The sequence below is a fragment of the Grampus griseus genome (assembly GCF_964374135.1).
Source record: "Grampus griseus genome assembly, chromosome: 2".
Taxonomy (NCBI): Eukaryota; Metazoa; Chordata; class Mammalia; order Artiodactyla; family Delphinidae; genus Grampus; species Grampus griseus.
Window position 1 is genome coordinate 104986840 of NC_139018.1, and position 72089 is coordinate 105058928.

Here is a 72089-nt window from a genome sequence, read left to right on the forward strand (position 1 = left end):
AAACTACCTCCTGTTGAGCTGTTCTTAGATTTCTCTAGTCGATAAGGATGTGAGTTCTGAAGTTAGACCACTTCCGTGGGAATCCCAACTTCTGCCACCCACTAATTATGTGAACTTGGGCAAGAGACACCCCTCTAAATCTCGGTTTCCTTCTCTGGAAAATGGGGGAAATTATACCTATTTCACAAAGATAGATAGATAGATAGATAGATAGGGAATCAAGCACAGTGCCTAATCCAGAGTTAGCACACAATGTTACCTAGCACCATTTTTATCCACATCTGGGTTCCCATAACATTTTTATTTCAGCACATTTGCATGCATTGTAGTTAATTATCTCCCTCTCTGTGCTCCCTTACTAGATATTGTAGCCTTTGAGGTCACAGACCACATTTCTTGGTCCCCCATCCCTACTCAGCCACACAGTAAGCACTTGCTACATGTCTGTTGAAATTGATTTAATCCAACTGATTATCAGTCCTTAGTTTAGGCATTTAATCTCCCTGATAGAACTTAGGTTGGCTCAGCCATAATTCAAGCTTTAATATGTTGGACTACATCAGTAACTTTCAAACACTGTTGTTCAGTGTTTACAATGACACTCTTTTCTCAAACAAATTTATACATGGATACTAAAATATGAAATGGATTCCATGCAGAGATGCTGTGGTTAAAGACAGCTATGAAGTGCAGATCTTATCTACTAGCCCCCCCCCCCACTTTCTCAGGCACCTCTAAGGAAGCCTGGACCATAGGAGCACCCATCTGGACATGCCCCCTGCTAGTCCAGACTTCTCCATAAAGTAGGGGCCAGGTCCCCAGATGTTCCATCCCTGCAGGTGACTCCAACTCCGAGCATTAACCTGTTAAGGATGAGGAAAGACATTTCTGAAGGGAAAAATAAGCCCCCAAATCACCAGAAAGTCCTTCGGGGAAGAAGGATGAGTAATGCTCATTTGACAGCCCTAACAGAGAGTGAGCCTGGTGTTGGAACCGTGGGGTCTTGAATTAAATCCTCTTGAATTGTCCTCCCGATTATGGGACATGGGAAACAATTGGCCCCCATGAGCTAAACATGGGCCCAAAGTTTTGCAGCTGCCAACCAGAGTTTTAGGTACCAGCAGAAAGCGACAAGTCATGGGGATACAGGAGTACTTGAATATTTCAAAAAGCCAAAGGATAATGTTAGGCAGAGACACCAAGCTCCTTTGCAACCGGCAGGAATGACATCAGTGGGAGAACTCGAGCTCATCGTAACCCTTAATTGGCAGGTGTACATGTCTTTGAAGAATAAATAAATTATTACTTCATAAAATAAAGTTGTTTTGTACAAAAATCTTTTAAAAACATAGCATCCACTGAGAAATCATAGTAGAAAATGTTTACCAACGGCTCACTACGTGCCAAGTGACTAATATTCACATTCATCAAGCCTGTGCAGCAAGCATTACTATCTTTGCAAACAAGGAAACCAAGCCAGGGAGACTAGGTTTATTCCTTATTGGCCCACAGCAGGCAAATAATGTCACAAGATTTAAATTCGTGCCTCCTTTGTTCCTTTGTATTTCACACTTGACTCTCCACTGGATCACTTCTCTGTTAATGAGAAGATTACTGTCTGAATTCCCCCACCTCTAAGAGCGACTACTGAATGAACTATTTGGTAACATTACTCCTTTCATACTGGCTCTCACAAAGTTTAGAAATCACCTGGGGATGTGTTAAAATGCAGATGTACCCTGACCCTGGAGATTCTGATTCAGTCGGGACTGGCGTGGGTCTGGGAGTCTGTATTTTAACTAGTACAGAAGATGATTCTACTTGGAAAACATTATCTCTAGGATATAATCAATGTTATCAACAAAGAGGATGTTCAGAGAGCTTTAGGCTTAACTTTTATTTTGGAAAATAGAGGGCAATCCTAAATTTGTTCCGGTCCCCCATCATCCCAGCCAGGAAGATGTCACTAATCTTCAGGGCTAGCTGTCCCAAGACAGAACTTGAATAAGGAGGAGAAAGAAAGGGCACCCCTGTCTCTCCTCTTTGAAACACAAAAGTAAAGATGGCAAGGAGAATGCTGATGGTGACAGATGTAAGAAGTTTATTATATATTGCAGAGATCCAGATTAGGAAAAGCTTTCTCAATCCAATTTTTCTGCTTAAAGCAGAAAGCAAATAAGGCCATCTTGGGGTGCTACCGGTCTCACAGAGCTCATTGACACGAAGCCTGTAGGCTGTTTGGAAACCCGGCCACAGTGCCAAATGGATGGAGTTTTGAGGATGTAATCATGAACCTCATCTTTCTCACTTAAAAGGAATCTGCTTAGGGTGAAGCACGGTGGGAAGCTGTTTTGCTGAAATGAGTTTCAGGGTAAAGTGACCAGAGACTGCGGACTCTGAATGCGACAGGGAGCACCCAGCAGGCGAGGACAGAGGTGACCCTGTCTTTGAAGTGATGACAAGTGACACCCACACCCCTCCTTTTCTACTTTCTCCCCCAAATTTAACATTAAATTGAGTGTCAGATGGCAAGGTGCTGTCAAGATTAAGTGGAGAGCTCAAACAAATGCCTTTTACAAGCTCCCACTTCCCAAAGGATCAAATTAATCAATGTGTCTGCCTGGCTGATCACTTAGCTCTTTTTCCAAATTTGAAAATAAAACCAGGAGGATTCTGGGAAGATGGCTAAGTAGTGAAAATACCAGGAAACCTCTCTCCCAAATACTCAAACTATCTGTTAAACCTTGAGACATGTGTAACCACGATGAGAAGCAAGAAACAATGATATGACCCATTTATGAAAGATGGGTCAAGAATTAAGAATCAGCCCATCACAGGTAGCTTTGAGTTCCAGGTATCTATTTTCTCCAACTCAGATGAACATTTGGGCCTCTATACCCAAGAATCTGTACTTTTTCTATGATGAAAGTTCGACTATTCTTTGATTGAATCTGCATTTTCTCAACCCAAAAGACCACTCAGTCTCACCTGAAGCTTCCTTCTGCTTCTGTGGACCAAGGGTCTTAGAAGATCGTGAGCTGCTGGCTGACATGTTCCTTCTCATCTAGATTTAGAATTACTTTTGCAGGGGATATTCTATCCTCTCCTCAACCTGAATGCTTTGAGGTGCCAAGAGCTCTGCTGTCCAGTATGGTGGCCACTAGCTACATATGCCTATTCAAATTCAAACTGAAATTAATTAAAATTAAATGAAATTTAAAATTCAGGTCCTCAGTCACATTAACCACATTTCAAGTGCTTAATAACCACATGTGGCAAATGGCTACTCTAGTGGACAGAGCAGATAGTATCACCTCAGAAAGTTCTACTGGACAACCCTGGCTTGGAGGACTGGAAGAACTTGGAGGTGGGCACACAATTCTTTCTACAAGACAGGAATTGCTGTGGTCGACCTGAAGGACGGAATGCACAGTGTTCAGGAAGAACACAAAGGAATTGATGGCAATTCTCACTTCCTGACTCTTCACCACTACCAGGTCAACATTTCTCCTAACTCACGAACACAGTAACAGAAAAAGAATAACATCAAGTGAAGTCTGTGAAAACATCCAACACAAGGTAATGAGAGCTAATCCCTGCAACTTCAGAGTAAACTTCTTTCTCTGAAATGGATTTGCTCCAAAACCATACCAATTTTAGGAAAAACAATTGCTTCATGTTTTCAATAAGATACCATTGGACATGGCTTTTATTGAATCAGAAAGACTACTCCAAAATAAAATGGCAGTAGCCAAATAGTAACCACCTTTTGATTAAGGAAGCAGAGAACAAATCTGAGAAACCCTCCTAAAATTCTGAGGAAGTGAATGATGAGATTAAATAGATTGCTCTGGAGAGAACCCCACAAGGGAAAATGGAATCACAGTTCATTTCACACACACAGATACACACACGCAGCTTATACACCACACTTCTTGATGAAATCCTCACCAGCTGTCAATTCTGATTGATCTCAAAATGAGACTTTCACTTATAAAAACTTTCACTCATAAAATCAGAAGAGTAAAAAATTATGGGATAAGTGAAGAGACCAAAAACTTGAAAGAGGAGAACCAAGCTGAAAAATTTGAGGCCAATAGCTTCTGCTGAAACAGAAGGAATTCAGGAAATAATATATCATGCTTCTTGAATAGACGTATTTATATATGCAGTGAAACAAGAGCAAATGGAGCAACTGGAAAATATGGAAGAGTTATTGCAAAATGTTTTAAATCACCGTATTTTTTAAAAGAACTGAGCAAAGGCAGTGGAGAACAAGAAAGACACTAAAAAAAGAAGGAGGAAATAATTTAAAAGACTGACTCATGACATTCTTGCATAATGAAAAGCAACAATGTAAATGCTAAGAGAACATATAAGAAGCAAGGATGATGGATGCAGTAGATCTAATTCTTTTATGCCAGAAGTTAAGGACAGAAAACTAGCAATAATCAGATCTCTGATTAAAGAAGCAAGTGTGAACACATGCATTTAGCAATACTAGAACCCCACTAAAAATACAGTGAAGAAAAGAATGAAAGATAAAGTTGAGGAAATCTCCCAAAATACAGAGGAAAAAGACAAAGAGATAGAAAATAGGGGGGAAATGTAAAAAAATTAGAGGACCGAATTGGGAGAATGGGGACCAGGAAGTGAGCATGTGTGGTAGAAATGTGGAGGGGAAGTAATAAAACAACTTCCAAAATGGGAATGCAACAGATGACACCAACAACTCAAACTCAAGATATAATAAAATAAGCATGTTATCTAAAAAAAAAGGAGATTAAAAAAATAAGATTTGAAAGTAGACGCCTCTGGAAAATAGAAAATTGCAGGAAAGGGGACTGGCTGGTAGGGAGAGGGATGTTCTTCACAGCAGGCCTTGTGGGATTACTTGACTTTTTAAATAATGTGCATGTAAAACTTTGGGAAAAATAAAAGCTAAATTTTAAGAAGAAGCCATAAGGCTTAAAATGAATAGAAGAACATTTTCCCAAGGAAGGCTTGACTCTTCATACTGAAAAGAGCTGACTGTTGAAAGCAAGATTATTGTTGAAAGAACTGACCTAGGTATAACCAGGGGGAATATAAACTCCAACGATAAAGAGGAAATCTTTTGTTTTCCAGATTGGAAGAAAATGATAATCTACCACAGAAAGAGAAAACCAGGATCGGATTAGTAATTTCATTTAATAATTGTACTGTCCGTTTCCTAATAATTTGTGTGTGCATGTAGCTTTTACCTTTGGACAGTAGAATTACTAAATAAAACCAGTATCTGGGTATTTTTTAAAAACTATGAACAAAATCTATGACATATGAATTGAGGGAGAAAGGCCAATAAACTTTTTTTTTTCAATGAAAGGAACTATTAGCAACAGATATATAGGTTATAAGAATGAAAGAATACTGTAATATTTGAAAACATCATTGATATTGGTAACATTCTGAACACAATCACTAAAATTGATGTGAGATGAACTCTGACTAGAATAATAAAAGATAAAATTTTTTTGTTTTTTTAACGTCTTTACTGGAGTACAATTGCTTTACAATGTTGTGTTAGCTTCTGCTGTATAACAAAGTGAATCAGCTATACATATACATATATCCCCATATCCCCTCCCTCTTGCGTCTCCCTCCCACTCTCCCTATCCCACCCCTCTAGGTGGTCACAAAGCACCGAGCTGATCTCCCTGTGCTATGCAGCTGCTTCCCACTAGCTATTTATTTTACATTTGGTAGTGTATATAGGTCCATGCCACTCCCTCACTTCGTCCCAGCTTCCTTCAAAAATTTCTGGCATGAGTTTCTCTTACTGGTGATTTTTTAAAAACTTCTAAAAAAAGTGGCGGGGGCATGGTGGTGTGATGAATTGGGAGATTGGGATTGACATATATACACTTTATAAAAAAAAGAAAAAGAAAAAACAAATTCTAAAAAAATGAAAGAAAAAAACACCATTACAAATTTCTAAAAATTTTCATGAACATAAAATAATATTAAAAGGTACACAATTCCAAGGAAACATAAAAGTGACACAAAACCCGAAGTATATAGGATAAAAATTTATAGATCAATATTATTTATAAATAAATATATAAAAATCTCAACTATAATAGTAAATAAAATTCAGTAACTACTTTAAAGACCTGACCATTATAATCAAATAGGGATAATTTCTGGAAAGCATGGACAGATCAGTACTAGAAATTATAATAATTTCAACAATATGTCATGTAAGAAAAATGAGACAACCTTATCATAAAAAGATAAAAAGACAGTAGGTAGGGCTTCCCTGGTGGCGCAGTGGTTGAGAGTCCACCTGCCGATGCAGGGGACACGGGTTCGTGCCCCGGTCTGGGAAGATCCCACATGCCGCGGAGCAGCTGGGCCCGTGAGCCATGGCCGCTGAGCCTGCGCGTCTGGAGCCTGTGCTCCGCAACGGGAGAGGCCACAACAGTGAGAGGCCCGCGTACCGCAAAAAAAAAAAAAAAAAAGAAAAAAAAGACAGTAGGTAAAATTCAATACCTACTATTTATAAAACATCTTCTAATTGTGCAAATAGAAGCATCTCTCACTCAACATATTAACATTTGTTTTAAAGCAGCGAACACTACTCTTAAAGCTTATACCACTATAGACAACACTAGTAAAATGAGGCACAAAACAAATATATCCACAGTGAAGTTCTAAAGTAAAAAGATGGAAATAGGAAAAGAGTATACATATTAGAAAGGAAACAGGAAAATTATTACTATTTTCAGAAATCCATTGAAAAAATAATTGAATCAATTTTTAAGAATCAATAAAACTGCTAGACAAAGATATAGAATATTTCATGAGAAAAAAAACACATTCCCAATAGAACAAAAAATATAAAATACGAAGATGGAATCTTAATGGGAAGTGTGTGTGACCTAGATTGGGAGAGGTGGGGGTAACAGCCTAGACTATTTTACTGAGAGATATAAAGTAAAACTTGACTAATGGGAAGACTCAGCATGTTCTTCTATGAAAAGTTTAAATATTTTAAGGATGTCAACTCTTTTCAATTAAATTATTGCTTTAAAGCAATCTCAATAAAAATCCCAATAGGGATTTTTTTCTTAAACTAGATAAAATTATTGCAAAGTTAATTTGGAAGAATAATCAAGAAAAAAATTTTTTTTTTTTTTTTTTTTTCTGTATGCGGGCCTCTCACTGTTGTGGCCTCACCCGTTGAGAAGCACAGGCTCCGGATGCGCAGGCTCAGTGGCCATGGCTCAAGGGCCCAGCCGCTCCGCGGCACGTGGGATCCTCCCCGACCGGGGCACAAACCCGTGTCCCCTGCATCGGCAGGCAGACTCTCAACCACTGCGCCACCAGGGAAGCCCAAGAAAAAATATTTTTAAAGTATATTCAAAAGTAATATGGGGGTGAAAAAAGCCCTTCCAAATCCAGAACATACAGTAAAACATCAATAATTAAAACAGTCTGGTACTGATGCAAAAATAAATGGCTTGATCACAGCACAGAATAGAGAGTAATTAGAGTTAAATATAAGATTACCAATCAACAGAGAAAGAAGGATTTCTCAACAACATGTTGGTCTTCACTGTGGTTGCATTTATGGCTCCAGTGAAACAGCACACCTTGGATATGGAGGACAGGGAAGCTTTCTTATTCGGACTTCACTAAGTGGGAACTTTCACACAACTTGGCTAAGTCTTTCTCCAACATCCTTTTTCAACGTGGATTTACCTACCTTCATTTCCCCCGGAATAACTCTACTTCTTTCAACTCTGCTCCTTACCAAGGCTGAGCTTTATCTTCCTAATCCCTTTTATCTTTTCTACTCCCTACCCCACCCTACCCTTTCTAAGTTTTACCAGTAAGATAATGTTGTGGTAACTGGTTAATTGTTCATATTTTTATGTCATACCATGGGGCAAGGTAAATTCTGGATTAATTAATTGGCTAAAAAAATTTAGAAAAATTAAAAGGATAAAACTGAGACTCCTTAATATGTTATGATATACTAAGTTATAAAAGGATGGATTAATTACAAGTAAACTGTCAACCAAATCGTTACCTAAAAATCTAAAATATTATATATCTAAAACATAGTGTAAAGGAAAGGCAAATAACAGACTAACATGTTGAATAAAGCACAGGACGAATAATTTTATTATATAACAAGCCCATAAAATTGCTTATTATAAAGCCCTAATAATATCCCAATAAATACGTAAAGAACTTCAGCAGATAATCCATATAAGAGGACATGCTACTACTAGTAAATAAACATTTATAAAAATATGCAATGTATCGGTAATAAGAAATAGAAATTAAAACCAGTTACTGTTATTCACCCATAAAAGTAACAATTTTTTAAAATAGCAACACCAATTATTGGCAAAGCTCCAGGAAAGTTTATTTCTTTATATTGCTAGTGGCAGTAAAAGTATTACAATGTATTTATAAAGTAATTTGGTCTTGATCAAAACCTGTCAAAATGTTTTTGATCCAGTAATTCCACTGCTGGGAATATGACCTAAGAAAATAATCTGAAGCCTAGGAAAAAACTGGTGCATGAAGATGTCCAACTCAGTATTATAACTGCAAAAAGATAAAACTATATACAAAGTAAAAAATAATGTAATAAATTATGACAAATCTACTGGAATTGAACACCATTCAAAGTCATGGTTATGAGGATTAAGTGGCAACATGGAAAATATGAATAATTATAACTCATTATAACTCTCAAAAGCTTAGATATGACAAATTACTATAATGATATAAATACAAATATTAATATATAAATAAATAAATAATAATAATATATTGAACACCAACAATGCCAGGCACTTTACATACATAATCTTTAAGCCTCATATCAACTCTAGGAGATAGAGAAACAGGTCAAGATCATAAACTAATAAGAACTCTAGCTTCTTCCCTGGAGCACAAATGTGTCACTCAGGTCACCCTTCATGCAGCTGCTCCAAGTGCCCTCAGCTCTCAACGCTCTCCAGGAATTGCCCTCAGCTGAAGGAAAAAAAGGCCAGTCAAGGTCACACCCCATTCCCAGAGCAACCTATACCCAATATCTGGTCACTGCAGAGACATAAAGGCCCAGCTCCCTAGCTCCAGCTGAGGACAATGCTGAAAAGCCATCCCAGCCTCCGAGCTCTCGCATGGTCAGCTGAGGCCTCTGTTGAGACTGCACTGTAACCTCAACTCTCCCTCTACTCCAGCTTGCCGACTACCCTTCCCCACAGGTGTTATTCCTCAGAGGATTCCCTGAGAAAATCCCTACACACTGATCTCAGTCTCAGAGCCTGCTTTCAGGGCATCTCAACTTCAAACAGTTAATGCTAGGAATGGTCCAAGACAGCAGCATTAAGATGGGAGCCAGATCACGGGCACCACTGCCAGTGGTAGGTGGAGCCTGGTTTGCACCTAACACAAGCTTGCAGTACAACTGTTAAAATGCTTGCAAGTGGTGAACTGAGATGGTATATCAGCCGAAGGAATGCAACAGGTCAGATACTTAGGAGACAGAGGGAAAACGGGAATTTTAAGGACAATAGAATTGCATGGCTGTTTCCTGGGGACACATGAGGCTTTAGAGAAAGATAACGAAGTGCTGAGGGTGATGAGTCATCAATTCAAAGCTAAGTGTGAAAAGCCTAGGGCTTCCTTGGGGGATGAAAAGGTAAAACTGAGGATCAAGACTAAGACCAGGACTTACACACGAGAGAGCAGAGCTCCAGAGAAGGTTCAGTTCTCAACATAAGCAGGTCTACTATGGCAAGGTCAGTGGGACCCTGAAGTATATGATGGAATCAATGGGGTTGATGCTCTAACATACTTTGATCCCTGGATCCCCCTGAACCCTCTAGCTGCACAAGTGTCCAGCTCCTCCTTTATGAGGGCCGGTGCTTCCCATCACTTGCCCATGTTGCAGAGGCCTCTCCCCTGTAAGACAATATATTCACCCTACCGCCCAAGGTCCACCTCCACTTTCTTTCCCTCATGTCCAACAAATGGGGTTAAGTCAAAATACAACCCAGGATTTAAAGCTAGAAATTGTAGTAAGAAACATGGAATGATAGTACCTGCAGATAAAATGGACAACAAATCAAGAACACATAATGGATGGTTTTCTCTGGTTCTCTTTACTTCTATAAATCCACAGATTCCTACTACCCATTTATTATCACTGCCCTTTCTCACCCATGCTTTGACTGGCCTCCAGCACCGGCCCTCCCTGTCCAACTTACTGCCCATTTAGTTAAAAGGCACCCTGGAAAATCAAGTATTTTGATCAGACTCCTGTGCCCACACAAAAGGGTGCAGAGCCAGACTGATAAAAGACAAACCACGGCACTGAGACTTAGCTCTTTGGCCTGTGGCCCTCCAGCACAATGCTCTGTAGATCTCATCAGGAATGATAAGTTTTATTGGCAAGCCACAATTATGGGACCAAATAGCCCAATTCAAGGAGCGCTTGCCTTTTGAAAACTTATTTTCTTACAGACCAGCCTAAGGTTGCATTGAAACCCCTAAAGGTTACATTTAAAATGATTTATCAACCATTTGTTAACAGTAAGGGCAATATGTGTCTAGATATCTTAATATCAGTGTAGTCTGCCATAACTATTTCAAAGGTTTTTTTGTCCATTTTTTTTTTCACTGCTGTATGATCCAAACCCATATGACCCTCCAGTATCAGAGACCGCATAAAAATATAAAATGAAGAAAAATCACAAAATATTTCTGGTTGGATCAGAAGTATGGCAAGCAATGATACAACTTTACTGTCAGGGTAACCTGCATTATAGGAAGGATCAACATTACATAACTGGTCCTCTTTTATTTTCTATTCTGGCAGCTACCCTATATGAATTCTTCTTTTAAATTTTTGGTTGTTTATTTCCTTCTACTAATGTACACACCCACCCACAACGACTTCAGTGTTTGCAGCTTTGGATAGTCACTGTTTTTAGAAAACTTAGTTGCAAGAGAACAGGTAGCCAAAACTCAGAATGTTTCAATATGGAGTTTGTGCCTAATGGGGCCAATACTTCGATCTAACTTTGCTACGATGCTGAAATCACTGCCATCTTGTTTAAGTCCTCTAGTGCTAGAGATCTGAGGTCCATGATACACTTTCTGCTCTGCACTTGTGGTGGCTAAAGAATTGGTGCTTAATATATAATGGCAGCAAAACAAAATGTGATATATTTTATGCATGTCAATAAAGGAATAACCTATTCTCAGCCTCTAGAAAATAGAAATTAGGACACACCTTAATTCCAAAATATTGTAATTTTAATTTAAATTGTTAGGAGGCTTGGTACTAACAGTCTATTTTCCAATAAAATCTTTAATGTATTTCTGAAAAATGTTGAAAGTTGTCAATGCAAAAGTGATCATCTAATAGCTCTGCCAATAATTGATTTAGTTTTCTTCAAGCAAGTTGAATTAATGAAAAAAGGAATACATAATGACCTATACACACCTAAAACATAGCCTTGAAATAACAATACTATGGGAATAATAAATCAGTTGTAGTTGAAGATTTTAACATACTTCTCTCAGAAACTGATAGACGATGTAGACATTGAACTAAAATGTAAAAAAGTTTAATAACACGATTAATAAAAATTTACATCAAATGGAGAAAAGAAATTCATTTCGAGAAAAAACAGAACCTTCATAAAAATTACCTATGTACTGGCTTCAAAGGAAGCTTTCATAAATCCCAAAGAATTAATATTCTACAGTCTCTGTGACAATACAGATGTAAATTACAAAATGATATATTTACAAAAACTCCATGTCTGAAAATTAAGTAACTCATACCTACAGGTTAAAGCTATGATTGCATGGGTAATTATGAAATACAGTCATTGCTCTTATAGTACAGATTATGTATTCCTACAAAAGTACTGTGTCATGGAATTTTGCACACAACACGCGCGCACACACACACACACACACACACAAAGTAGCAGGACTCAAGGGTAAAAAAATGGGTGAGGGGTTATGGTAAGCAGAATTTTTAGGCATGACCCTCAAGATTCCACTGTCTAATCTCTGGTACCTGTGAATTTAAGGACATATCACTCCCATAATTTAGTTCTATTACATGGCACAGCTGACTCTAAAACAGGGAAATTATCCAGGTGGATCTAATTTAATCATGTGAGGCCTTAAAAGGAGAGAACTTTCTCAGGTGGCAGAAGAGGAGGGTATAAGAGGAAGTCAGAGAGATCGGAAGCATGAGAAAGACTGAATAAATCACGGCTGGCTTGAAGACGTAGGGGGCCACATGAGAAGGCCCTAAGAGCAGAGAGCGGACACCAGCTGACAGACAGTCAGGAAATGGGGACCTCACTTCTACAACAAGAAAGAACTGAATTCTGCCAATGACCAGTGAGTTGGAAAAGGACCGTTAGCCCCAGATGAGAACTGAGCCCTGGTGGATACCTTGAGTTTAGCATGGTGAGACCCTAAGAAGAAAATCCAGCCAAACCATGCTGGACTTCTGACCTACAGAAATTTTTGTGTTGTTTCAACCACTACACTTAAGGTAATTTGCTACACAGCAAGATAAAAATAATACAGGAGTAGAACACTCAAAAAACATGTACAGTTTTTTAATATAAGTAACACAGTAAAAAAAAAATTCAAAAACTGCTCTCCAGTTTTAAATATTTAAATACCTAATAAATAAATACTATAATAAACATGAGTTTTCTTTAATTTTTGGCTCCAGAATTTCATACATCTTCATTAGATTAGCCCTATTAGATTTGTTGTTCAAACCATCTGCATCTCTGCTAACCTTTTTTTCTGTTTGACCTGTCAACAACCAAAAGAGGTGAGTTGAAATTACCCACTGTGATGAGGGATTTATCCATTTATCCCTATAGTTTTATCAGGTTTTGCTTTACATATTTTAGGGCTATTTTATTAATTACACACACGTTCAGAATTGTTGTATCTTTTTGATGAATCAAACCTTTTATCATTATCTAGTGACCTTTTCAAATCCTAAGGTTTATATTTAAAACCTACTTTTTCTGCCACTAAAATAATTATATCAATCCTCTTTTGGTAAATATTTACCTGATATATCTTTTCTCATGCTTTTATTTAAAATTTTCTATTTTCAATATGATTTAGCCTCCTATAAAAAATATGAAACTAGATTTTTAATCTCATCTGACAATCTCTTTTAATTTGAGGATTTAGACTTCTATTCAAAATGAGTGTTTATATATGAGAATTTGTTGCTACAACTTTAGTTTCTAATTTCAATTTAATGAACATTTTCTAATTTCTCTCTTTTTTTAAATCTACTTATTTATTTACTTATTTAATTATTTATTTATTTATGGCCGCATTGGGTCTTCGTTGCTGCATGCAGGCTTTCTCTAGTTGCGGCAAGTCGGGGCTACTCTTTGTTGTGGTGCATGGGCTTCTTATTGTGGTGGCTTCTCTTGTTGTGGAGCACAGGCTCCAGGTGCATGGGCTTCAGTAGTTGTGGCATGCGGGCTCCGTAGTTGTAGCTTGCAGGCTCTAGGGCGCAGGCTCAGTAGTTCTGGCGCATGGGCTTAGTTGCTCTGCTGCATGTGGGATCTTCCAGACCAGGGAATACCCTGCCTTCTTTTTAAATATCAATACCTACAGCTTCCCCCCTAGCAACACAAAATATTACCCTGCTCTCCTATCTCTTGGTGTCTCTACCTACCCACATACTCCACTCCAAACTTTCCTCCTGATACTCTGTAAAATTTTAATTCTGTTCTCAAGCATATACTTTCTCTTTCCCTTTCTTTTAACTTCAGAGACAAAAAAATACCCAATCTTTGCCAAAATTTTTAATCACCCTCACTTTACATATTTCTTTCAGCAGCTACTAGACTTGTTTCTCCATTTATATGACCGCTTCCTTCAATAGTATTTTCAGTGTGGCTCTTTGCAGTCTCGTAGACCTGCAAATACTTTTGTGATGTGTTTGCATTTCCATGTTAATATGAATGGATATAAAATTTTAGGTATAAAATACCATGGGTCCTTACATAAGAAAGGACAGGGGGGTGTGACATGTAGAGACATGGAGGGCTATGTGAAGACAGAGGCAGAGACTGGACACATGCAGCCCCAAACCAATGAACAGCAAGGAATGCCAACAACCAGAAGCTAAGAAAAGCCGCGGAAAATATTCTTCCCCAGAGCCTCCAAAAGGAAACAACTCTGTTGACACACTGATTTCAAACTTCTGACCTACACAACTGTGAGAGAATAAATTTCTGTTGGTTTAGGCCACCCAGTTTGTGGTCATTTATTACAGCCGCCCAAGAGAACTAACACTTACAGGTTGGCATCTGTTAATTGTTTCTTCCCATGAGACTAGGTCACATTTTCCTGGCTCTTAATAGGTTGAGTGATTTTGTATTGTATCCTAGACATTATAAACACTAAACTGTAAAGACTCTGGATTATATTCTATTTCCTCAAAGAGTGTTGACATTTTTATTTTGGTAGACAATTCACTTGGTTAGACTCAGACTACAAACTGTCACACCTGCGGTGGGGAGAGTTCAGACCGCAATTCAGTTTTTTAAGCCCTAGTTGCATGATGCTTCCAACTTGTCCCATGCTTCATAATTTAGGAATTAGCCAGAAACTTGGGCTGAGTTTAAATACAGAATTTGCAGTTCCTCTTCTCTAGCTCTTTCCTTTCCAGGAATTCCTCCCTCACACCCTGGCATCCGTGGTCGACATGGGCTCTTTCTCCTATTTCCTCTGTCCAAAAATTCAGACGGCTCTGTGTCAGTTTCAGCTGCCACTGAGCCATGGAAATTACTCAATGGGAGTTGCTTGATTCAAGTTTCAAGTCACCTCCAAAATCTGCCTACTTCATTTCAGTTTCCAAATCCCTCAGTAAGTTGTTTTTGGTATTTTTGTCTATAATTTATAGGTTTTATTTAATAAAGAATTAGCTTGTTAGATGCTTGCTTCTCCAAACCAGAAATTTCAGCATCACTTGATAGGTGATCCCAATGTACAAGGTAAATCTATTCTAAGGTTTAACCTAGGGTTGATTTCTCGGGGGTGGAAGCCAGTAACCCATGTTAACTAGTCAACTAAGCAAGAACTGGAAACCAAGCCAGAATATGGGTTCATGTTAATTTGCCTCTGATTCCAGAGCCCAAGCTCTTAGAAACTCTTACAATTAATTGAGATCAAAAGTAACCTGAGTTTTAGAACAGAGCTATTTTGTAAACATTCGATACTTCTTAGAGGCGAGGACTCAAGATTTGGTCTCCTACCCCCATTTAAAACCAGTTTTGTCTTGGGACTTCCCTGGTGGTCCAGTGGTTAAAGACTGCGCTTCCACTGTAGGGAGCATGGGTTCAGTCCCTGGCGGGGGAACTAAGATCCTGCATGCCATGCGGCACAGCCAAAAAATAATAAAAGCAGTTTTGTCTTGATAGTAATTTTCCAAAATAATGTAAAGAATACATTTATTCTTTTATATTCAGAGCGCCATCACACCATTCATTAAAACAAAAATAAAAACAAGCCAACTATGCCCGTTATCAGCAGATATTCCTCCCTGAGTATCAAAAATCTGTATTTACAACTATGCCATCCAGAGCATTATGGTGTTTGATAGTGTTAAACCAGTTTATGCTGCATTTATCAAATGGCTGGTAGCAATTAATAGCCTCTATGTGAAATCTCATTTTTTTGAATAGCAGAAAGAATCCCAGATCCCCTAGAGGCAACTTCATCAACCGTTATTTCCTTTGTCACTTAAATAGTGAGCCCCGGCAAATTCTAATTTGAATCTGTTCATCTTGGCCCCTGCCTTGCATTATAATTGAAAACGTAAATTCCAGCCCTTCTTCACAAACGGAATTGTTGTTATTATTCTGTTTTCCACATGTGAGAAGCTGTCACCTCTGTCAGCTTCAGCGCATCTCCATTTGTGACTCCAAAACCAGACTCACAGGTCTGAACACACGCTGTGCATCTCAGGTGGAAACGTAATTTCTCTCCTAATGCACCAAGAGACCTAATGATAAGAGCCAAGTCCCTGGTTTGCATATTTGTTCCCATCACCTCCTAACAACATATTAATGTATCTAATTGTCCTCCACATATGCCAGACATCTCTACTCCTTGGATATTCCCTGACAGGGGATCCAGGAACCGTTATTACCTAGTGCCAGAAGGGTGCTACTTAGGGCAAGATTATATTTGATTCTCAGTCCTCCTCCATGGAAACTAGCCTCTGGTTGCTACAGTCTTGCTCGGATACCCTCTCTCCCTAACTGTGACCATGACCCAGTCCTTTCTTATGGAGAACAAAGTCCATTCCTCTTTAGTTCCTATCACTCCAGAAGCTGGCCACCTGGAAATAGAGAAACAAGATTTGGCATCAGAAACAGTGTGAGACCCAGGAGGTAACTTCAGGGGTGGACAAGGGAGCTGTTAAACGTATCCCACTCAAAGGGCATCAGCTAATAATCATCCTAATCATAGTGGACCAAAACAAAACGCTGTCTGTAAGCATTTCCAAATTCTAAGAGTAAAACACCATATGTCTCAGGAGTGAAGACAATTGTTTTTAAGGTTATGGGCCCACAGTGGGTTTTTTGCAAAGAAGGGGAGGGACTGAAGAACCAAGAAGAACAGAACTAATCTGCATGATAAAGCAGGTCCTTTTGGGAGAAGCTATTGCATTATAAATTGAGTTTAGGGTTTCCTGGGATATCACGTAGAGGGAGTACCAGAGAGAGGCAGAATTTAAGTAAGAGAAAATGGAAACAAGGATTCTTATCTGAATGAATGAAAACAGTGGGCCCTTAATATCAAGGAGGGAGGCAGGGCTTAATGGCAGGTCAAGGAGGGGCTTCCTGTGATGGTGCATGACCAGTGACGGGCTTCAGGGGCAGGGCCATCTGGATGACTTCTCTGTCCTCATCCCCCTGGATAACTCCAGTCCTCAGTCAAGTGTGTTAAACACAAGAGTCTTAATATGCTGTGGGGAAGCCTGGGTCCACACTTGGGACAGTGAGTGATGGGGAGGAAAGTCTTGCTTTAACTCTCCATCTCCTGTGGCTAACATGAAGTGGCAGCAGACCATCTAGAGAGAATGGGGGTCTGAGAGCACCAGCAGCAAAGTGAATGGGTTCTACGGTAGACTAGCAAGTGCTAGTGAGTTGTAAAATGACAAAGAACAGAGAACAAACTACCCTTTCCTCCAATATACTATTAGCTCCAGCCAAGACCCTTCTATGATGTGTCTAGGACACAGGCAGGCCGTGATAACTAGGTTATACTGAGTCCAGGTTGTGAGCAAGGATGTGTCGTGGGAAGGCAAACATGGGCCACAAAAATCTGAAATCAAGTAAGGAGTGCTCAGATCCATCTCACCTAATTGCTCACCAGGTACTGCAGTATTTGTATTGGCTCAGCTGTTGGTAAGTTTGCTCTTGTGTGGGTTCATATTAAAGGCATCCCTTTCATAACATGCAATGTTTGGACACCCGTGTCGTCTTGATTTGTGTGCGGAGCGCTTTCTTACTCAGAAAAGGCATCTAACCGAGGCTAAACATTTCATCTTTCTACACTGCAACGTCCCTAACCACCAAATTCACTGAGTGCTAACAATACACAGGCACCTCGGCAACACTGAGATCACTGAAATTCAATCCCAAAGAAGCCCCTCAAAGCAATCAGGGTAGACAAGCAAACTTTTGTTTCTCATCAAAGACTAGCTCACAGACATAGCAGGACCAGATGTTCTAAGAAACTGCCAATATTGCCAGAGACTATGGAGCTCAACTTGGTTAGAAATGAGAAGAGAGTTAATGTTTATTGAAGTCCTACTTTGGGCCAGGGTAAGTTAGATATTTTCACAAACATGTGATCACCAAACCCTACAATTCCTCTGCAAAAGTTAGACATTATGAGGAAACAGGGGCTTAAACCAGTCTGGGATCTGCTTGGCCCAGGTCTAACTCCACGGCCCAAGATCTTCCCATGCTGACATCCTGCCCCAGAGGTACACAAGTCATAAAGGTACAGCTAAGTGACTGCTCACAGGATGCCATGGAATATTCTGGTGGTTCCAAACTGACAGTTACAACCTATCTGTACATCATGACTTTAATTCAATCAGTCTTGACCAACATTAAAAAAAAACAAAACAGAATAGAATAGAAAATATCACAACGTGGATTTGAACTGCATAGATCCACTTATACATTGATTTTTTTTAAATAGTAAATACTACAGTACTACATGATCCACAGTTGGTTGAATCGGGGCATGCCCAACCGCACATATGGAGGGATACAGATTTTTGATGGTGTGGAGGGTCAGTGCACCAATACCTGTGTTGCTCAAGAATCAATTGTACATTGCGCTAAGTATAGGCAATTAATAATTTGTGGGAAAAAACATGTGTGTGTGTGTATATATATATACATGCCACACACATGTATGAACTGCATCATTGTGTAAAATATGCTTCTTTTTTTTTGCTGTACGCGGGGCTCTCACTGTTGTGGCCTCTCCCGTTGCGGAGCACAGGCTCCGGACGTGCAGGCTCAGCGGCCATGGCTCACGGGCCCAGGCGCTCCGCGGCATGCGGGATCCTCCTGGACCGGGGCACGAACCCATGTCCCCTGCATCGGCAGGCGGACTCTCAACCACTGCGCCACCAGGGAAGCCCAAATATGCTTCTTAATATGAGTTTTGTTCAAAGACATTTGAAAAACTCTTAATTGAAATTAAGACAGGAACTACTGAATAGTAGAATCTCAGGAAATTTCACTGGCCTCATGGTGTTCTACATGCAGTGAGAGCCAGGTATCCTGAACCAATCTGATTCAGAGAGAAAGACTTCAAAAAGCATGTCTATGTCCCCAATTTCCATAACATCCCACTCCTCATACTGCTGGTTCTCAACCATTAACCCATCACCATAACCCCTGCTTCCATGAGAAGGAAGGAGGAGAGGGTAGGTGGACCCCATCAATCAAGAGGGCTACTGCTGGCTCCCAAGTCCCTGGTCCTAGGAGGCTCTGACTCCACCTTCTCCATTGGCCATGGGACGTCCTCACAGACCTCATACTATGATATACCTGACCCTATGATATTCCAAATGGGCCACAACCAGGAACCACAGGCCTAACCTCAAAATTCCTTAAATCTAGCTTCTATGAACCAGACAGGAGAAAAGCAGATAATCCTCCCCTTTCTCACAAAGAGCCTTGTTGGCAACTACTAGGAAGTGTGTTTGTTTAACAAGATGTCCCGGCTCTATCTGGACTAGCTAGAGGTACTTCGCAGTGCTTGTTTGGTCAGCACTTTCCTGCCTTGAGACACTCTTTTGCATTGACTGGGGAGGGAACAACTTTGGAATGTGTTCCACCACCCTCCAAGTTTATCGTTAATTCTGCTTGAGTATGACACATCTGTTTGCCACTGTAACTATAGTAAGCATTTGTCTTCCATCCCTTCTACTCGCCTCATCTTTCAGGCATCTCTGTGCAAGCTTCTTGGCAGTACCTAGTACGGGGAGAAAAGAGAGGAAATGATCCTTGCTCACAGCAGCACTTCTTCACGGTTACAGGCAGCTTTATAACTGACAAAGCACCATCAAAGCCTATCTCAGCTAATCATCTATACAGGAGGCACTCACCTAACCCTCAGAATTGTCAGGACCTTGAAGATCCCAGAGGCGAAGTGCCTCACCTAGGCTCACGTGGCCTGCGTGTGCTGGAGAACTGAAGCCCGAGCCTGCTCATCCTAAATGCCATGCTTGGACAAGAGCCAGCAGGGCTCACCGCAGACAAGCCCACCATTCCAGGACCTTAATAATGACCATGATTACCACGGCACAACATGGAGAATGTGATGGGCTCTGCTCTGTGATGAACAAGTTCCAGGGAGCATCTCATTTGTTTTTCACTGCAACCCTTTAAGTTAAGGAGCATTGTTCCGCCCATTTTGTAGATGAGCTAATGGAAGTTTAGAAACAGTGAGAGCATTTATCTAAGACCTCTTGGCTAGGAAGGAGCCCACTGAGACTCGAGCCCGGGCATGTCTGCAGGCTACATCATCTTACACACGCTTAGTCCTGCCTTCTTTTAAAACCCTTCCATTTAACTCATTAGATTCTCTTTATATTCCTCTATTTAGAATCTTTTTATCCCCTTTTACAAATGGGGAGATAAGGCTTAGAAGAAACTGTCAAGAAACAGAATTTCAGACTTTGAAGGGATGCCAGAGCTCAACTGTTCACTTGTTTTATTCTCAGTAGATGAAGAAACAGGTCCAGAGAGATGCAGTCACTCTCCCTATATCACACAGCATATCAGCGACACAGCCTGGATGTAAACTCACATCTCCTAAGCCCCTACCTCTGCCCCAGGGGGCTTCTCCTGATTCTCAGTATTGGGGAAATAGCCATTTCTGGGCAATTTATTTCATTTCCCTGAGCCTCAGGTTATTAGTTTGGCCAGAGCTGCCATAACAAAATACCACATACTGGGCTTAAACAACAGAAACTTATTTCCTCACAGCTCTGGACACTAGAAGTCTGAGATCAAGGTGTCTGGTTTCTCCTGAGGCTTATCTCCTTGGCTTGCAGATGGTGCCTCCTTGCTGTGTCTTCATGTGACTTTTTCTCTGTGCATGTGAAACCCTGGTGTCCCTCTTTTATAAGGACCCCAATCCTATTGGATGAGAGTCCCACTCTTATGACTTCATTAACCTTAATGACCTCTTTAAAGGCCCTAGCTCCAAATACAGATCCATTGGGGGTTAGGGCTTACACATATGGATTTAGGGAGGACACAGTTCAGTCCGTAACAGCTTCCTGATCTCTACCATGGGAACACTATCATGTCCCTCACTCACCACCCTTCCAAGACTGTTGGAGGATTAAGAGGGTGAACAGCGATCATCTGACACAGTGCCCAGCTTAGGGCAAGAGCCTGATCAACGGTTGTTTGCTTCCATCCTGCCCTCCAAGTAGGGAGGAGAGCAGAGGATGGAGGATGGAAAAAAGTGCTAATGCATCGTCACTTGGAAGCAGAGTCTTGCTGGTGTCAGGGGAGTAACAAGTTCTCCAGAGTAAGAAAGCAACTTACTGTTCGTTATGCTTCCAATTGCCACAGTTGGCATATTATGTTAAAGACACTTAGTGTCGGAGAGAAGAAAGCTGCTTTGCAGGCATAAAGAACTTTATGGAAGCAGAGACTTTAGCATGCTTCATGCTGATTGACAGAATGTCTTCTCTTTAAGTGAGAGGCTGTCAGGCACCATACTGTTAAGAGCTTATCAAATTTGTACACAGAATATTCTTTATTGCATCATTCCATCAGATCCTTGCAATATTTGTGTAAAATCAAATGGAGAGTCATGCTAAATGCCGGACACTATAAGATCTCCATTGTCAGGTGATGACAAGTCTCATTTTTTTTAGAGACCAATGACCAAATGACCTGCCGCCCACCTACACACACACACACACACACACACACACACACACACACAACCACAAGGCCCTTTCTTAGGTTCTAATCCTTGCCTATTTGCCCTTAATCATTTTTAAAAAATGGAAATACAAAGCAAGGATGGATGCCAGTGACAGTGGACACATTAAATATTTGCTCATGGGTAACCAAGAGCAACTCACAGGACAGGCAGGTTCAAGGAGCTCAGAGCCAGGGTTCTAGCATGAGCTCAGCCATCAGCTGCACATGCACTTAACCACTCAGTTCTCAGTTTCCTCACCTGCAAAATGAATTGGTTCACTGAAGGACCTCCATGGCCCACCCAACCCGGACCATCCAAATGATGCTATGAAGGTCACTTTCCCCACACCCAGGCCTCTCTCTTGCTCCGTCTCCGACCAGCTCAGCTCTTTCACCCACTCCCTGTGGTTCTAGAGTCTGTCCATCAGCCCTGACCTCACTCCTCAGCATCAGCATCAGAGACACGTCTCCCAGGGACCTTTAGGAATTCCATTGTCACTGAAACTCAAGATACTCAACAATGGACTTAAAAGTCTGTTTCTCTAAGCTCTTTACTCATCTGGGCTTCTCCATCCTGTCAGCAGTACCCACCACGGAACAGAGGGAAGACCACAGACTCTGGAATCAAAGAGATTTGAGTTTGAAACCTGCTTCCAGAACTTCTAGGTACTTCTTTCATTCCCACGGACTGATTCAGGGTTTACCCTGTGCCAAGATGTTTTGAAGATACACAGATGAAAAAGACCTGCCCAACTTTCGAGGAGCTCTGTGTCCAGCTACAGGACACTGAGAAGAAGAGCCAACCTCTCGGAGGCAGAACAGCTCATACAGTCACCTCCCAGGGCTGCTGTAAACTAACCTTCATAAGTAAAGCCCCGTGTTCCACTTCTGCCCTTTCTCTCCTTTACAGCTCACACTGATTTCTCCCTCTGTTCCCAGGGACGTAAGGCCTGACTGCTCTCTGCCGTTACCACACAGTGCCTGACCTGACCTCCTCCTTGGGTACAGGCGTCTTAGTTCGCTGGATCTCTCACAGTTCTCAATACACAGAAGGTGTCCAGTCAAGGATCGCCATTGCTGTGCTGTAAGGATGACAAACGTCAGGCTAGAGAGCTTTTGAGCTCCCTGCGGACAGGGGATTTGTCTTTCTCCTCTGGCCTTGGTGCAAACCACAGAGCCTGGCACATAGTAGGTAGTTAATAAACAAAAATTGTCATCCTACCACACTGGAGGTTCCCGATGCTCACGGTTCTTTGTTTAAACCCTCATCTCCCTCGTGTACGTGTCAAGGAAAATTAACAGCATGATTTGGGTGAACAACAGGGAAGCCAGCACAATTCTCCCTGACTTCACCATCACAATTAGTAATAGACTCGTTCCCTCCCTTCTCCCTCCCTGATCTTTTCACTGTTCAGTAAAGAATGAAATGTGCTGATGAAAACTCACAAAAGGTGCTGAAGCCCACTGAAAAGGCAAAGAGGGGGAAAAAAAAGATTTTTAGGAAAGAAGAAAGCACAATGGTAGGAATAATAAACCAAGGCACCAGGAACATCTCTGCCAGGTGGCCACAAATGGTTTTCTATTTCTGTCCTTGTCAAGTGCATCGTTGGATGAGACCATGCACAAATACTTCCTCTCTGACAAGAGACACCTTTGTGCAGTGAGTCCTTCATTAGTTCTCCTCTATCAGGTGATCTCACGTTCCTCTGGGCAGTTTTATTAGCACTCTCGATCCTCGGAACACTTAAACCAAGTCACCATCACACTGACCATTATTAGCATTGCTCAAAGTACATGTTCTAAAAACTCATATTAAAAATGCCCTGATTCATTTCCAACTAAAGAGTTTTTAGCCCAAGGAACTTGGCACATCTGTTTTAGAAATCAGTCATCTATGAAAGGCTTTTCTCTTCTGTACATTCTGTAGGCAGAGAGCAATAACCCAGCAGGCTTTCCTTTATCTTTGGAAAAAGGAGTCAAAATTCCATTTATAAAGCAATCCTTAAAATAACTTGGAGAAACATCTGGTTCCAGTGAGTGGTCCAGGTCAGGATGGCAGTCACCAATTAGTTAACCACAGAAAACAGATGGATTTTCAAACGTGTCTACCAAGAATGATTTGCTGAGTGCCTGCTTCAAGCGCCAAAGCTGCACTTGGTGCCCTTGCCCCCAGGTTGATGATCGCCTCAGTGGGAACATGGCAGTGGCAGGTGGGAAGTGGATGGGAACAACACAGGACCAGGTGGTCATGGTGGAGGAGGTGACATGTGAGCTGGACCTGATAGGTAGGGTAGGAACTGGATGGAGGGAGAGAGGAAGGAAGGCATTAGTGGGGCCTGTATACAGGGCCTGGAGTACCCTTCGTTCATCTGCCTGACCTTCCACCAAGTGCCAGTGGGGGCAGGTCCAGAGCCAAGTAGGTGGAGGCAGATTAGCCACGATACTAGTGAAGGTTAAGGTCATATGAGTATGACCTGCAAAGTTTGTATAAAATTTGCAAAAGGTAACTTAACTTCAATTGGTTTACTGCTGTCTCTTACCAATCCAATCTACCCTCCATTATCTTTCCCCTTCAGAGTCAGGGGCCATTATAGTGGTCTTGAGCATCGGGGTGGATGCAGCTTTCGGGAAGTTGAATTGGGGAAACATTTTGAGTTTAGTGGAATGTATTTATGTAGAATATGACAACTCCCAAGTAAAACTAAGTTATTGCTAGACATAGATTCCAGGTACATTCCTAACAAAATCAATTCAAAGAGCATTGAAGGTTAGTCAATGAACAACAACAACAACAAAAAAAAGGGAAATGCTCTGAAATCTTATAGTTCTCATAGGAAAAAAGCTTGATTGTTTTCCCAAACTTGACAAAAATCCTAAGAATTTACATGAAATTACCAAGTTGTGAAGCTGAATGAAATTATTCTAAATCATGAATAATAAAAACCAATTTCAATCAACTATGATAAAGAAAAGAGTGAATTATCCTTCTGTTTTCGCTATAGACAATATTCCAAAACATTGTCATGGGAAAAAGTGATCAAAGAGTGTGAAACAAAAAGTGTACAAATAAAGAGATTTATCAGTTGATTCACTGATTAAAAATTGAGCGATTTCTCCAGTTTGGTACACTTGTGGTATATGTCAGCTTTTTAACATTTGTAATTTGGTATGATTTCTTTGCTTATTCTAAATTAATAATTTTATGCCTAATTTTGTATTCTTTTTCCTAAAGTCGATCCCCTAAGATCAACAGAGTAACTCATGAAACACATTTTTTAAAAAGCACATAAAGGGGTAAAGTGAGGGCCCCGAGGAGGGATCTTCTAAGTCAGCCTGAGGTGTTGGAAAGGAGGACAATGTGGGAGAGAAAAGGATAGCATTTGGGCAGGTGTCCCCGAAGATGACAGAGCTCAGAATGGCATGGTGGGTAGAGAAGGCAAGGCTGCCCACGGCCAATAGACCAGGGCCATCTTAGGTGGTTGGGTTCTGTTTCACCCCCCACAAGACACTCTTCTTTTGTTCTCAAGTAATTGAGTCCCTTTGAGCACTGCAACTTCTATCCATGTTTTCAGGTCTTGCCATTTCCTCTAGTTCTTTATCCCAGAGCAGGTTTCCACTTGCCAAAAATCAAAAAATAAATGTAATCACCTCCTATATAAGTAGACACCATGCAACCACTACATTCGGTTCCAATACTTGCTCTATTATTAACTATTATTCTACTATGAAGTGAGGCCATTTTTCTTCAACCTGTCCTCAGTGAAGACCTCCATCACAGAGCTTTCATGGTTCCTCCAATGACATCCTGGTCACTTCCTTTCTGTGCCCTCCTGAGGAAGGAAAAAGGGACTGTCCCCTCCAGCCACCCTCTACAGTCATAACTAACCCCCTTGGAACACGCTGCTATGTTGCTCTTGGTTCACATATCTTTTTCCATAGCATATACAAAAAGGAAATTAAACAAGGAGATAGTGCATGATTATATACTGGCAAGCTTTTCCCTTGCAGAAGGACCTGAGGCAGTGCCTCTGGAAATGAAAAAGGACGTCTATTGTGTACCTGCCATGTGCTGCACATTGTGTTAACCACATTATAGACATTATAACAATTATTTCTCAAGCCAAACTGTGCAATAGATGTCATTATCCCAGAGAGGTTAATGGCCTTTCTGAGATCACACAGCCCACTGGAAGTGATTGCATTTCGCGGGTCTGAAAGCCTGCTCATTTCAGTACATCCATGGTTTTTCCTCTCTACCCCTGCCTCCCTCATCTCCCCATTTGGGTTTCTCTACCTACAAGTGCTTGAACATAAAACAGGTTCACTTTGGGTAAAAAGCACTCTTCAGTGAATATTCCCTAAAAGGCAGAGGTATCACTAATATGGTTACTTTTCTTTCCCATTGGCCTACCCTTAGTTAAGCCACGTCTTTGAGTTGATCTTCAGTTGCAAATATGGAGGACAACCTAATTTTAAATCAGCATTGGGCCAAGCACAAGATTACCTTTGCAAGGTTTACCCAGCACCCAGTGTTGACAAGCCATCCTTCAAAGAGAGCGGGAATGGCAAGGTTGAGAGATTCTAAACCTGGCACCACAAAGACTCTATTGAAAAAGAAGAACAGAATCCCCTGCCTCCTGTAGCAAACGCCATTCACTCCAGGGACTGGATGTCAGCACAAGCCAAAGCAGATCTCATTCATCCTTGTCCAACCCCAGGGAGCCAGGGCACTCTATTCAAGGCAGAATTTTCAAAGTTTCCCCATTCCCTCCTTGCCATCTCCCTACAGCCAGGTGGCCAGCTGGTTCTGATTGATCCCAACAATGTTTCTTCTCATATCTGAATTTCACAAGCATGTGAGAAGTCTCAGGTGTGGGTTTTTCCCCCTACTGCTTCTAATAAGCCAGGTCCTCACACTTGAAATAAAGCCCGCTTCAAGAGACTCTCCCTGGCTAGCTGTGCAGCCTCTCGGCAGGGGATTCCACTCTTTGGGGGCTTTCAGAACCTCAGAATCTAAAATCAGACGGTTGGAATGACAGCACGTGACGTGACCCCAGAGGAAATTTGCTTCCCTTTTTGTGGGATGTCTGCTGCTTTAGAATTCTCCAAGGAACACACCTGGTGGAAGGAATCTTCAGGGGAATGAGAACTAGAAAGATGGGGGTCAAGAGATTTCATTATCACTGGCAAGGGGTGTGGGTGGAGGTCCTGCCTGGGAGGCCCCTTGCTGCCCTGAGTGCCACACGTCTAGAGATTTAACGGCCAGAGCAGACCTGGAGTGATGGAAAGCCAGGATGATCAAGGGGAGGCAAGCTCTGCAGTGTTAGGAAAGGTTTCAAACCATACAGCTTCCTCTGTCTGAAAAGACCAGGGCTCAGAAACAATCTAATCAAAGTCTCTGAAGATAATGATGAAGAGAAGTGAGAAGTTGTACATGGCCTTGTTCAGCTAACCCTACACATGAGGACTAGGGAGCAGCCTCCAAATTGGAAGAAAGCCATTTGGGAACAATTGAAAGGAAATACAACTTTACACAGCAGGTAGGAAACTTAGGGGACTTACTAGCCCTGGAGGTGGTAGAGGCCATTTATAAATAGACTCAAAGCATGTTGAGAGGAATTTGTGGAATAGGAGATACACTGTGGATCACTGCGAAGTCCAGATGTGTGACTAGAGTTCGCCATAATCTTTTGAAATTGACCTAACGCGCAGTTATCAAATTTCTTGTTCTATGTCACATGAGATGGATGACATTCACAAACACAACACACTCTCTCCAAATTTTGGCCCCTGGCATAATAAAATATGAGCTGTACCTCCAACTTTATCATCTACTCAGGCAAAGATATTAGAATGCATGTGAATTGTTTTTAAAGGGGAAGATTCCTGGGTATCTGGGCCTAGGGTCCTGACAGGGGTGAGACTGTGTTGATGAGTCAGCCAAGGCAGGTCAAATACCAGGTCTACAGAGGGTTCCAGACTGACTCAATCATGACAAGTTTCTGAAACACTGCAAGGCATGGATCTCTGCAAGCTGTGAACATGTGCAAGTCTCTTAAACTATGTGAGCCTTAGTTTTCTAATCTGTAAAATGGGTACTACAAATAGCACCTTGAAGTGTTTTTCTAAGATTACATAATATCTATAAGGACTCCAGGATAGTCTTTCATATATTGTAGAAACATGACATGGGTGGCTATTATTGTTTAATGCTTGCCAATGTAGCTGGGCCAGGACATGGAGCTGAGACCTTGTCTCAGGCAAGTCATGCTACCTTGAATTTGATTCCACAAAAACTGACTGGCTTAACTGCTGATATCTCTGGTAGCTATCCTGTCATATGAGGATACCTGCGTCAAAAATGCAATTTGGAACTTGAGTGAGGGGGTAGTTGGATTCTTCTAGAATACTGCAAATTTAACAGGTTGCTATGGGTTTAATTGTGTCCCCTTGAAATTCATACGTTAAAGTCCTAACACCCAGTACCTCAGAATGTGACCTTATTTGGAAATAGGGTCATTGCAGATGTAATTAGGAAAGGGAATCCTTGTTATAAAGTGGCAGAAAACTTGGCTTAATTGTGTTCTACTGTTTGTGGCAAGTAGAACTTGGATGTAATAAATTTGGATATTTTGAGGAGATCTCTAAGTCAAGTGTTGACGATATGGACTGATTTCTCCCTGCTGCTTATGGTAAAAGGTGAGAGGAGAGAGATAAACTGAAGAAGGAGCTGCTAAGCAAAAAGAAACCGGAACTTAAAAGATCTGGAAAATTCTCAACCTATGCATAATGCAAAAAAAAAATGGCAACGCGTGCTCTGGAAAGAGCACCAGGGGTGTGGCCAGATAACATTTTGCTACAGAGGACAGTCATGTGATTCGGGGATCCAACAACCACCACAGCAGAAATGCCGCCAGCTTGGACTGAAGGGTACAGAGTCAGGACAGAAATGAAGGAAAGCTGTCAGACTTTTGGGATTCTACAGAAAGGAAATGGGCGATAGAGCTGTTTGCCTGCAAACGTGTTATCCTTCAAGAAAAGGGAAAAATGACTCTGAGGGTAGGGCCACCTCCTTCGTTTCAGAGAGAAAAGCTACTTCTTCCATTCCAGAGGGCAGAGCTGCTGCTCGGGGCTGAGGAGGTGAGGTTGCTGCCTGGGTGGGTCCAGAGGACAGAGCATCGGGCCAAGGAGGGTTATTTGCAAGCCAAAAAATCCAGTGGAATTTACCCCGCTAGATTTCAGATTTGCTTGCCTTTTCCTTGTGATTTCTCCCTTTTGGAATGGATTATTTATCTTGTGCCTGTCCCACTGTTGAATTTTGCAAGCAGATAACTTGTCTGTTTTCACAGGTTCGCAAATAAAGAGGAATTTTGCCTCAGGATAAAATCATACCCTGAGTATCACCCACACCTTATTTAGATGATACTCGGATGAGATTCGGGACTTAAGAGCTGATGCTGGAATTAGTTATCTTTTGGAGACATTGGACTGCGGTGACTATATTTTGCATATAAGAAGGACATAAATTTGGGGGGACCAGAGGGAAGACTGCTGTGTATTCAACTGTGTACCCTCGAAATTCACTTGTTGAAGTCCTAATTCCCTGTAGCTCAGAATGTAACCTGATTTGGAAATAGGGTGTTACAGATGTAATCAGTTAAGATGAGGTCATACTGGTGTAGAGTGGTCCTCTAATCCAACATGACTGGTGTCCTTATCGAAAGGGGAAATGTGGACACAGACATGCATACAGGGAGAATGCCATGTGAAAATTGGAGTTATGCTGTCACAAACCAAGGAACTACCAGAAGCTAGGAGAGAGGCCCAGAAAAGAGCTTTCTCTAGCACCTTCAGAGGGAGCACAGCCACGCTGGCATCTTGATCTTAGACTTCTGGCCTGCAGAGCTGGGAGACAATAAATTTCTGTTAAGCCACTCAGTTTGTGGTACTTTGTTACAGCAGCCATAGCAAACTAATACACAGGTTCATACAAAACACCTAAACACAAATGACTAAAAACATTTTAGAAATGTTCCCATCAGATAGAAAATTAAACTCTTCACTTATTAGCAGTTGAATTCTGTCCACATGGAATGGTTCAGTCTTTCTGAAATCATTAGTGATTTATTGAAGATGGACTGATTACCTTGCACATCAGATTAAGATGAGAATTAACCCATTTTGAAAACCTCCAAGTTTGCACACCAAATTCAGGGAATTTATGAGCAAAGACTAAAAGGAACTATGAAAAAACCCAAGAGCTTTTGTACTAAGTAGGTGTCAGGGAGGAAGACATTTTCCTTTACCCCCAGGGTTCTTCAGGCTGGTCTAAGAATTAAATTGACACTGAAAGATTAACAGGAGAAAATCAAACAAAAGTTTAATAACGTGTGTACATGGGAGAGACTCAGGAAAATTGAGTAACTCGCCAAAATGGCTGAAACCCTCACCTTAAATACCATCTTCAGCTAAAGACACAAGAGGATGTTAAAGCTGGGGAGACTCAGTTATGGGCGGTGACCAGGAAAAGCACAGTAAACAAGGGTAAGGTTATTATGTGGATTGAAGTCAGTGCCTCTCCACTGATAAGTTTCTGGAGATTAGGTCATCCTTTTCTTCCTGGTACATCTATGAGACACCCTCACAAATGGAGATTACTCTGGTAAATGTAAATTTTTCTTACAAAAGGGTAACTCCTACTTGGTGTTCAGAGTTTTTCCCACATCTGCTGTTTCTTAGAAAATAACCAGTTTGGGCTTCCCTGGTGGCTCAGTGGTTGAGAATCCGCCTGCCAATGTCCCGTGGGGACATGGGTTCGAGAAGATCCCTGGTCCGGGAAGATCCCACATGCCATGGAGCAACTAAGCCCATGCGCCACAACTACTGAAGCCTGCGCACCTAGAGTCCGTGCTCCACAACAAGAGAAGCCACCGCAATGAGAAGCCTGCACACTGCAATGAAGAGTAGCCCCCGCTCGCCACAACTAGTGAAAGCCCGTGCTCAGCAACGAAGACCCAATGCAGCCATAAATTTTAAAAATAAATAAATAAAAAATAACCAGCTTAAAATAATTAATATGCCAAAGAGATATATTTTGGGTGGGAAATTCTATTCCCCTACATAGGCATGGCAAAGGGTGAGTATATATAGATGATATATAGATACATACACACATATACACATACATACATGTTTATGTACTCATACATTAAAGCTACACTGTCTTCTTGATGTGAAAGAAATCTATCACCATAAGTATGGGTTGGGTGTTTCCCCTCTTTAGCCTGGAGTTCTGCCCGTCTCCCTGGCTGGCTATGTTCTAAAGTTCAGCCAGCTTGTGGGGACTTCTCCAGGAGCACCTGTTATCATGGGGCCCACCCCTCCCTTTTGATTCTGACGGCCAAAAGTCACACCCAGAGAAAAAAAGTGCCCAGAAAATAACTGCACTTTAGATCAAAAGATTTTGAGGAGAAAAGAAGGAAAGTGAGGGCAACTAAGAGAGAAAGATATTGATTCTTTTCTCACAAATGAAGTCAGGATTATTCATTCTTGCCCTTTTTTTAAGGACAATTAATAGGAATTTCTAAAACTCAGAATGTTGAAATCATTAGTTGCTGATCACTTGAAGCCAGAAAGCAGCTGTTATGATTAACGGCTGAATTTTAAATATTTCGGGCGGATCAAGGAACTCTCCCACACCCCTGGCTGTCACGTGTGCCTCCCCAGGACGCTGGGGACAGTGTGATGGCATCTCCACAGGTTCCTTCCTCACTAGAATTCTGTGTAATTCAAAAAAAAAACCCTAACTAAAATTCAAATCCACTCATTCATCAGGCAGCATGAGGTAGGAGGGTAGTAGAAAGAGTGTGGATGAATTTGGAAGGAAAAAAATGAATTTTGGTCTCTGCCATTTTATGCAAACTTAGGTATATCATTCAAATACCTGATTTTCTCACTTGCAAAATGGAAGTGAAGATGGTAAAGCCTTCTTTTTCTGATATATAGAAAATTCAAAAGAAAAAAAGAGCAAAATATTCAGTGCTATTCAAATGTAAAGTATTGGAACCTGCTATGTGCAGACACACGGACAATGATGAAACCAGATGGGGAGAGGGGTATTAAGGATGAAGAAGGCCTGACTCTGCCCCCAAGGAGATTTCAGGCCGGTAGGCACATAGAGTCATTTTACAGATAATCATGATTTCAAGGAGAAAAAGGAAATACCATAGAGGTGGGGGTGGGGGGCACTTCAGGCTTGGGGGTTGGTAACGAATCTAAGAAGGCTTCAAAGAAGAAGTGATATTTGTGGAACAAGTCAGCTGAGACCTGGAGGTCATGGTTCCTGAATTTTGCTGAGTTTGGGGAGCCAGAAGGGAAACCAGTGCCACTGAGAGAAAGTGAAACCTTCCAATTCCCTTGTTGAAGCAGGAACCCAGTGTTCTTGTTAAGCTGCCTGAAAGCATGGCAAAAATAGAACAGGTCAAGCGTGTCTCCATATCAAACCATTTCCATCTCTCCAGCATTACTAAAAATAAAAGGGCGATCATCTAGATGGGGCTGATATGCCCTTGTTCATGTCTATCAGATGCTTTAAAGCCCCCCAAATCCTTGCTACACCTGAGATGAAGGAGAAGGAGACTGCCATGGTAGATGATTCTCTCTTGTCTCTCTCTCTCTCTCTTTTTTTTTAATTTGTCTAAAAAGAGAGCAGTAAAATATAAAGAAATAATAAGAAGATGGAAACCATGGAGGATCGTGCCTGGCTCTCCTCCCTGGGAGCATGAGGAGAGTAATCCAGGATCTCCGTTCCAGTGCACCCTCTGCACCCCCCCGAGTTTCATCTCCTTAAAAGGCAGTTTTGATCACATCACCATTATACTCAATGGACAGGGCTCCCTGGTGCTTATGAAATTAAGCTCACATTTTTAAAATTAAAATCCTCCATGACAGGATCCCAACTGATTTTTCCAACATTATCTTCTTTCTTTTCCTTCATTATCTCTCCCTTTTGTTCCAGCGAAGCTGGATGACATGCTCTCCCTGAATCTGCTCGGAACTTTCCTGCTCCCTTCGTGATCAGGCTCCTGTTCCCTGGTCCTTAAAGCCTCTAACCCACATCCACCTTTCAAAATTGAAGCCATTGTTCTAGGACCAATTCAAATCTCATCCCCATCCAGTTAAACAATCATTTCTCTGAGCCCCTTCCATAAGCTCCTTCTGAATGCTCACTGGAGATGCAAAGGTGAGTAGCATCTGCCCTGCCCTCTACTTACTACTTCAGGAAAAAAAAGACAGACATAAACAATTAACTATAATACACCGTGCTGGTACGTATAATGCATTGTGTAGACAGACTCTTTAAATATTAATTCTGCTATTGAAAAGGGATCGTGGAAGGCTCAGGGAGGTAGTGGAATCGCAGCTGGGGCTATAAGGAGGACCAGTGGATTTCCAGGTAAAGATGCGAGAATGGTGCAGGCCGAGGCACAGAGGCAAGTGCAAAACATGATCAAAAACAAGGACAGCTTCAAGGTGGTTGGAACCTAGAGTGTGTGAAGCAGGAGTAGGGCATGAGTCTGGAAAGGAATTTCTGGGACCTAGTGTGTTAGGTATGCCAGGGTAGGAGTTTGGACCTTAACCCACAGGCATGGGGTCTTTTAAGCCTCATTTTAGGATCAACATCTGATATTATATGTTTGATGTTACCTGATAACTCTGATAGCAGTATGGAGGGCAGCCTGAAGACAAAGACAGCAGTTAGGAAGCTATTCTTACAGTCCACAGAGGACAGAATGGGGAGTGTGTACCATGATGGAGGCAGTGTTCATAAAAAAGAAGGGATGCATATAAGGCCCCAGGTCTATCAGGACTTTCCTAACCTACCCCTTATCCTTGGGTAGATATTATTTCTCTCTGCTATTTAATTTAAAACACTACTCATATTTTTATATGCATTGGCATTTTTGACTCATATTACAGTTAGTTTTATGTTTTATCCGCCCACTACTAAATCAAAAATTCCTGAGTCAATTATGGTAGGTGCTCAAGAAATGAGTGAAGGTACTCATAAAAAATTGTCTTCGAATTGTTCGGTTTCCAGAAATAGAATCCCATACAACATAACTCAAAGAAAGGGAGGTTTATTATTAGGATGCTAAGATAGCTCATGGAAACGGGGGCCAGGAGACAGAACCAGGCCCCGGGGAAGGAACTTCCAGGTTAGGGACAATTATGAACTAACTCTCGGTGTCTGGATCTCTCAGTTCAAATTCTCAAAAGTGAAGATCTGACTGTCTACCCCAGGTTCAGTCAACTGCGGCCAGGGAGGGGTGGTGTCACATGATACAAGCATGGCAAAGACAGTGCACCATTTCTGCTAGGGTTGAGCATTTCTTGTCTGGATAAAACATCTTTGCTAGAGAAAATAATTTCAAAATGCTTCACAGACATTGGTCTCAACTTTTCACAAGTCACAATCCTGTGAGATAGGAATGGGTCTTCCCCCCACTGCGCCTTAATCTCCCTTTTACAAGCAAGTAAAGAAGCTCAGAGAAGCTATGTGATCGGTTCAGTATCACACAGGAAGTCATTTGTAGAACAAAATATCTAAATCTAGAAATACACATTTTTCAAACCCAAGACTGTTTTGACCAGATGATGTGATGTTTCAAAACATTCCTAACGCGTTCATTTATTGACAGGTATTTTCTGAGCACTTATATGGACCAAACTCTGTGCTTGGGATTGGGATGAATTTTCAAAAGTGAATATTTTACTCATGTTGATCACAGAAGCAAGGTGAATCTTTCAACTTACCACTAAAGAAATGCGGCAAATGGGAAAGTGCTTTATTAAAGTACTGAAACTCGTCCCCAAAGTTTCTATAATTAGTTCAGATATTTAGTGATATTCTAAAGTTATTTTATTTGGCAATAATATTTAAGATTAATATATTCTCTCTGGTATCTATAGTAACCGGTCTTGTGGCATAGTATGAAGATTGGGGATTTATTTATATTTAGGCTTCACCCAAGAGGAAGATTTTTGTATAATTTATTGCTACATTTAGAGAGCATAAAACCTTTAGGCCACAATGTGTAGTTAATATTCAGAATTAAGTCAGTTTATTATGCATCAACTGGTAGGTCAAATTCAGCTTTGTGTGCTATAATTTATAATACAGGTTTTTGCCTGGAGCAACATGGAAGCCCTGGAGCAGTGCGTGAATTATTACAACTAAATCGGGCACTACCTGCCAAAATATACACTATTGCTTGTATTTCTATTGCACGAAGACTATAAACATGATTTCCGAGAGCTCTGTGCTGCAAGGACATCTAAATAAAATATCAGTTTCATGCCCGGTGTCAGCATTTAGAAACTTCTTTCCTTTACTTGCAGCTGCTGCAAGTCTGGGTTTCTGTGGCAATTCACTTCTTAGCCACTCACTAAATGGTAGTTTGCAGGCTTTATGACCACACAGTGTAAGCATATTTCTCTCTTTTAATGGGCACACAAACTACCCTGCAGTACACTTATGATCATCATTAAAACTGTATTTGGAAAGCACCCTTAAATATGACATTTAATAAGCCAAGATATTTTAATAAAAGATTCAGTACATACTTAAACTATATTATGAATTTCTTTTGTTGAATACCGCTTGTGTTTTTGATCACTGTTTACCCAGCTCCTTAGCTAAGATTTCTAAACTAAAACATGGATGAGCTCTTTTCGGACTGTAGGTTTCAACTGTCTTAATTCCAAGGGATACACTATGCTCTGAACAAACGCCAACAAATGTGGTCACCTCTTGGTGATGGATAAGTGGATTTCCTATTTTACAGATCTATAGAAATTATAGAAAACAATTTTAATCTAAACATCTCAAAGTAGGAGAAGGTTCAGTAAACTCTGGAACACGCAATCTGGGTATACAGCCATTTACATGATGTTTACAAAGAGCATACAATCAAAATTTTTATATTACTGAGTTCTGACCTAGCCTATCCCAGTGAAGGTCAAAGTCCAAAATTAATGTTAGAAAAATGTTAAAGCTCACCCAGGGCAAAATCACATAACATATCCCAGGCACTTGGGAGGCGAGGTAGGTTTCAGCAATCCCTGTCTCTTTCTTCTTCTGCCAAGGGTACATGCTATTGGCATCAGTGGGAAAAATTTAGCCAAGGAGGAAAAGACAACCAGAAACAGATTTTGCCCTAATAAAAACTGGATACTTTTTATAGTCATAGTCCAAAAGTCTTCAATAAGGGCAAAAATCCTGGGGTGGAAATGAGCTTGGCATGTTCAAGGAACACCCAAACGGTCTGTATTTGTTCAGAAAAGAGTCCTGACTCAAACTTTTGGTAAACTAGCAGTTCCAGTTTGGGATACCAAATTTTAGTAACCCTTAGTAACTGACATTGTAGGAGTCTAATAAATAAACCTTAGTCCTATACAAAAACAAAAGTGAAAAAAAAAATGAAACTAACAGTATCTTTCTTATGGATGCAATATTTGCCCATAAGAATCAAAGAAAAGTACTGGAATTTTAAATCAAATCCTTGTCCATCAGGAAGTTGGCCATAATCAAGCTTTAAAAATCACCAGACAATACCAGGGCCTCTCTCCCTTGTTCCAGGTTAGTGCAGCCAGAGTTGCTCATAGCTAAAAGCCTAGCTCACTGATGCTGCTGAGCTAGGATATCTGGAAATGCCTAGGGGAGACCCAACCGTTGATGTGACATCAGCTGTCTCATGTGATGCAGCAGGGGGAGAGAGCTGTCCAAGCAACTGTGGTACCTGGTTCGCTTGACTGTGTGATCTTTAAGGTCTTTCCAACACTGAAATTCTGCCTAAAAGGACCGGGATGTGCCAATCCCTCAGCAAGCATGCAACATGAACCTTCTCCAATATGGCACACTGCCTCCAAAAGGGCAGTCAGCTACTTTGAAGCAGTGATTATATTTAATACGTGTTTTATATCATTTTGGCTTGAGCATGGAGCACACAGGTGTGGGAAGAGACCACCCCTGTCAGCCACAGGGGCCCAGCCCTGCCCCGGAGGTACAGTTGTCATCTGCGATGGGGGCACTGAGCACGCATCTGAAGGTGAAATTTGGCTCCTGCCATGAACACATTTACTTGCTTGACTAAAGAAAACAGGTGCGTGGCCGCCTCACATAAGGGAACTCACTGCTCAACAGGACATGTGACTAGGCAAGCTGGAGCAGGTGTGCGCCTGGCAGGCAGACCCCAAAGAAGCTTCGGGAAGGCTATGGGACAATGACGGCAGTGTGTTACCTGGCTGCTTTTTTGTGTTGCCTCCCAAGCCCACAAGGCTGAGAACATGCCAAAGCCCTTACTACCACAACACCAGGGAGAATTGCAGGCAGCAGCTGGCAGGTTTGGGATCTAAGGCAGATGGTCTTTTGGGCAAATAAGCACCAACTTGGGAGTCTCCATGCTTCAGGAAGCCCCTAAGGTTCAGTGAGGCTCCATCCTTCCATCCTTCACATATTCAACAAATATTTGTTAAGCACCTGCTAGTTTCATTATTTTAAAGCAGATTTTTAAATCTTATATGTACCACTTTTCAGGTTTCCCACATTTATGAAAACATCACCATATTCTTTCAGCTTGGCCCGGGATTACAGTATTTCCTGAACTCCAAGCAGCATGTTTGTTCTCATTTTAATAGTTTTTAAATCAGAAGTATTACAGTTGTTTCTTCTTTTCCTAAAAATCTATAATGTGGTATATATTGGATATAATTCTTTGATGGTATCTTAGCAAAAAGAACTATCATATATCAATCAATTCTCATTGACCATAATTAGCTTTTACAAACAAAAAGTTCTGAGTAAGACAATTTTTTTTTAATGGGAGAAAGAGAACAAACTACTGACACACACAACAATGTGGATGAATCTCAAATACCTGACACTGAGTGAAAGAAACTGGACAGAAAAGTCTATATCCTGTATGATTCCATTTACACAATATTCTTGAAAAGATAAAACTAAAGGGATAGAGAACAGATTAGTGGTTGCCAAAGGCTGTGGGAGAAGAGGATGGTTTGACTACAAAGGGAGGTAAGAGAATATTTGGAGGTGATGAAACTATTTTGTATCATGATTGTGTGGTGGTTGCATAACTGTATAGTTTGTCAAATCTCTTAGAACTATACACCAAAAAGGGTGAATTTTTATGGAAAAAAAGGAAAATTATTTTCAAATAATTAAAGAATTATGTTGTGGGGAATGCAAAAAGAAGTTGGGGTGCTTAATTATTATTGCAGTGCATATGAAAGACAAATTCTAAATACGAGGGGTCCACAGTGGTAGAAAGGTCTGGGCACATAATAGGGAAGGCCTAGATTTTACTCTAAATATCCTCAAATGCTGAGACAATACTTATAGTCACAGAGCTGCTAAAGCATGTTTGTAACCTCAGATACATTCAGTGAAGAGAAGAGAAGGAAACTAGTCCCCTTTTCCCTTTCTTCAGGGGAAGAAAAAGAGTCCCTAGCACAAAAGAGTTTATTTCAACTTACAAGAAAGTAAACTCCACAAGGGCAGGGAGTTTGAATTACATACAGATGAATAGCTAGTACTCTAGAAAGTGTCAGACCCATGTCAGAAATAGTGTTGAATGAATGAGTTGAAGCTGATCTGACTAGATTTACTCAAATGATCATCCTCCATTTCCAAGTACATGGATATGTCAGATAAAATTTAAGAAAAGAATGTTGAGTACGTAATGGAGCTCAAAATCAAGGTAGGTGACAAAACTAAAGAGAAAGGGGGTGACAAAACAAAGTCACTGTGGTGAGCAAAAAACAACTAAAATGAGCCACATGAAAGAAGATGGGACCCCCATCTGTGCCACATAAATGTGTGGAGTCTAAATTCATGACTTTCATATTGCATATTGTGTGACCTCCAACCTTAATAGAAATTAACATAAATATGAATTGGGACCAAGGAGCCCTGGCAAAGGCAACCACCAAGTCACCATTGGCCTATGAGACTCCCACAGAAAGCAAACCTCACAAAAGTTGACCTCATAATCCAAGATTACAGATCAAGCAAGCTAAAACAACACTATGGAAAGAGTTAGCTAATGCAACCGTTGTGCCTATAAATAAAAAGGCAATTTAAAATAGGCTTTAAAATAATTATGATTAGATATTCAAAGCAGAGGCAGATTCACTGTAAAGTTAATGAAGCTAATGCTTCTGGGCCTCTCACAGGCACAGACCCTTTGCAAAGCCCTGGGAGGGACTCTGGAACTGTACTCACATGGCCTCATATTGTTATAAAATTTACAAAAGATATTTTAACGTTAATTAGTTAAGACCACTGTCTCTTACCATTCTGCCTCATTCACACTTCTTATCTGAAGGTATGACAATGGCAATGGGCATCTTTGGGGTTGGATTAAACTTGAAAATGTATTTAGTTTGGAGTTCGTGGGACATATTTATGTGTTTCATAGTCATTCCCATGTAATGACATGAAGGTATGGGACCAGAGATTGTATCCTACTATAAGCTTGTCCTAGAGTACCCTGCACCACGAGTATGTAGAAAAGAAAAAAAATTGAAATGTATAGAGCCAGAGGCTCATATGTAAAAAATTCTTTCAAGTCTTACAGATAATATATGAAAGAAATTAGATCAAGTTTTCCCCAAATTTGACAGAGTTTCTCAAAATGCATGATATTGCCAAAAGCTATGTGTGGAACTGAAACTAACTTTTATAAACCACAAATAATAAAAGTTAAATTCTGATCAAATATACTAGAGAAAAGACTGAGTTATCTTTCTGTTCTCCCTTGAAAAAATATTATAAACTTGTTATAGGATGAGAAAATCAAGGATAGAGCTGTATCAGGCAGTTAATTAATAAAAGTATTTTACTTTTCTGGACTTTTTGTGATATTTGTGGTACTTGGCAGCTTTTTGAAATCTATAATATTTTGTGGTTTCTTTTCTCATTCCAAACAAATATTACCTAGTATACTCAATTTTGTCTTTGTAATTGTTTACTCTTTTTCTTAAAGAGGGGCCTTCCAAATGTATAAGCTTTGGGTTCCACAAATCCTTGATCTGCCCCTGGTTCAAAAGTTAACAGCAGGAACAGAAATTATACGGCAAAAATAGGGCAGTATGAAAAAGAAAAGATTTGAAAGAGAATCAAATAGAAAATCTAGAAATAAAAATATAGAGTCAGTGAAAAAAAATTCAGTGGAAGAGTTGAACAGAAAACTAGACAGAACCACTGAGAGATTAAGTGAAATATAAAAATAGATATAAGGAAACTGTTCAGAATGCAACACAGAGAGACAGAAAATATGAAAAAGAGTTAAGACACATGAAAGGTATAGTAATTTCCAACTTACACATTATGTGTTCCAGAACATGGAAACAAAAAGGATGAAAAAGAGTAAATATTCGAAGAGATAATACTCAAGAATTTTTCAGAAATGAAGACAGGAGTCCTCATATTGTGGAAATATAAAAAATCATGAGCAGAATAAATTAAAGCAAATGCACACTTATACACACTGTAATAAAACAGTACATTATAAACAAAAAGACAACTTTAAAAGCCATCAGAGACAAAAAGAGAAGTTAACAAGCAATAACAATTAGGCTGACTGAAGACTTCTACCAACAACAGTAGATGCTGGAAGACAATGGAATATGCTATCCAGTTAAACCACCCACCATTCAAGAATGAATGCTAGGGCCCTAATGAAACTTAAAAGCTTCAGCACAGCAAAGGAAGCTATAAACAAGACGAAAAGACAACCCTGAGAATGGGAGAAAATATTTGCAAATGAATCAATGGACAAAGGATTAATCTCCAAAATATATAAACAGCTCCTGCAGCTCAATATTAAAAAAACAAATAACCCAATCAAAAAAATGGGCAGAAGACCTAAATAGACACTTCTCCAAAGAAGACATACAGATGGCCAAGAGGCACATGAAAAGCTGCTCAACATCACTAATTATTAGAGAAATGCAAATCAAAACTACAGTGAGGTATCACCTCACACCAGTTAGAATGGGCATCATCAGAAAATCTACAAGCAACAAATGCTGGAGATGTGTGTGGAGAAAAGGGAACCCTCTTGCACTGCTGATGGGAATGTAAATTGATACAGCCACTATGGAGAACAGTATGGAGGTTCCTTAAAGAACTAAAAATAGAATTACCATATGACCCAGCTGTCCCACTACTGGGCATATACCCAGAGAAAACCATAATTCAAAAAGACACATGCACCCCAATGTTCATTGCAGCACTATTTATAATAGCCAGGTCATGGAAGCAACCTAAATGCCCATCAGCAGACGAATGGATAAAGAAGATGTGGTACATATACACAATGGAATATTACTCAGCCATAAAAAGGAACAAAATTGGGTCAGTTGTTCAGACGTGGATGGACCTGTCATACAGAGTGAAGTAAGTCAGAAAGAGAAAAACAAATATCGTATATTAACGCATATATGTGGAATCTAGAAAAATGGTACAGATGAACCGGTTTGCAAGGCAGAAATAGAGACACAGATGTAAAGAACAAACATATAGACACCAAGGGAGGAAAGTGGGTGGTGGTGGTGGTGGTGGTGGTGGTGGGATGAATTGGGAGATTGGGATTGACATATATACACTAATATATATAAAATAGATAACTAATAAGAACCTGTGGTATAAAAATAAATAAATTAAATTTTAAAAGAAAGAATGAATGCTAAACAATGGCATTTGTAGATAAAGAATGAGAGAGTTTACCATACACAGATCTTTTTTTGAAATACCTACTAAGAGTACACTTAAGGAAGAAAGGGAACCTAAAATGAAAAACAGGACTTCAAAAAGTAATGATAAGCAAAGACACTGGCAAACTTGTGGATAATTCTAAATAAGGTTTGACTGCTTATCATAGAAATAATAATAAGAGAGAGAAAAAATCAAGGAAATTAAACACTGGATAAAAATAAAATGGAAGGTATGAGTGGAACCATGCAAATACTAAAAGAAGATATAGGTGAATTTCTCTTTAACATCAGTATAGGGAAAGGCGTTCTAACTGTGACCCAAAATCCAAAGGTAACAAGAGAAAATGCTGATAAATGTTTCCATAAATAAACATTTATTTTTAAAATATTTTAAGTTATTGATAAAAAAGAAAAAAAAACATAAGCAAAGACAACTGACAAACTGGGAAGAAATACTTGCAGAAGATAACACAAAGGGTTAACATTACTAACATATGAACAACTCATAAAAATTGAGGGATAAAATAAAGTACCAAAACCTGAATAAAAAAACAGAAAGAAGAATGAGCAGATAATTTACCAAAAGAATGATATAAATACAGCACCAAACATAAAAAAGATATTAAACTCACTCATAACTTGATAAATGCAAATTAAAATGAGATCCCTTTTCTTATCAGATTAGTGAAATTTTCCAAAACTACACATTCTATTGAAAACTCTGTGGTGGAAGAGGAAGTAATAGCTCTCAAATAAAGTTGTGAAAATGGAAATTACTACAACTCTCTATGAGCTGTCAATATCTAACAAATTATATATGCATTTGCCTTTTGATGGAGCATTTCCACTTTTAGGAATTTACCCTGAAGATACACCTCCAACAATACAAAAATACATATGCATGAGGTTGTTCATGGCAGCACTGTTTGTCATTGCAAAATATTGGAAACAGTCTAAATACCCACATATAGGAGAGTAGTTGAACTATGGTACATCCACACAATGGAATACTGCACAACTATAAGCTAGAAAGAGGAAGATTCTATGAACTGTTATGAAATGATTTTCTAACTTTGTCTACTAAAAGGACCTAAAAGCAATGACACCACAGTAGCAAAGAGCACACCTAGCAACCAGATTTTGGTTTCAGAATCTGATTTCCAACAAAAGGAACCAGAACTCCCTGGAGAAATGGCAGATTTCAGGGCTAGGGCAGGGACGGCATAAAGTGAGCCTAGAATATCTTATGGTGACAAAAGTAAACAAGTGCTCAAAAAATGATAGGGGCATGTCAAAAAGCACAGAAGCCAACTTGAGGAAACTCCCAATGGCAAACCTGAGACGTTTTGAACAATAATATAAATGATGATAGTAAAAGATTATGACCCATAAGAATAAAAGTGAGTATACAGTGATAGGAATAAAAATATTGAATAAATACAGAAAAGGGAGAGCTCTTCCTTATAGTATATTTCAATTAATAAATGTAAAAGAAATGATGAACTAGAAAAATCACCATTTGCCAACACTGTTAATAGTAAGAGTGGTAGGCAAGAATCATCAATGGATGTTAAAATTAACGAGCAATTTTATGATGAGAATTGGGATAGCTGCATGTCACAAAATATCCCCTTACAAGATATTTCTCAATTGCAAAAGGAAATATAGTAACTTTACAGTGGAAAAACCTGACAGACATCCCCATAACCAAGTGATCAAAGTTAACATCACCAGCAACAAAACAAATTGGTATCACACAGTACTAAAGAAAGCACAACATCGTGTTTGTGGTATTCTTGCCAAAAATAAATAACCTGAATTTAATTATGAAGAAACGTCAGACGAACCCAAAGTGAAGATCATTCTGCAAAACGTATTTGGCTAGTACTCTACAAAATGTAAAGGTCATGAAAGATAAAGAAAAGTGAGGAACTATCCCAGATTGGCGGAGATAAAGAAGCTACGACAACTAAATGCAGTGAGTGATACTGGACTGAATCCTGGATTGGATGCCGGTCCTGGAAAAGTATAATTTGGGAACAACTGAAAAAATGTGAATACAGTTTACAGATCAGTGATTAGTATTGTACCAATGTTAATTTCCTAGTTTTGATAATTTTACTGTGACTGTTTGAGGATGAAGAAGAAGGATATGCTGGAATTATTCCTACTATTTTTGCAACTTTCTGTAAGTCTGATATTATTACAAAATGAAAATTAAGAAATAGATATATATTTAAAAGATTGCATATTAAAACTGTAGGAGTACCATTAAAAAAACGAAGAAAAAACAAAATTTAAGCACTCCAACAGAAAACAAGAAAGGGGGAAAATAGAAGCAAAGAAATAGCTCGTTAAATACCAAACAAAATAAGATGGTAGAAATAAGACCAAAGATATCAGTAAACACAACAAATAAAATTAAATTCACTAAGTTAAACAAAACAGAGACACCTAAATGAATTTTAACCCAGAAATACTCTGTTTGAAAAAATACACATTTAAAAAAAATTTTTTGGCCTCATTGTGGGATCTTAGTTCCCCAACCAAGGATTGAACCCACGCTCCTTGCAGCCGAAGTGTGGAGTCTTAACCACTGGACCGCCAGGGAAGTCCCTAAAGAATACACATTCAAAACAAGGTTGAACACAGAAGTTGAATGTAAAGGAACTGATAAATTTTGAACAAGAAAGGAATTTAAAATTGTATATAGTAGGAGTATATATTAGCAAAATGGGTAATAGAATTTATGGGAAAAAGCATAAAAATAAGAGTGTATTTTAGGATAATTGACCCTAGCTGCTATGACTGACCAAATCCTAAAATCCCAATGGCTTAATATATAAAGTCTGACATCAGTGAAGAGGCCTGCCTTCATACTGTAGCTATGATCATCTGGAACATATGGCCTCCAAGATGATCTCCAAAACTAGTCAGATGGCCCCAAGCTAACAGCAAGGATGCAGAGCACAAGCTACACCTGCCACAAAGAGGGAAAACTATAATCATAACAGGGAAAACCCACCAATGAGATGTAACAATCATGAATTTGTGCGTGCCCAATGGTCTCTTCTCATGTAAAGCAAAAAGTGACAGAGTTACACTGCTAAGTTGAAAATCAACAGCAAGTGGGAATTTTCTTCACACATCAGTTAGTAAGAGATCAAGCAAACCAAAAATTAGCAAATAGATAGATTTGAACAGCCCTAATGCCAATCCGGATTTAATTATACAGAGCCCTGCAACCCAAGTGGAGAATGCACATTCTTTTCACTTACATGGAACATCATAAGTTGATCACTCACTAGGTCAGAGAGGTTGTTTCCAGACATCCTATGGAGTCTATGTCATTAAGCATTCACAATATGACTTGAAAGTAATTATAACAAAAAAAAAGCAGAGAAAGATAAAAGGCATAAATTTAGAAAGTGAAATCATACTTCTAGGTAACCAATGAGTTAAAGAAAAAATTATAGAATGGAGGTTATGAAATATTTGGAACTGAATGACAAGGAAAGCACTATATATCAAATTTATGCTAGTCGATGACAGGAGAGAATTACAAAAAAATTTATAGTCTTAAATTCATGTATTAAATATTGAAAATAAATGAGTTAAACATTCAATTCAAGAAGTAGGAAAAGGAAAAACAGATTAAAATCAAAGAAAGTAAAAGATAATAAATTTAAAAGATAGGAGTAAAAATTCATAGAAAAAATATATTAACAATCTATAAAACTAAAAGCTGGTTTTTGAAAGACAAGTGAGGGGGAAAAAACCCTCAAGCAAGGTCACCCAATGAAAAAAGAAAGAAAAAGTGATAAACTGTACCTACATAAGAGTATACTATGAAAGAATTAAATTCTTATAAATTCAAAAAAATAGATGACATAGGAAATTATAGATAGATAATAGAGAGATATAGATACGGTTATACAAACAGATTTGTGTGTTTTCACACACATACACACCCATACACACACACACACACCCATACACACACACACACACACACCCCCAAGAAAAAATGAGAATAACTGAATAAACCAATAACCATTAAATAAACTGAACTGCAACTCAGTAACTGGTTTTCCACATGACAAAAGGTAAATTGAATCCTTGGATCACACTCTACACAAAAATAAACCCCAGATAAATTAAATGCCTATATGTAAAAAAACTCCAAACTTTTATAATTATTATATAATAAAATATAGACTATATTTTGAAATAATAGGTAAAGCTAACTATATGGATCTGAATGCAGGCCACGTAAAGAATTCTGAAAATCATTAAGAAGAAGACAAATATACCACTAGCAAAATGGTCAAATATATGAGCAAGCAGTTCACCATAGGGGGAAACGTAATGTCCCTAATAATAAGTTACTTGCACATTTAAAACTACAAGATATGATCAGACAACTTAAATAATACCAAATGTTGGAGGAATGTGGGGAAACAGTAACTATCATACAATGCTGGCAGAAGTATAAATTGATGTAATTACTTCAGAGAGCAATTTAGCAATTGCCTATCTAGTTCAATAATTCCATTCCGAGTCAAACATCTTCCAATACTACCATACCTCCATTCTCCTTAAAAAGAAAACTAATCTAACTAGTTTACATATTTTATTAAACCCTCAAAAAAAATCCTCACATGTAATCCTTATATATCTAAACACTTTCAAGTAACTGGGGTAAAAAATGAAAAATTACGCTGTTCATTTTATATGATAACTTGATACCCAAACCAGAAATCCTCACACATTTTTACAAGGAGAATGGCATAAAAAAGCTCACCGCAATATTACTTGAAATAGCCAATATCCACAAAAAAGAAACGTCCATCAGTAGGGAAATGGACACATTATAAAATACTCATATAATGAACTACTATATCGCTGTTAAAATGAATGGACTGAGCTATCTGTATCAACATAGAATGTGATAACACAAAAATGAGTGAAAACAGCAAGCTAAGAACCTTAAGGTTGGTATGATGTCATTTGTGTTATACAGAAGTAAACAGATACATAGACATCACACCAAATTCCTGTGAGTGGAGAGGAAGGGAAGAGAATGGAAGTGAGAAGGGGTACAAGGAGACTTCAACTTGACTGGAGAAAAAAAGAGTCAAAGACTGAAACAAAATCAAGTTGCCTCCAACTCCTTCTGCCCAGGCCAGTGCCCCATACAGGGTCTACCCAGTGAAGGGACAGTGCTTTATTTCATCAAATTTGAATCATCTGCACCTGTTACATCATCAGTACAGTAGCCAGCATCCCATGGGCCACTTTGTTGCAGACAGAAATTTCCCAACCTTCTCCCCTTCTAAGGACCAGAACACTATAAGCTGGCTTCCCTGACTTCTGGCAGTTGTAAGAATTCTTTCTATTATTGTCTGGGACCCTGACACACAAACATCTCTAGTCTTCCCTTTCCTTTTCAGGCTCTGCTTGCTTCTTTGAAGACCTCACCACATACAAAAGTTAGTGTGCTCTGCTTTGGTGTTCAGGGCTCTGGAAAACTCCCTCCGGGCAATATAGCATAGTAATTAGAGTACAGTCTCTGGAGTCCAGTCTTTGGGATTCTTATTCTGTCTGTGTGACCCTGGACGAGGCACCTGGCCTCTCTGTGCCTCAATTTCAGGCTTCATAAAATAGAAATGAAATAGGAGCTACTGGGAAGTTTCTTGGGAGGTTTATGTAATAACAGTTCACCTTTGTCGCATGCTTACTCTGTGTCAGTCACTAGGCTAAGTGCTTGACCTGTCTTAACTAAGCTAATCCTCTTAATCACCCTACGAGATAGACATTTTTCTATCTCCATTCTACAGTTAAGGACACAGAAACACAAATAGGTTAAATTACTCATCTAAACTTACACAGTTAGCAAACAGCTTGCCCCTCCTTGTTGGGTCTTTGACCCCTGTACTACACTGCCTTCTGGTATAAGGAGGATAAAGAGGTTCTTGGGTAGCACTTCATAGGGTGCTTAGACCCAGAAAACACTCAATACATGTTAGTTGCTGTAACTGACATTCATACCCAAACTATTCAGCAAATACACACTTCACAGAAGCTGCCAGGCCTTGTCCACCAAGTGAACCACTGAGCATAGGACTCACTCCTGGGAGCAAACCTGTGAGGTCCCGTCCTGCTTCTGAAGGTGAGTGTCAGAGACAGCAGAGAGCCGCCGCTCTTTTGACCACGCGGCTCTGCGTCTGCCAACCCATCCCTTGAGAAGCATGGCCATGAGCATCACAGCCCGCCAAGGAGCATCTGTTTAAATTACTTGTTTCTTGCACTTTAGTTTTCTAAGGCTTATAAGAATGCAAACTCTTCAAGAATAGGGACTTCGGTGTCACCTCTCCCATCCAGTTCAAACATTATACTCTTGTTGAAGGATGTGTTTATTGTGCGTTAAATAAATAAGTCTTTGGCTTATTTAGAGACAAATTGTTTCAACCTAAAAGACTGAGAATCTCTGAGATTAGTCAGACTTCTGAAATGGTGTCAGCTGAGATGCTGCTTTGGTGTCTACGGGACATGAGGAATGAATCAACAAGAAATTCCTCCCTAACCTAAACAGCCAAAGAAAAGGGAATGCTTATGTCAATTAGGGTTTGTACATACACAGGAATATTGTGAAGCCAATAAAAATCACAGTTATAAGGGTTTTTAATGATATGGGAAAAGGCTTGTGATAGAATGTTCAGTGGAAAAGTAGGATATGTAACTGCATATAAATTGCAATCTCAGCTATATATAAGCACAGAAGAAAGATTGAAAAAATGTAGTAAATGTTAACAGTGTTTATCTCTGAATGGTGAGATGCTGGCTAATTTGTAGCTCTTTCTTTAGACTTCTTGGTGTGTTTACAGTTTCTACAAAGCACCTATTACTTTGTGTCAGAAAGAATGTTATCTTTTTAAAATTTTCTTGAAACATTCCTACCAAATGCAGCTTGCTACGAAAACCAGCACCACATTCATGTTCATCTGCCAAAGGCAGCAAAGAAAGAAAATACGTGGAGTCAGAGAGCTCTTTCTGGGCTCGCACCTTCCAGACACCAGCTAGGGAAGCCTGGGTGAGTCACTGTAAGCTCTTCAGTTTCTTCTTTGGACAAACGAAAGCAACAGCCCCACCTCACCTAGATACTGTCAGCACTACACGATGGAACAGCAATGAAAGGGCTTTGTAAACCCAAGTACTGTCCAACCTTCAGCTGGTTTTATCTGCTCTACCACGATGGCACAGGTATTGAGTACTGCCCTCTGCTCTCAGATGCACTCTCACACACCTTTCTACCTCAGTACGCTTATGCAAAAGAGTACCCTAAGTACAACTGCCTTTCACTAACTCCCATGCCAGGCCACACTCCGCCACTGGGACTCTGCCACCTCCCCACCAGCACTCCATTACCTTTCCAGTGGCCTGCTGCAGCCAAGGGGCTCACAGCCACACCTGCCTACCTAAAGGGGGTTAGTGTTAGAGCAGGAAAAGAGGCGACATCATCCTGGGTGCTTCCTATGAAGTGGGTACCAGGTAAGGGCAGCATAGGGCAGGTGCAAGAAGAAAAGCCAAAACAGAAAAAAGGAGCACTAAAATACAGAAGGGAGAGGGCAACATTTCAAGAACTGTGGCTTTAATGGCTCTGGTCTCTCCACAGGGACCAGCCAGAGCTGGACATGGAGAAAGCTTTATGGCATCTGGTTGACTTTCCAAAATCAGCCCTGTTGGTTAGCATCCAATTCACTAACCGGAGTCATCCTTAATGGACTCTTAACATTTCACAGCCCTTATAGGTTGCAAAATATTTTGACATACATTTTCTCTCTTGATCTTCACAACACGTCTGTGAGGAAAATACCATCACCTCCATCATAAAGATAGATAAGAAAATGAGATCTTGGATAATTTAACTGCATCATTCAAGGCCACATATTTTACTCTAAATAATCCAGTTGGATCTCAGTTAATCAAACTGTGTCTGGTGCCTGGTCCTTTAGTGTTTTGGTTTTTTCTTTTAACATCTTTATTGGAGTATAACTGCTTTACAACGGTGTGTTAGTTTCTGCTGTAAAAGAAAGCGAATCAGCTATACATATACATATATCCCCATATCCCCTCCCTCTTGCGCCTCCCTCCCACTCTTCCTATCCCACCCCTCTAGGTTGTCACAAAGCACCAAGCTGATCTCCCTGTGCTATGCAGCTGCTTCCCACTAGCTAGCTATTTTACATTTGGTAGTATATATATGTCCATGCCACTCTCTCACTTTGTCCCAGCTTACCCTTCCCCCTTCCCATGTCCTCAAGTCCATTCTCTCCATCTGCATCTTTATTCCTGTTCTGCCCCTAGGTTCTTCAGAATCACTTTTTTTTTTTTTTTAGATTCCATATATATGAATTAGCATACGGTATTTGTTTTTCTCTTTCTGACTTACTTCACTCTGTATGACAGACTCTAGGTTAATCCACCTCACTACAAATAACTCAGTTTCGTTTCTCTTTATCACTGAGTAATATTCCATTGTATATATGTGCCACATCTTCTTTTCCATTCATCTGTTGATGGACACTTAGGTTGCTTCCATGTCCTGGCTATTGTAAATAGTGCTGCAATGAACATTGTGGTACATGACTCTTTTTGAATTATGGTTTTCTCAGGGTATATGCCCAGTTGTGGGATTGCTGGGTCATATGCTAGTTCTATTTTTAGTTTTGTAAGGAACCCCCATACTGCTCTCCATAGTGGCTGTATCAATTTACATTCCCACCAACAGTGCAAGAGGGTTGCCTTTTCTCCACACCCTCTCCAGCATTTATTGTTTGTACACTTTTTGATGATGGCCATTCTGACCAGTGTGAGGTGATACTTCATTGTAGTTTTGATCTGCATTTCTCTAATGATTAGTGATGTTGAGCATCCTTTCATGTGTTTGATGGCAATCTGTATATCTTCTCTGGAGAAATGTCTATTTAGGTCTTCTGCCCATTTTTGGATTGGGTTGTTTTCTTTTGATATTGAGCTGCATGAGCTGCTTGTACATTCTGGAGATTAATCCCTTGTCAGTTGCTTCATTTGCAAATATTTTCTCCCATTCTGAGGGGTGTCTTTTCATCTTGTTTAAGGTTTCCTTTGCTGTGCAAAAGCTTTTAAATTTCATTAGGCCCCGTTTCTTTACTTTTGTTTTTATTTCTGTTTCTCTAGGAGGTGGGTCAAAAAGGATCTTGCTGTGATTTATGTCAGAGAGTGTTCTGCCTATGTTTTCCTCTAAGAGTTTTATAGTGTCTGGCCTTGCATTTAGGTCTTTAATCCATTTTGAGCTTATTTATGTGGATGGTGTTAGGGAGTGTTCTAATTTCACTCTTTTACATGTAGCTGTCCAGTTTCCCCAGCACCACTTATTGAAGAGGCTGCCTTTTCTCCATTGTATATTCTTGCCTCCTATATCAAAGATAAGGTAACCATAGGTGCATGGGTTTATCTCTGGGCTTTCTATCCTGTTCCATTGATCTATATTTCTGTTTTTGTGCCAGTACCATACTGTCTTGATTACTGCAGTTTTGTAGTATAGTCTGAAGTCCAGGAGCCTGATTCCTCCAGCTCCATTTTTCTTTCTCAAGATTGCTTTGGCTATTTGTGTTTCCATACAAATTGGGAAATTTTTTGTTCTAGTTCTGTGAAAAATGCTATTGGCAGTTTGATAGTGATTGCATTGAATCTGTAGATTTCTTTGGGTAGTACAGTCATTTTCACAAGTCTTGATTCTTCCAATCCAAGAACATGGTATATCTCTCCATCTGTTTGTATCATCTTTAATTTCTTTCATCAGTGTCTTATAGTTTTCTGCATACAGGTCTTCTGTCTCCTTAGGTAGGTTTATTCCTAGGTATGGTATGCAATGGTAAGTGGAAGCGTTTCCATACTTTCTCTTTCAGATTTTTCATCATTAGTGTATAGGAATGCAAGAGATTTCTGTGCATTAATTTTGTATCCTGCTACTTTACCAAATTCAATGATTAGCTCTAGTAGTTTTCTGGTATCATCTTTAGGATTCTCTGTGTATATTATCATGTCATCTACAGTGACAGTTTTACTTCCTTTCTGATTTGGATTCCTTTTGTTTCTTTTTCTTCTCTGATTGCTGTGGCTAAAACTTCCAAAACTATGTTGAATAATAGTGGTAAGAGTGGGCAACCTTGTCTTGTTCTTGATCTTAGTGGAAATGGTTTCAGTTGTTCACCATTGAGAATGATGTTGGCTGTGCGTTTGTCACATATGGCCTTTATGATATTGAGGTAAGTTCCCTCTATGTCTACTTTCTGGAGGGTTTTTATCATAAATGGGTGTTGAATTTTGTCAAAACCTTTTTCTGCATCTATTGAGATTATCATATGGTTTTACTCCTTCAATTTGTTAATATGATGTATCACATTGATTGATTTGCATATATTGAAGAATCCTTGCATTCCTGGGAAAAACTCCACTTGATCATGTTGTATGATCCTTTTAATAGGCTGTTGGATTTTCTTTGCTAGTATTTTGTTGAGGATTTTTCCATCTATGTTCATCAGTGATATTGGCCTGTAGTTTTCTTTTGTGACATCTTTGTCTGGTTTTGGTATCAGGGTGATGGTGACCTCATAGAATGAGTTTGGGAGTGTTCCTCCCTCTGCTATATTTTGGAAGAATTTGAGAAGGATAGGTGTTAGCTCTTCTCTAAACGTTTGATAGAATTCACCTGTGAAGTCATCTGGTCCTGGGCTTTTGTTTGTTGCAAGGTTTTTAATCACAGTTTCAATTTCAGTGCTTGTGACTGATCTGTTTATATTTTCTATTTCTTCCTGGTTCAGTCTAGGAAGGTTGTGCTTTTCTAAGAATTTGTCCATTTCTTCCAGATTGTCCATTTTATTGGCATAGAGTTGCTTGTAGTAATCTCTCACGATCTTTTGTATTTCTACAGTGTCAGTTGTTACTTCTCCTTTTTCATTTCTAATTCTATTGATTTGAGTTTCTCCCCTTTTTTTCTTGATGAGTCTGGCTAATGGTTTATCAATTTTGTTTATCTTCTCAAAGAACCAGCTTTTAGTTTTATTGATCTTTGCTATCATTTCATTTCTTTTTCATTTATTTCTGATGTGATCTTTATGATTCCTTTCCTTCTGTTAACTTTGGGGTGTTTTTTGTTCTTTTTTCTCTAGTTGCTTTAGGTGTAAGGTTAGGTTGTTTATGTGAGAATTTTCTTGTTTCTTGAGGTAGGACTGTATTGCTATAAACTTCCCTCTTAGAACTGCTTTTGCTGCATCCCATAGGTTTTGGATCATCATGTTTTTATTGTCATTTGTTTCTAAGTATTTTTTGATTTCTTCAGTGATCTCTTGGTTATTTAGTGGTGTATTGTTTAACCTCCATGTGTTTGTATTTTTTATAGTTTTCTTCCTGTAATTGATATCTAGTCTTATAGCATTATGGTCAGAAGAGATATTTGATATGATTTCAATTTTCTTAAATTTACCAAGGCTTGATTTGTGACCCAAGATATGATCTACCCTGGAGAATGTTCCATGAGCACTTGAGAAGAAAGTGTACTCTGTTGTTTTGGGATGGAATGTCCTATAAATATCATTGAAGTCCATCCTGTTTAATGTGTCATTTAAAGTTTGTGTTTCCTTATTTACTTTCATTTTGGACGATCTGTCCATTGGTGAAAGTGGGCTGTTAAAGTCCCCTACTATGAATGTGTTACTGTCGATTTCCCCTCTTATGGCTGTTAGCATTAGCCTTATCTACTGAGGTGCTCCTATGTTGGGTGCATAAATATTTACAATTGTTATATCTTCTTCTTGGATTGATCCCTTGATCATTATGTAGTGTCCTTCTTTGTCTCTTCTAATAGTCTTTATTTTAAAGTCTATTTTGTCTGATATGAGAATTGCTACTCCAGCTTTCTTTTGGTTTCCATTTGCACAGAATATCTTTTTCCAACCCCTCACTTTCAGTCTGTATGTGTCCCTAGATCTGAAGTGGGTCTCTTGTAGACAGCATATGTACAGGCCTTGTTTTTGTATCCATTCAGCCAGTCTATGTCTTTTGGTTGCAGCATTTAATCCATTTACATTACAGTTATCTATATTTATGTTCCTATTACCATTTTCTTAATTGTTTTGTGTTTGTTATTGTAAGTCAAGAGAAGTTCCTTTAGCATTTGTTGTAAAGTTGGTTTGGTGGTGCTGAATTCTCTTAGCTTTTGCTTGTCTGTAAAGGTTTTAATTTCTCCATCGAATCTGAATGAGATCCCTGCTGGGTAGAGTAATCTCGGTTGTAGGTTTTTCCCTTTCATCACTTTAAATATGTCCTGCCACACGCTTCTGGCTTGCAGAGTTTCTGCTAAAAGATCAGCTGCTAACCTTATGGGGATTCCCTTGTATGTTATTTGTTGCTTTTCCCTTGCTGCTTTTAATATTTTTTCTTTGTATTTAATTTTTTATAGTTTGATTAATATGTGTCTTGGCATGTTTCTCCTTGGATTTATCTTGTATGGGACTCTCTGCACTTCCTGGACTTGATTGACTACTTCCTTTCCCATATTAGGGAAGTTTTCAACTGTAATGTCTTCAAATATTTTTTCAGTCCCTTTCTTTTTCTCCTCTCCTTCTGGGACTCCTATAATTCGAATGTTGGTGCGTTTAATGTTGTCCCAGAGGTCTCTGAGACTGTCCTCAATTCTTTTCATTCTTTTTCCTTTATTCTACTCTGTGGTAGTTATTTCCACTATTTTATCTTCCAGGTCACTTAACCGTTCTTCTGCCTCAGTTATTCTGCTATTGATTTTGTCTAGAGAAGTTTTAATTTCATTTATTGTGTTGTTCATCATTGTTTGTTTGCTCTTTAGTTCTTCTAAGTCCTTGTTAAACATTTCTTGTATTGTCTCCATTCTATTTCCGAGATTTTGGATCATCTCTACTATCATCATTCTGAATTCTTTTTCAGGTAGACTGCCTGTTTCCTCTTCATTTGTTTGGTCTGGTGGGTTTTTACCTTGCTCCTTCATCTGCTGTGTATTTCTCTGTCTTCCCATTTTGCTTAACTTACTGTGTTTGGGGTCTCCTTTTCACAGGCTGTAGGTTCATAGTTCCCATTGTTTTTGGTGTCTGCCCCTAGTGGGTAAGGTTGGTTCAGTGGGTTATGTAGGCCTCCTGGTGTAGGGGACTGGTGCCTGTGTTCTGGTGGATAAGGCTGGATCTTGTCTTTCTGATGGGCAGGACTGCGTCCAGTGGTGGGTTTTGGGGTGTCTGTGAACTTAGTATGATTTTAGGCAGCCTCTCTGCTAATGGGTGGGGTTGTGTTCCTGTCTTACTAGTTGTTTGGCATGGGGTGTCCAGCACTGGAGCTTGCTGGTCGTTGAGCTGAGCTGGGTCTTAGTGTTGAGATGGAGATCTCTGGGAGAGCTCTCACTGATTGATATTACGAGGGGCTGAGATGTCTCTGGTGGACCAAGGTCCTGAACTCAGCTCTCGCACCTCAGAGGCTCAGGCCTGACACCCGGCGGGACACCAAGACCCTGTCAGCCACACGGCTCTTGGGCCTGGTTCATGTGCTTCCCATCACTCCGCCAGCTCCTGCCTCCACGCCTCCCTCTGTCTCGGTTTGATCTTTACTTCCCACGCTGGGTGGGGGGCGGAGGGTAGTGCAGAGGATGCCAGTGGGCAGCTGCTCCACTGTGTCCTCATCTGCACCCCATGCCAGGCTTTCCGGGTCCCTCCCAGTCATGGGGCAGGGTCCACAAAGAGAGCTCGACTTCTGGACAGAGCCAGAGACCTGGCGAGGAGCACTCCTCTAGTTTTTTACAACTGACCAATGTCTTGTTAGATTATTGTTGGCTGACATTGTTCCACCCGTGCTTTCCAGACCCAGCTCCTGTTTTTATTTTTGGTTTTGTTTTTTAATTTTAACAGTAGGACTTAGATAACTCTTTGGGGTTATTCATTCACTTACACATTTATTAAGAGCCTAAAATGCATCAAACACTGTTCCTTGCAATAGAGAGTTGGAGGAACAGGATGAATCAGGTCCCTTATCTTTTTCATCCTCATTTTTGCAGGAAAAATGCATGTGTCACATCTCTCTCATCTCTAACCCTACATTATTTCCCTCCTGGACTGTTTCAGTAGCCTCCTAGCTGGTCTCTGGCCTACAGCCCTGCTCCTGTCTCTTTTATAGTAGCTCAGGGCCACACCTCTCTTCTGCTACAACTCTCACTTGTTATGCATGGCTGCAAGAAAAGAACAAGACTTTAAGATGGGCTGCAGGGACCCTCTGGGCCAATTTCCTTCCTTTGTCCCCATATTTTGTCATTCCCCCTGTACTTGAGTCTTGCTCTGGTGAGAAGCCACTCAGATCCCCAACCCACTTGCCTTTGCTCATTCCTAGCTTTGCCATACAGCACTCTTTGCCAGGCATGCCCCTTCCTTATTCTTGCCTAGCCCATTTCCATTCAGCCTTTATTAAAAAACAAAAACAAAAACCCCCCAAAACTCAGATACTTCCTTTTCTTAGAATGCTTTTCTGATCATCTTCCTTGCCTGCTGGAAGCTTCATCTTCTCACATGGAGTTAATCCCTGGTCACATTGCATTGTCAGCTTTCTATACCTGTCTCTCCTTCTAGACTGTGATCCCCAGAGAGCAGAGGGGGTTATAGTCACATCTTAGCACCTACCTCACAGCTGGCCTGGAACATAGTAGAGTCTCAATAAATAGCTTTTAATTGAATTAACTGAATTGAGAAAACAAACGGTGTTCTGAACCATATACTTACTCCCCACCTAAGAAAAATCTACTGTTGTCTTCTCATATCTTATAGCCTGGTAGAGGGTAGGGTGGAGGACGGATCATGTGATTCCATATATTATCTGTTTTAATGTGTTAATCTTAGAACCATTCATGATGTCCACGTTTATTACATATCTGTTGAAAGATGAATGTTCTGTTGGGTTTTGTGTGCAAGGACTAAAAAACAGTTTTTGAGCATCTACGATGGGCTCTGCCCTACAGGGCATACAGTAGTATTAGATATCTCTCTACCTGCAAGGAGACATGGTCATTCTTTTTTTTTTTTTTTAATAAATTTATTTATTTATTTATTGGCTGTGTTGGGTTTTCATTGCTGTGCATGGGCTTTCTCTAGTTGCGGTGAGCAGGGGCTATTCTTTGTTTCAGTGCACGGGCTTCTCATTGCGGTGGCTTCTCTTTGTTGCAGTGCACGGGCTTCTCGTTGCGGTGGCTTCTCTTTGTTGCAGAGCACCGGCTCTAGGCACACAGGCTCAGTAGTTGTGGCTCGCGGGCTTAGTTGCTCCACGGCATGTGGGATCTTCCCAGGCCAGGGCTCGAACCCAAATCCCTTGCATGGCAGGCAGATTCTTAACCACTGCGCGACCAGGGAAGTCCCAACAAGGTCGTTCTTAAGGATAGGATCTGAGCACTTGGGTGGGAGGATGCTGTTTACCTAGGAGTCCAAACTTGGGGAAGAATCAACAGTAGAGGGGAGCCATCAGAGCGAAGAGGACAAACGAGCTGTCTAGGGGAGAGGAAACAGAGCCAAGAGCAAAAGCTCAGGTCCTGAGTCCTGGGCTCCCTGAGATCTAAGCAGATGAGGAAGAGCAGCCATCTATAATGTGAAGCGCAGCAGGAAGGTCAAGGACGAAGAACACATTCACACTGGATGATAAGACAGGCTCCCTAAGGGCACTCTGCTTGAACTGTAACTACTGGGAGTCTGGGGCCATTTCTGCAGCTCCTTTTATAGCTCAGTAAGTGTTTTTCCATTATTGTGTTTTCATTGACTAATTGACAACAAGGCTTAAACGGGCTCCGTGAGGTCCTTAAGGCAGAGTAGATCCATTTTTCTCTCTCTCAAGATGGGAACAGGAGGAGGAGGGGTAATTCCCCACTGCTGGGCTCCAAAGTCAGCTCCCTGCACCTTACCAAGCACCACCACATCAGTATTCCAACCCCAGAGTCCCTCCAAATACCCATGTAAACATTCATTTACATTTAGATTGTGCTGTCCCGGGATTCAGACTCTTTCCCTGAAAACCCTAACAATCCAATTATCAAGAAAACCAACATGTCATTTCTAAGCCTTTTGGGTGGAGTCCTTCTCCTACCCCAGGAAACTCCTCTGTTGAGCATGAAGCAGCTCCAGGTGTCCCTGTCTGGAGGGGTTTGGTCAGCATCCCAGCACACTTGAGGACAAAATTAAAAATATATGTGCCCTTCAGTAGGGAAAGATGAAGGCTGAGGAAGCATGGGATCAAACTGTTCCCTTCATTTTAATGGGTAGAAAGGGAGGGCTTGTTAGGAAAACTTTAGAGAGGAAAGGCGTGGAAAAACCACTTGGGATGGTAGAAAGAGCTCTGCTCTGGAATTACAGAGAGTTCACTTCAATTCCCAGTCCCGTGGCTTCTTAGCTTTTTGAGCTTCAATTTATCTATACATCTCTACACAGTAAGGTCAAAGAGTTTCAGGTAACTGGGTTATTATGTACCTTAAAAAGATGTCTTGATATTTAATGGAGCAATGTATATAAATATCCCTGGTACAAAGTGGACATTCAGTAAATGTTATGCCCTTCTTTATGAAGAAGGGGGATGGCAATTGGGGGAAAACACAGAGATCAACATGTTCCTGGGAAGTGGGAACCTACGAGTCAAACCATAGAGGACTGGGCAGTGAAGGAATTCACTTGCAAGTTCAGTGTCTTGAGAATTACTTGCTCTAGTCAAAATAGTGGTTCTTTCATCAAATCTTGGACTAGGAGATCCAGGGCTGAATTCAAGGACAAGTAAAAGTGAGACAGGAAGGAAGGGGGCAGGGCACAACCATTAAAAAAATGACACAACCATTAAGAAGAACAGGATAGGGGCTTCCCTGGTGGCGCAGTGGTTGAGAGTCCGCCTGCTGATGCAGGGGACACGGGTTCGTGCCCCGGTCCGGGAAGATGCCACATGCTGCGGAGCGGCTGGGCCCGTCAGCCATGGCCACTAAGCCTGCGTGCCCGGAGCCTGTGCTCTGCAATGGAAGAGGCCACAACACTGGGAGGCCCGCGTACCGCAAGAAAAAAAAAAAAGAACAGGATATCATAAAAACTGGTTAGAACCTACCAGGCCCAAGATGGCAGAAGATTCAACTTCCAATAGATCCTGAGCCTAATTATATGCTCACTATATTGCTCACTATATTGCTCACTTGTATTGCTCACTTGTATTGTGTATTGTAATATATTAGCTATATGACACACCCACAGGCACCATAACAGTTCTGAGGCCAACCATAAAAGGTCGAAAAGTGGATGGTGGGACTTCTCTGGTGGTCCAGCAGTAAAAAATCCGCCTTGCAATGCAGAGGACTCAGGTTCAATCCTTGATCAGGGAACTAAGATCTCACATGCTCAGGGCAACTAAGCCCACGTGCCAAAACTACTGAGCTCACGCACCTCAACTAGAGCCCTCGTGTTGCAAACTACAGAGCCCACGCACTCTGGAACCCGCACCACAACTAGAGAAGAGAAAATCCGCACGCCACAACTAGGGAGAAGCCCACGCACTGCAAATAAGACCCGACGCAGCCAAAAATAAATGAAATAAATAAATAAATAATAAATCTAAAAAAAAAAAAGTGTATGTATTAAAAAAAAAAAGGGCTTCCCTGGTGGCGCAATGGTTAGGAATTTGCCTGCCAATGCAGGGGACGTGGGTTCCAGTCCTGGTCCGGGAAGATCCCACATGCCGCGGTGCAACTAAGCCCGTGCATCACAACTACTGAGCCTGTGCTCGAGCCTGTGAGCCACAACTACTGAGCCCACATGCCACAACTACTGAAGCCCGCACACCTAGAGCCTGTGCTCCTCTACAAGAGAAGCCACCGCAATGAGAAGCTTGCGCACCTCAACGAAGAGTAGCCCCCGCTCGCCGCAACTAGAGAAAGCCCGTGCGCAGCAACAAAGACCCAACGCAGCTAAAAATAAATTAAAAAATAGAATATTCCTCCCACTCGTTACCCTATGAAATTACCCAGCCCATAAAATCTAACCATCCCCACAGCCCAGAGCCGCTGTCACTTTCCAAGACGACCCCAGGCCCTGGGGCTGCTTCTCCTGCCTTCTGAGACAGCCCACACTCTGTCTATGGAATGTGTATCTCTCTAAATAAACCTGCCTTCACTTTACAGTGAAGACGGCCTGCTCTTCAGTTCTTTCCTGCACAAAGTCAAGGACCCTCACTTGGCAGCCGGTCCTAACGACTACACCCGAGTCCTGGGACGTGACCATCCTCTCGTGCCCCATATTTTTCCTACAACGAAAGGAAAGGAAGTACTTCTTCACCGAGCAGGCAATCAACGTGGGGAATGCGTTATGCCTGGGGATGCACCAAAGCTATTCCCTCTGAGGTATCAGTGAGGTTTCCCCTCCCTACTTGTTAGAAATCCAAGCCAAGTCAGGAGAAGAAAAGGAAGGAAATAAAGAACAGAGTAAGAATCAAACAACTGACACACACACACTCCACGTTCTGCATACACATGAGTCAGAGTGCCAGCACCCAAGCAGGCCTCGGTGCTGGAAATCCCAGATCACAACTTTGCCGTACAACAAAGCTATTAGGCCGATCTCTGTGAAGGTCCCACATGGTCTAACAGACATTAAAAACCCAAATGCCTTCAGCGGCCTTCAGTCAATATCTCCATAGCATCCGGTGGTCTAAGATGCCTTCACAGCACTCTTCCTTACCAGTCAGCCCTTACAGTCATCTTTGATGGAGAGGAGAAGACTCCATATTGTATATTTTGGATATGGGATAGATGAAGAACTCAGGACACAGAGAAGAACCTGGCCAAGAAGCATGAAAAGCTGGTCTCGTTAGTGCTCACCTCTGATGTGGCTTTAAACCAGCTCCATCTTATTACCCCCCATTTCCTCATCAGCAAAAGGAAGATGTCCATGGAGCTCACAAGGGGAAGGAGGGATAACGGCCTATACTGGTACAGCCCCCAAAGCACATTCACATGCATTTTTCTTTTAAAATCCTTGTTGAAAGGAAGGTTGGGAAAATGGCAGTTTCTCCCCTTCATAGCTGAGGAACCTAAAATTCAGAGAATTTAAGTGGCTTCTCAGGAGCAAGTCAGGAGTAGAACTGGCCCCAGTCCCAATGCCCATTCCACTACAACCCACTGCCAATTTTTGCTATAGAAACTGATTGTAAATTATTCACAAAATATGGTGTTTCTTTTTATATAATTTTATTGTTTCCCACTTTGACCAAAGTATTGCATATTCATCATAGAAAATTCAGAAAGAATAAGTAAAAGGAAGAAAATCATGATTACCCATAACTCCACTGAAATATAATGCTGCTTAAAGAAGAAATAAAAAGATGATGTAATAAATAACCTGATACACAATTCTGAGACTGCTGCAAAGATGATGGAGATCAAGAGATACGCTTGGCAGCAACCAGACATGGCGTTTTGAAGAGTGTGACTGTGACATGGCAGCAGTTAAAGGGAAAAGTAGAAACAGACTTTTTATTTTTATTTATTTATTTATTTATTTATTTATTTATTTCTGCGGTACGCGGGCCTCTCACTGTTGCGGCCTCTCCGGTTGCAGAGCACAGGCTCCGGACGCGCAGGCTTAGCGGCCATGGCTCACGGGCCCAGCCGCTTCGCGGCATGTGGGATCCTCCTGGACCGGGGCACGAACCCGCGTCCCCTGCATCGGCAGGCAGACTCCCAACCACTGCGCCACCAGGGAAGCCCCAGACTTTTTATTTTTAAGGTAGATCCATATGCTATTGGGAATGATCAAGTGGAGAGGTAAACAGCTGACGTTCGGAGAAACAAAAGAAGCACTAGAGCTGTAGGCTCAAGAAGTAGTGCCCGGGCTTCCCTGGTGGCGCAGTGGTTGAGAGTCCGCCTGTCGATGCAGGGAACACGGGTTCGTGCCCCGGTCCGGGAAGATCCCACATGCCGCGGAGCGGCTGGGCCTGTGAGCCATGGCCGCTGAGCCTGCATGTCCGGAGCCTGTGCTCCACAATGAGAGGCCACAACAGTGAGAGGCCCGCGTACCGCAAAATAAAAAAAAAGTAGTTCCCCAGGGAAGGGATGTGACTTATGGGCTTTCTGTCCAGATCACCAGGAGAGTAAATGGGCACAGAATGGAAGGTGGGGAGATGTGTTGGTGAGTCTAGGGAAGTCCTTTGCTGATTCCGTCTATCTTTAATTTTTTTTCAGTGTAATAGGATGCAAAGTATGAAAGGAAGAATGAGGAAGAGAGCTAGGGGCTTTGAGAAGAAAGGCTAGAGTAGCAGTAGCTGTCTCAGAGGGTGGGAGAGAAAACATCACGGAGGACTCTTCTGAAGTCCTCAGCTCTGGTTTTGTGTTTTTGTCCAGCTGCAAAGGCACAGGACTATAGGAGACAAATAGTTGAATTTGATCAGGTTTGTGGTGAATCAAGCCAGAATGCAGAAGTGGGAGATGGGTAAGAGAGGTAGGGGTATGCAAAAGAACTGAAATGGTAAGGAGAGAGAAACCTTCTGGAAAGTTAGAGAGAGATGTAATGTAGGTGAATCATGACTAACAGGTGAAGGGAGGTTGGAGCTGCTGTAGGAAAGGATGTAAGATAGAAAGAGAGAAAGTCAGAGCAACAGATGTTTGCACTTGTAATGGTTGGAAGCATGGCAGTTACTAATAACGACAAGGTCTGGGTTTTCGCCTTGAAAGCGAGTGGCTGAATTAGGGTGGGACAGAATCATTAGCGACAGGAGCTCAAGGAATCAGGAGGCCAAAATACTGTAAACATCACATAGGTCTATAATGAAATTATCAAGAATTAAGGTAATGTCTGAGAGTATAAAGGGAAACAGAACTAAAGTTACAGAGAAAACGTGGATTGTGACCCAAAGTTAAGTAGATAGCTTCCCACTACACCAGACAATAACACTGGAAGCATCACTGGGTATTCGATCTTTAAACCCTGATGATCAAAAGTATATACAGTAAGGTATTACGTAGTATGAAATGATTTAAGGATAGAGATTTCTTTTCAATAGATAAGAAATCAAAGAAACGGGCAAAGGATAGAAAATCTTAAAATGCATACATTCCCAACCTCTCCTACCAAGGGAATTCTATCATTTAAATGTATACAGACATTTTGAACGATGCGTTGTAGAGCCTCCTCTGAAGAGTGCTGAGTTTTGTCCCTGAAGATATTTAAATTACCAGTGGATCACCTTGAACTGTGGAAGCTTAGATTTAGGCTTTGTTAGAGCAGGTCTATTTCAGCGCCTTAGTCCTAAAATGTGGTCTTTACTGTAGCATGTGGTCTTTCTGGGATTTTAATGGCAAGCCCAAGGGGTTTACCCGGCCCCTCCAAGCCTCAGCAGTTTTCAACTCCCAACGCAGCCTCCCTCCAGAGGGCAGAAATTTCTGCTGAGCTCTTACAGTGAGCTACTGTCATTTTCCTTCTGCACTCCTGAAATTTCATCCTGTAGATGCACAATTCAGGGGGCAGCCCAGGAATGGAGGGAAGTTTGTATGCAGCTTTGATGGTCATCACTTTCCAATATATCCTGCCTCAATTACCAGTTGCTCTGGCAGCCCTGACAGTGAGTGAGTGGCTTTCCCCTTGAGCTCCTCCACCGGCAATGCATAGACTGAAAAGTGCCCTCAAGAGAAAGGACTTAAGATGGGAGCCCCATCCAATACTGTTCCCGTATTTCAAATGTCACGTCCCTCCCAGCTTCTGCCTGTTATGCATTGCTTTCCAGTGCCTTCAAACAAGCGTTTCATATAGTGTCCATAGTTTATACCAGCAGAAAGGTTAGTCCAATAAAAGACAGTTTATTATTACTAGAACTGAAACTCTCAGAATGAGCCTGCTAAACACACATCACATCTTGTTTCTCCTCTGTTCAAAACCTTGCGAAGACCCCCAATCCACTCAGAGTAACAGTCAAAATCCTTACACTGGCTCTACATGGTCTGGCCCCTGGTAGCAAGAAAGGTGTTTCCAGAGATTTCTTTCTTAAGCTGAGACCTGGGAGGTGAACATGAGGACAAAATGGGAGAAGCGCTTTAGGTGACACCATGTGTAAGAGCATGAGACTTGGGAGTTCAGGGTACACAACAGAAGGTATGATGACGACAGGTAAGAGAATAATGGTCTAGAAGAGCATTTCCCAACCCTTAGTGTGCAATAGCATGAACCGAGTCGCTTGTTGAAACGCAGGTCCCTCGGACAGTCTGATACATAGCAGCTTTGAGAACTCCAAGCACAGACAAGTAAACTAGCTCACGAAGGGCTCCATGCATGGTAAAGAGTTTAGATTTTCATCTCTGAGAGACGGGAAATCATCCAGTACTTCTCACTGAATGCACCAGAGGACAAACAAGTGTCTCTCCATAACCAAATGCATTTCAAAGCCATGTTTTCCCTCTCTTAGCCTGGGCAAGGAGCTTTCCAGGAAAATACAACCTTCCTTTGCATCACAGCAGACATTAAAAATAGGACCTGGCACACAGTAGGTTCTCAATAAATGCTAAATAAATAAAACGTAAGATGATTTATATAATTGTCACCTCCACTCCATATAATTCCACGCTTGATATCTCTCTTTTCAAAGCCTTATTTATATATTCTTAAATCCCTTTTCCAAGCTCTAATCCCATTCAGAAAGCCTTTGGATTCAGCATGCCTTCGTTCACCAAATTTATAGGAAGGACAATCTTGAGCCATCTGGTGCCTATTTAATTTTTAACCACCTCTCCCTTGAAATATTTCTTTCTTCATTCTTATTTTGTCCTAAAAACTTGGCTATGAGCTAAACTGCGCCATCTGTGACTTCCAGTAAATACAACTGTTGCTAATGAAATTACCCAGTTTCATCATTTTGATTTAAACGCCTTGCCTGCTTTTCCTCTGACCTTTTGTTGCTTGCCATCAAACTCAAGCTTTTGTGAACTTAGATACATACATCCATGTAGGTCAGTCTTGAGGAATAAATCTTCTCTGGGAAGCACGAGAACCTCAGCCAAGCCCGCTCAGCAGGCTGACATGGGAGCTGGGGGCCGGAGCTGGGTAGAGAAATATGGATGGCACTTGTGCCCATCCGCTCAATGTGCACAGGGCCCCAGGGCAGACCCCCGCCATGTGACCAAGTGGCTGCTCAGTCTGGCTCTCCAGCCTCCCATTTGTTAGGATGCTGATGATATTAATGAGTTGGGGTGTTGGAGCCCATTCCTTGGCCTTTGGTGTTGGTTCCCCCCTGCACAGAATCGCTTGACCTGATTGAAGAAAAGTTCAGAGACGCCAAACTTCGCCCAAGTGGGGAGAAGCTTTGGAAGAAGCCAGGTCCCTCACGACTAAGGACAGCTTTTCCATTTAGGTAGCACGCTGGTCGCTGTCAACGGCCCCATCAAGGGAATGCAAGAGCATGAAGTAAGCATTCACCCACCAAGTTATTCAGTCATTGTGTTGTTATCATCAGTACTTTTGTTTATGATATTAGCTAATTAAAGAATTGGAGGGTATTATTAGTAACAGCAGCAGCTGACACTGAGACTTTAGTGTGTATCAGGCACTCTGCTAAGAACCACACCTAATCAGTTCATTTAATCCTCACGGCAATCCTATGTCTGAGGCTTACACAGGTTAAGTAATTCGCTCCTGCTCATAACCTTGAAGCTTTATCGCTTTGCATTTACTGGTGCTCTCTGTGTGCCAGATTCTGTGCTAGAAACTGGGATACAAAACTGAAAAAGATGTAGTCCTCGCGCACTATCAAAGGGAGCAAGAGATAAAAATGCAAATACACCATCTGAGTGAGGCTGCAACAGAGTAGAAGAGTATTCTGGGGTCACAGAGAGAGGAGATTCCATGTGGCAGGCAAAGATTCACAGCACAGGAGATGTTAAATTGAGTTTGAAGGAGGAATGGGGGTTTGTCCACCAAAGATGAAGGGAGACGAAGGGGAGCAAGAACAGAAGGAACAATGTGGCGGAAGGAGGGGAAGCATGGAAAGCAGGCACAGGGGGAGGAAACGCTGACTTAGCTGCGAGGGTTAGTCACAGCTAACTAACTGTGAAGGCTTGGGAGGTGTCCTGCCCAGGCAGAGGAGGCTGGGATCTGGAGTGCGGAGTCAACCTCAGGAGACACCAAAGCTCTCCGTCACTGGGTCTCCACAGTAAACTGGAGGGGGTGGAGGGGGTCCTCCAAGGCAGCCCATCCATCAGATCTGGTTAATATTTGGCCTAAGCAGCAACAGGACTCTGCTTTTATCCCTCAACTTTCATTAGCCTTAAAGGACTTGCCTGCACCCCCAAGATGTTCAAGTCTTCATTGCAGAGATAAGATACATAATAGGCCCAAGGGAAAAGCAGTGGCCCCTGAATTGTCATACTGGACGCCACCCCACATCCCCCCCACCATTCTTACCTCTATCTCTGCCTTCCTTCTAATTTGAGAATGCTGATCCTACTGACCAGGAAGGAGGTCTGTGAGCAAAAGCTGTTTTCAGTTCTACCAGTTGCAGAAGTATGTTCAGTCTCTGTAGGTGTTTTGTCAATGCAGTATGACTTGAGTGAAGGGAAAATTTCCACAATCCAAAATGCACCCTATTGATTCTGCCTTCAGTTTCTACATTGCTTCCTTCTTAGGACACGGCTTTTAAAGGCCGATGCTAAAAAGAGAACACTATAGACGAGGGCTAACACCAGGAACAACTTCATCAAAAGAATGTCTCAGATCAGCCAATCTCCTCCAAAGGCCCTGAGGGGAGAGACAGGTGGGGCAAGAAAACCTTGTCTTGGAGCAAGAGTCAGCAAACATTTTCCGTAAAGGACTCGATAGTAAATATTTTAGGCTCTGTGGGCCACTTGGTCTCTGTTGCAACAATTTAACTCCGCTGTTGCAGCGTGACAGCAACCATAGATAACGCATGAATCAATGATGAATGGATATGACTGTGCTCCAATAAAACTTTATTTACAAAAAAGGGACGTGGGCTAGTCTTGGCCCACTGGCTGCAGTTTGCTAACAACTGCATGAGTGATCCCTACTATGACAGGTCAGTGGACAGCTGTAAAGGGAAACTAGATGACAATTTGACAAGGGCTCTGAGGATCCTAAAATTGGAATCTGTCCCATGAATTTGTTGTGCCCAAAAATATTAAGGTCCCCAGAGAGTGCTCATTGGAATAACCCTTTTTTTCTGACCTCCAAAAAAACAGTCTCAGCATCATCCTGACTTCATTCTTCATCTTCCCCTGCTTTATCCAATCTGTCACTAAACGCTATTATTTCCTCCATTGAAATCTCTGAAACCAAAGCTTAAGAGGTTAAGAATTACATCCAGAGTTAGTTATACAGCAGTAAGGGACCAAGCCAGGACCTGAAACCAAGTTGGGCAGATACTAAGGATAGATGACTATCTTCACTGCATTTTTATTTTGCAAGAGCCCCTGGGAAATGTGTTTGGTATAAAGAATGCCAGGGTGCTAGACCTGTGGTGACAACACACAGCCTCTCTGGGAACTCTTCTCCCATGAGCTTTGCCTTCTGTACTCACAGCTGGTCCCCCTGCAGACCTTGAGAAAGATACCTAGGAAATGAAACACCTTTTTAAATATAAGTGTAATTGCTTGTGGATGCTGGGAATGCAGGCCTGGGGTCACACTGTAGTGTGGAAATGGATGAGTTAGAATGTGAGCTTTTAAGTAAAAGGTGCAAGTTTCAAACAACTTTATCCAAAAGTAAAAATTCACTTAAAAAAAAATGCATGGTCTGAAACAAATATATATAAGTCAACAACAGCAGCGGGTGGGGTGGGGGACTATTATTTTATAATACTCTAACTTTATTCTTTAATTATCCATACCCTGTCAACTTCTAAAAATGTTGAAGATGACTTACATATACACTTAAACAAAACAAGAATAAAAGGGTTACAGCTAAGTAAGAAAAGAAGAGAGATGCCTGAACCATAAAACCATAGAGTTCAAAATCATATGAGATAATCACAATCACTTAGGTCTACAGGAATACTGTTTGCTCTGGTGCAAAACTCTAAAACTGTGGTTCTCAAAATGTAGGGTCCCTAGGAATGACCTGGTAAGCCTCTGTAAAACAGCTTCCTGAGATACCCCTGCAATTCTGACTCAGTTGGTCTTGACCAGGGCCTAGGAATCCACATTTTCAATACCCATTCCTCGTAATTTTGATGCAAGTGGTTTAGCGATCACACATGATCAATACTGATTTTTCAAGAACTCTTGGTACACTCTTTGAACAACACAATGATCATCATTATATCGGGAAGAAACTTAAGGTAATAAATGTTCTTGGAGTGACTTTTCAAAGAGCTCAAACCTTGTTAAAACACTGAGGACATTTTGAGATCTTTCTTTTTTCTCTATGTAGGCATTTATCACTATAAAATTTCCATTTTAGATCTACTTTAGCTTCAGCCCATAGGTTTTGGTTTGTCTTTCCATTTTTGTTTGTTTCAAGATATTTTTAAATTTCCATTTTGATTTCTTCTTTGACCCATGGGTTGTTCAAGACTATGTTATATAATTTCCACATATTTGTGAATTTTCCAGCTTTCCTTATGTTACTGATTTCTGGTTTCATACTATTGTGGTCAGAAAATATACTTGGTATGATTTCAGTCTTTTGAAATTTTCTAAGGCTTGTTTTGTCGCCTATCATTATGATCAATCCTACAGAATGTTCCATGTACACTTGAGAAAAATGTGTATTCTGCTACTGTTGGAAGAAATGTTCTATTCAAACCCAATAGAACCCTGTTTCAACAGGGAACAAGTTTCCTTGTTGATTTTCTGTCTGGATGATCTATCCATCTTTGAAAGTGGGATACTGAAGGCCCCTACTATTACTGTATTGTCTATTTCTCCCTTCAGATCTGTTAGTTTTTGCTTAATACAATTAGGTGCTCCAATGTTGGGTACATCTATATTTACGATTGTCACAGCTTCTTGATGAATCACTGTATAATGACCTTTTTTGACTCTTGTTACCATTTCTAGCTTAAAGTCTGTTTTGTCTAATAAAGGTATAGCTATTCCTGCTCTCTTTTAGTTTCACTTAAAATGGAATATCTTTTCCCATCCCTTCACTTTGAGCCTATGAGTGCCCTTAAAGCTAAAGTAAATCTCTTGTAGGCAGCATATAATTGGATCCTGTTGTTGCTTTTTTCCATCCAGCCACTCTATCCCTTTTAACTGGAGAATTTAATCCAGTTACATTTATAGCAGTTACTGATAAGTAAGGACTTATTAATGCCATCTTATTAATTTTTTTCTGGCTATTTTGTAGTTCCCTTCTTCCTTTCTTCCCCTTTTGCTGCCTTACTTTTTGAACTGATGATTTTCCACAGTGGTATGTTTTGATTCCCTTCCCTTTATCTTGTGTGAATCTACTGCAGGCTTTTGCTTTGTGGTTACCAAGAGGCTTACATAAAACATCTTATAAATATAATAGCCAATATTATGCTCAAGAAACTAAAAAGAAAGGTAGAAACTAAGCCCGAAGTTATCAGAAGGAAGGAAATAACAAAGATCAGAGCAGAAATAAATGAAACAGAGACAAGAGAACAATAGAAAAGATTAACAACACTAAGAGCTAGTTTTTTTGTGTGTGTGTTTTTTTTTTTTTTTGGCAGTACGTGGGCCTCTCACTGTTGTGGCCTCTCCCGTTGCGGAGCACAGGCTCCGGACGCGCAGGCTCAGCGGCCATGGCTCACGGGCCCAGCTGCTCCGCAGCATGTGGGATCTTCCCAGACCGGGGCACGAACCCGCGTCCCCTGCATTGGCAGGCGGACTCTCAACCACTGCGCCACCAGGGAAGCCCAAGAGCTAGTTTTTGAAAAGATAAACAGGCACTCAAATAAACAAAATCGTAAATGAAAGAGGAGACATTACAATTAATACCACAGAAATAAAAAGGATCATTAGAGAATACTATGAACAGTTATATGCCAACAAATTGAATTACCTAGAAAAAAATGGATAAATTCCTGGAGACATCCAACCTACCAAGACTGATTCATGAAAAAAATAAAACATGTGAACACACCAATAACATGTAAGGAGATTGTAGCAGTAATCAAAAACCTCCCAACAAAGAAAATGCCAGGACAAGATGGATTCACTGGTGAATTCTACCAAACACCCAAATAATTAAGACCAGTCATCCTCAAACTCCTCCCAAAAACTGAAGAAAAGGGAACACTTCCAAACTCATTTTACAAGGCCAACATTACCCTGATATCAAAGCCAGGTAAGGACACTGCAAGAAAAGAAAACTACAGGCTTAAATAGACATTTCTCCAAAGAAGATATACAGATTGCCAACAAACACATGAAAGAATGCTCAACATCATTAATCATTAGAGAAATGCAAATCAAAACTACCATGAGATATCATCTCACACCGGTCAGAATGGCCATCATCAAAAAATCTACAAACAATAAATGCTGGAGAGGGTGTGTAGAGAAAAGGGAACCCTCTTGCACTGCTGGTGGGAATGTAAATTGATACAGCCACTATGGAAAACAGTATGGAGGTTCCTTAAAAAACTACAAATAGAACTACCATACGACCCAGCAATCCCACTACTGGGCATATACCCTGAGAAAACCGTAATTCAAAAAGAGTCATGTACCAAAATGTTCACTGCAGCTCTATTTACAATAGCCAGGACATGGAAGCAACCTAAGTGTCCATCATCAGATGAATGGATAAAGAAGATGTGGCACATATATACAATGGAATACTACTCAGCCATAAAAAGAAACGAAATTGAGTTATTTGTAGTGAGGTGGATGGACCTAGAGTCTGTCATACAGAATGAAGTAAGTCAGAAAGAGAAAAACAAATACCGTATGTTAACACATATATATGGAATCTAAGAAAAAAAAAAAAGGTCATGAAGAACCTAGGGGTAAGATGGGAATAAAGACACAGACCTACTAGAGCATGGACTTGAGGATATGGGGAGGGGGAACGGTAAGCTGTGACAAAGTGAGAGAGTGGCATGGACATAATGCATTACCAAACGTAAAATAGATAGCTAGTGGGAAGCAGCCACATAGCACAGGGAGATCAGCTAGGTGGTTTGTGACCACCTAGAGGGGTGGGATAGGGAGGGTGGGAGGGAGGGAGACCCAAGAGGGAAGAGATATGGGAACATATGTATATGTATAACTGATCCACTTTGTTATAAAGCAGAAACTAACACACCATTGTAAAGCAATTATACTCCAATAAAGATGTTAAAAAAAAATTCTCAACAAAATACTAGCAAACTGAATTTAACGGTACATTAAAAAGATCATACACCATGATCAACTGGGATTTATTCCAGGAATGCAAGGATGTTTCAACATATGCAAACCAATAAATGTGAAACCCTAAATTAATATAATAAAGGAAAAAATCATATGATTATCCCAACAGGTGCAGAAAAACAATCCTAAATTCATATGGAATCACAAAAGTCCCTGAATAGCCAAAGCAATCCTGAGAAAGAACAAGGCTGGAAAATCACACTTCCTGATTTCAAACTATACTGAAATCACACTTCAAGCTATACTGAAATCACACTTCCTGATTTCAAAGCTATATTAATCAAAACAGTATGGCACTGGCATAAAAAGAGACACATAGAGCAATGGAACAGAATAGAGAGCCAGAAATAAACCCTCACATGTATGGTCAACTAATATTTGACAATGGAGCCACAAATCCTCAATGGGAAAAGGACAGTCTTTTCACTAAATGGTGTTGGGAAAACTGGATACCCACATGCATAAGAATGAAATTAGATCTCTATCTTGCACCATTCATAAAATTTACTTGAAATGGATTAAAGACAAATATAAGACCTGAAACAATGAAATGCCTCAAAGAAAACACAGGTGGAAGATCCTTGACATGGGTATTGGCAATGACATTTTGGATATGACACCAAAAGCACAAGCAACAAAAGCAAAAATTAATTGTAGAACTACATCAAACTAAAAAGGTTCTGCACAACAAAAGAAACAATCAACAAAATGGAAAGGCAACGTATGGGATGGGAGAAAATATTTGCAAATCATGTATCTGGTAAGGGGTTAATATCCAAAATATATACAGAACTCATACAATTCAACAGCAGTAAAAAAAAATCAATCTGACCAAAAAATGGACAGAGGAAATGAATAGATATACTTCCAAAGAAGACATACAAATGGCCAACAGGTATATGAAAAATGCCCAACATCACTAATCACCAGGGAAATGCAAATTAAAACCACAATGAGATATCACCTCACATCTGCTAGAATGGCTATCATCAAAAAGACAAGAGATAACAAGCATTGGCAAGGATGTGGAGAAAAGGGAACCCTTGTGCACTGTGGGTGGATTGTTAATTGGTACAGCTGCTATGGAAAACAGTATGGAGGTTCCTCAAAAAATTAAAAATAAAACTGTCACATGATCCAGCAATCTCACTTCTGGGTGTATATCCAAAGGAAATAAAAACAAGATCTCAAAGAAACATCTGCACTTTCATGTTTATTGCAGCACGATTCACAATAGCCAAGGTATGGAAACAACCTAAGTGTCCATCAATAGATGAATGGATAAGGAAGATATG